Genomic DNA, 72,089 nt, shown 5'->3' on the forward strand with positions numbered 1-72,089 from the left:
TACAACTTGCTATCTCTTTTCTTTGCTATTAAATTCAGATCAAGACATTATGATACTGCTATGAGTGATACCAATAAAGCTACTACTGCTCAGGTTGACAGGTAACCAGTAGCACCATGCCACTCAGATTTTTGATCCTCTAAATCTTTCAAGAGTCATGGAAGTGAAAGCTACAGAAATCAACTGGTAGTAAGATATCAGTGAGCCCTAACATTCCAGATCAAAAAGAAAACAACTATATCCTATGACTCCAGGCAATCTGAAGGAAAAAATACTCAGAAGGGGGGAAAGTGAATATTTAAATACATGCTTACAATGAAAGACAAACCTCCCTCAACTTAGGCCTTTTGTGAAGCATTACATTATGACATCTTTTCCCAATATGAATTATCCAAACTTAAACATGAAATACAAAAGCTATCACAAAGACTTTAAAATATTTCAGTGCTCTTCTGAAGATAAGAAAACATGAACTCAGTAATCTCACATGCAGAAATTGCTCAGGAAAGCTTCCCTAGTGCTGACCTTCAACTTTTTCCATCACTGATCAAGGAGTATGGCATACTCTTAATTCATGCAGATAAACAAAGAAAGCGACACTATAATAATGAGGTTGGGATCTTTATATGCAGGGCTATTATGAAGGAAAGGCAAAACAGACTAATTCAAAATGCTTAATCAAGATAGAGAGCTGACAAGCTCCACGTTTTAGAAGGTATCCAAGGACAGCATGGCAGCTGTCATGAAACTGAATGCAAGATTTTTTTCCCCCATTTTAAAACCATTAGATATTATTTTAATGTCTTTCAATGATTTGAGTAAATTAAAATTCATACACTTGCACCAGAAATGTAACTCAGTTAAAACAAAACCTGATTAATCCACTAACGATCATGTAAAAAATCAGTCCTGTTACATTCAGTGCATTTTAAAGAGTGCTTAGTATCAATGCTTTTAAAAATCCAAGTTAGTAATTTCTGACCATCATGAATCTTGAGAAGTTTTCTATTATTTTGAAATTTGAAAAGCATATCGGATTTATAGTAGCATTTTTAATAGAACAAAAACCATTTTATTCACATAACTCTTCAGAACAGTACTGATGCTTCCACCGTGTCACTTAATCACAGGAACAGCTCAAAAACTGGGTGGCATTTACATGTATCTACCAGTATTGTAACGATCATTTATATAAAGTGATCAAAACTGGACACAAGAGGAATTTGTTGGCAAAGGACAGAACAGCATAACACTATGGTCATGTCATAGGAGATATTTCAAGAGATATTTGCATGTTTTTCACGTACACCAATTGGCATTTCAGGAACTTTTTTTGTTTTCGCTTCAGGGGGATAAAAGAACTTGAAGATTCTCATACAGGATTTTGTACTCTAAACACTGGAGGTCTTTGTAAGTAATAAAGACCATAATCAATTAGCAATTTTCATTGTTCAATCCAAGCGGCATGCAAAGAGTGAAACAGCCCACAGTGAAAAGCAGTCAATTAAATTCTTTTTAATGATCTGCCAGCATTATCAGAAGACACAAAGAACATTTAAAAATGTGAACTTTATGCTGAGTGTCATTTTAAAAGCTAGCAGCACAAAATATTTTTTGAACAGACCAGACATCTCTGTTGCATCCTGAACAGTAGCACATCATTTTGTTGTCCATGATTTTTGACTCCCAAGTTTTGCAAATGCTGATACATCAAGACTTTTACCACTGTTGCACTGTTCATATAAAGTCTGAAAGTTAATAAAAACAGAGGTATTCAGGTGAACGCAGTTGTATCGCACATGAATTCAAACTATATCTTTATAACAAACATTACCACTTGAAATAAGTCATCACATACTGAAATATTCCAAACTCCATACTAAAATTTCTATCTCAAATCAGAAACTAAAGATACACTTAAGACAGCATAGTTGTACCAGTTGTAACGGAATGTGGTGCCTAAAAGAAAACACATACACTGACTTAGCAGCATGAAGTTGGCAGAGAACAAGTTAATTACCAAGACTTAAAACCAAGTTTACTCCATTAATTGTCTCTGATGCGGAAACACCAGTGTGGAACAGAGGTATCTGCATATTCAGGGTGAGCAAGCTTTATATGAGATCAGAAAATCAGTGGCCACAAACATAGCCACATCACAGTATTGTTAAAAGGATAATCTCTTGTTCACCCTCACATTTAAAAAAAAGAAAAAAAATCAGGTATGACTAGCACTATAAGTGTAAATAAACTTCTTTAGATTTACTTTATGCATACTGAATTTGCTTTCCTCCCCATGAAAGCAGCTTTGCGTTCCATCTCAACTTATTACATATTTGACCACCATCACCTCTTCTGAGAGACAGATGGAAAGAACTGAGTTGGTGAAAAGTTACCAAGCTTCTCTTTCAGGTAGTAAACCAAGAGGCTGGAATCATAATACCTCAACATACAGGGACTAATTTACACAAAGCAATGCATTAACAGTTCAGCAACTTCCAGGAAGTAAGAACAGTTGCAGTCCAAAAGCTTGCACACTTGACAGATTGATTTAGATCATTTCTCCATAACGATGGCTCTTAAATTAGAAGACCCACTACAGTTTTTGGGCAGCTTAAAAGCAAAGCAGCACAGTAAGGACTGTTTTAGAGAGGAGATGCTGGGGCAGTGGGAGATTTGGAAATAAAGCAATACAGATAATACTGGGAGGTGGAAAGGAAAGAAAAAGCTAAAATCAAGATTACCATCATCCTTTGAACCCTTCCCATTCAGAAGAATGTGGAGATTCTGCATGCTTGCAAACAAAAGCACTAGAACATGTAATGTTTTTCTAGCTGTGGTTAAAGCTTTGATATATGTATCCTTTCAGCTTTCACTACTCAACATTCTAACCTTTGTTTGCATGAACATGTACTACCATACAAAATGGAAAAGAAAATTTACTCACCCTAGCAGCTCTAGAAATAGAGTTGGGAGAATTCAAGCCAACTAGCTGGCCAAGGATACGTTTCATTTCCTCTGTTGTTCCTTTTGCACTTGGAACACCTGCAGTTAATTTATAATTATGCTAAAGTTGTATACAACTATGTGCAAATTACCAGTGCAGTTTGTAAGATGTATACAGAAAGTCAGTTCTGAAGTGAAGAGTTTAAGAATTAAAATACAGAAATCTTTTCCGAGATATACATAGGCACTAAACAAAATAGATTGTTACACCGGCAAGCGGAAAGCACATATAAGAGCAAAGGATTTTGTTTTCTTAAACAGAATTATAAATACTATTTAATAAAAATGTATTTTAAAATAAATGTACCTGTTTGACAATTACTTTGAATTTGAACGTAGGGATGTATCAGCAACTCCGAAACAGATATTCTTTGTTTAGGATTTCTTATTAAACAGCGCTGCAAATGAAAAAAGAAGAGGAAGAATGCTTTGCCTATACATTAAGAAATTTCCTAAGAATTAACAGTGAAGATATTTAAAAGACCCTGTAGATGCATGTCACAACTTCTTACTGCCAAACTACATACTCAGAAAGACTCAACTCAAAATACAATAACAAATTAACCTAATTGCCTTCATGAGCAATTATCTTCAGATTAAAGTTTGGCATCCTGTTGGTTGAGAGCAACAATGTCAGAAAAGGTGAAGAACAGAACCTACAATATCCTTTTATTCTGAATGACACAAAATGACACTGAGGTTTGAAAGTTAAGGGGATTAAGTGTTTCTGGATTTCAGTTTGTTACCTGCTGAGCAACACAACTGGGGCTCGACTAAAAGCACAGGCCAAGTTTCAAAAGCAGGCAAATATGCAGTGTGAGGGAAAGGGATGGTGAGCACAAAGGCTACTGTATTCACTTTGGGCTGTTCAGCCAAAGGAGTTAACCCAGACTGCTTTAAGTATTTACTTGTTTATTTGCTACTGAGCTGAAAAAGACTTTTACTATGGAAACTACATGAAGCAGCTCTAGCTTCATTAAGTCTTCTTCTGGAATAAGGCCTGTTACTACAAGTAGCAGTGAGCATTTATTTGTGGAAAAAGCTTCTCAAGCACAATTCATTCAGTTTAAGAAAGTATCCTTTAAGTAAAGAAATTACCACTATTTGACTCAAAATTAATCTTAAGGCACAGTTACCTTTAGCACATCTTGAAGATCCTTCTCGGCAATATCTGGAAATTCTATTTCATAACTAGCATCAACGATAGCATGCAGTTTATTAATTTGGTTTGTTATATGTTGAAATGGAGTCCTTCCATATGTCATACAGTACAAAATGCATCCCAATGACCAGACATCACTTTTGGGACTTATCTAATATAAGAACAAAAAAAATTGACATTACTCCTCACTAAAGGAACTATCCCTTCAGTCAATTTATCATATAATTATACAGTCATTTCACTTAACACTATATCTATTTTATATTGGATAACAGATCTTAGTAACTATCACACAAAATCACCAAGACAGCATGCCATTACCTACTAAGACAGTGATGTGGCTTCATTCAGTAATATTCCATAAGAAAGCTATTTTTATTAATTATCTTTGAAAATCAACTTACTTGAACAACTAACTTAAAATAACATTAAAGGTAGTCCTTAAGTTGAACAGCAGGTTTCTAATTTCAGATTTATGAGTAAATACAAATAAAAGCATACTAAATTAATTCAATCCAGAAACCAGTGAGACATCATCACAGCTATGTGCCCAAAGTGGGAAGACACAGTCCAGTTCCCTTGGGTTTAAAGGATTCAAATCTAGATTTCAAACACCACACCTGGGCTGTTCCTTACGGGAGGAGTTTCCACTTTTCCTGTTGAAGCTGAAGGACTTTAAGAAAAGCACATAAGGTTGGGGGAGTGAGAGAGAGGAAGGAGGTGAGGGAAGAGGCACACGGAGAGCCTGACTCCCAGCATAATGGTCAGGTTTTTGCTTAGATAAGCTGAGCTCCAGAACAAGTCTGCACTTTGCATGCAATTTTTCAACATGCGAAGGTAAAACTTTTAAGGGTAAAAAGTATCATCCTTAACAAAAGAAATCCATCTATAAAACATTCTATTCTGTGTTTAGAAAGACAAGATTGTGTTTCACTGCATAGTAATACTTCCCTTCAACTGTTAAAAAGTCACAACCTTTTAGTGTGTATATGCACAGATATGAATATGGATTTTTTTTTTTTTTAAAATACCTTTCCACAAAACTATGTACCCCTTAACTGAAGTTTGACTGCCAATGTGAAATTGCTTTCCCTTCAGTACTTTCCTCACCATTCACGTTTTGTTGCCCTGGTGGAGTTATAAGTAGTTCTACAACACACAGTACTCTGTAGCATAGAAAAATTAATAGGATACGCAGAACTCACCCATGTGTTCCCTAAATTACTAGATTTCATTGCACCGCCTTTTAAAGTACCTTATCAGGTATCACTCATTTCTTGCACAACCTGCCTCTCACTTCAAAGAACTCAAAAATATGACAGTGACACAAGGATCACCATATCTTGTTGTTTAAGCAACCATACTAACAATGGTTTATATCAGAAAGCAAATTTTCTTCCTTTCAGAAAAAGATTTCTAAGCCAGAGTAACTTATGCAGAATGCTAAAATGTAGCTGCATAGCAGCTACCAGTACCATAAGAGCTCCACCAATTTTTGACAGAACAAAGCTAAAACAGAAGGGCATAAGCAGCACAACAGGCAATCAAGAAGTGACTAAGGAAGAATTGTCTCACTTGACCCCATGGAATATTGTCCCAGAAACACCCTCTGAAAGCTCTAGCCTAGAGTGATTTCAGTGCAAAGAAGGACTTGTCAGAGATGCACAGCATGGTGGACCCTTAACATGCTCAAAAGACTTTTGTAACATTAGTCATCAGTACAGCCTGATATGTGAAAGGCTGCATGTATTTCACTGTACTCTACATTGCTGTTCAATGCCATTCACACTGATAACATAGCAGAAGACTGTTTTATATTGATCCATAGAAATGGATTTTAAAATATTTTTACGTTTATTATTAGTTTAGATATTATCATTACATTATCATCAGCTCCTTCAACACCCAAGCCTGTGCATCAGTTTTGCTTTCAATTTCACTTATTAATTCGGCACTTACATTTTCCTAAACACCATCTGCGAAATGCTTTTAGGTAGTTGAGAAGAATAAACTTAACCTTCAATCTCTGCCCACTATCATTGTGGCACAAAGGACTTCCTTTTGTTCTAGTTTCAGTAGAAGATTTTGAGAAAATTAAGTCTTAAGGTACATGCCTGAATTACTTTCTTCTGAACATGAAGGGAATAGAGAATGTTACCTTAGATCGAGATTTCCCATTTTCTCCATAGGAAGACATATCTTTTATTGCTTCAGGTGGCATATAATTCATTGTGCCAACCTAGCCATAAAAATGTAAAAATAGTCCTTTAAGTGAAACATGTACTTAATTTAACTCACTTGATAAAAAGTTAGATTTTTGTCACAAAGCACTGAAAAGCATCTTGAAAATTTGTTTCTATTAAGGCTGAAGGCCATTGTTCTTCCATTCAATAAAAACATCTAAAAATTCATATATATGAGTATTTATATATACATACAAAAACATTCAGCATAAAATTTCAGTATTCATTGAAGTTACTACATTAATCAACACAATCAGCAAGTACTATAGCACTTTACAGAAAAGTGTACATCAATTTTCCAGAAGTATTTCACCTGAGAATCTTTAACGATGCTTGTCACATCTGGCTGCATTTGGTTTGCAATGCCAAAGTCAATTAGTTTTAACATTCCATCAACTATCAGAAAGTTTGCTGGTTTCAGATCACTGTGAATAATGCCTGTGAAATAGAGTGTAAAGTCAATCCAGGTTTAGTCAATCCAAGTTACTACTGAAGTACCATTTATTGTGGTTTGTTTTTTTTTTTTATTGCTCAATTCCCGTAACCCTTGAAGAGAGGGAAGGTACAGATCAGCTTTACCTGGCCAAAACCAAATTATTCTTTGCAGATTTCATAAAAGTGCTTCCATTTCTTTTTAAACAATTAAGACTTGCATGAGTTTATAGTTTGAATTATTACTTATTCAAATCTGCGGGCACCCCAAAATAGCTCCAAGAGACTTGAGTTGGATAGTTTCTCTCAGTTAGGGATAGGCCCTCTAGCTGTATGTGCACACTGCCATACTGAACTGCTGTTCTGGATCATTTCAATGGCCTGTCCACTCCTGTAGCTTTCTCTTAAATAATTAGCTAAGCAGGTACTTAGAAGAATTCTATTGCTCAGTCTGATGTTTTCTGCTTCCTAATCTCAAAGGTACCATTCACTGAGGATTACATATGACTGACCTCTCACAAGCCCTACTTACATGATTTATTATGAATTTGGGTTATTATCCATATAATCAACCAATCCATCTTTATATTTTGCAAAATTGATTGTTTCAAGTACACATCACATAGTATGTAGCCAGTGTTTTAGTAGATTTTGCTATATTATTCAATGTTCTAGTGTTCATGTGCTGTGAAGAGGTGATGCTCTCTATGTGTGCAGGTCTCAACTTTTTTTTTCTTAAAATAGGAAAACGATCCAAATCTGCTCTCTCCTTCATGTTATACAGCCAAACAGAATACAGATGCATGCACTTAAATTACATAGGTAAAGATGAAAGGAAGGCCTGAAGAACTATGAGAAAGAGCTGAAACCTATGTCAAAGTAAAGACGAGCTGTGTAAAAGCTGTCATTAATGTCAAAGCTTCTTTGGAGAGGGTAAGTAGCTGAAATTTGTGTCTAATGGAGAACAAGCAGTATTGGGAGTATACAACAGTCTAAAACAGAAAAAATTATTTTCTGGCTGTTGCAAGGAAATAGAAAGCATTATACAACAGTGGTCCTTGGAGATCCCTTTGAGTTAGCAAAGTAAGTCTACCTCTGCATCAAGATTTACATTTGTCTTTTGTTTCACTGAAAGTTTTTTTCTTTGAAGATCACTAGGCTTGCACCAAAATTAAGAGCAGTACCACCTCCAAAACTTCAACACATTCATATTATCTCTGCCATATAACCTATACAAATACCTAGAATTATTTAAGAATACCATATTCATGGATTGTGTGAACAGCTTCCAGCATATTTTTCCAATAGCTCTTTCGTTCCAATGGATCAATGTTTTTCTTCTTTTTGAGCCAGCTATTGAGATCAATATTTCCACACTCCATTACCATGTAGATATGATGATCAGTAATTTCACTAAAAAAAAAAAACATGTTAAAATTTAAGGCAACTTCTTTATATCAAAAGATACCGGTTTAATAAAATTAGGGTTTACTCACTAGCCATAAAGGCGGATGATCTTATCACTATGTTGCTGCAGTTTACTCAAATGAGCAATTTCATTCTTATAGCTCTCAACAGTCTGTTGATCAGCTTCTTCTAGATTCACATATTTGACAGCATACAGCTGCTTCTTTTCATCCAATACTTGAAACACCTGCAAAACAGTATCAGTTAGTAACTTCATTCAATCCTAACACTGATTTACTATGGTCCTTTATCTTATCACAGCCAGAATTTCAAAGAAAAAGCGTACCTTTTCAAAAAGAAGCAACACTAAATTTACAAAGTTCATGCAAGTCAGCATGAAGAAAAATTAAGCAAGAAGCCACCAGTTAGAACAGAAACAACCCTCTATCAGAAACCATGTTGGTACCACATTATATTTCACTAGATGTATTTGATCACAAGTCTGAACTGTTCCTAAAATAAAGAATGCAAAATAACACCTCCCACAGATATAAGCATTTGACCTGCTGCTGCACATCCAAGATGATTTGGAGGTTAGACCACATGGCACATGAGAAAAGGCTGAGAGCACCGAGACTGTTCAGTCTTAAGGTAAGAAGGCTACAGGGAGTCTTATTGCTGTCTTCAGCTATTTAAAGGGAAGGTATGAAAAAGATAGACTCCTCTTGAACTATCAAAGTATGAGAGGCAATAGGCATAGCTAACAAGGAAAATTCCCATTAGATATCAGGAAAGTTTTTTCATCATCATGCAGTCAAACAGGGGAACAGGCTGTCCAGAGAGGCTGTGAAATCCTTGGTGACACTCAAAACTCGACTGCAAGAGACCATGAGAAACCTGCTCTATTTTGGTCCTGCTTTAAGCAGACCATTGGACCAAGTGACATGCAGAGGCCCCTTCCATCCTACCTCATTCTACGATTGTATGCTGCCAACACAGGAAGTTTTTCTTCCTAGAGGTCCCTGCTGACTGAAAGCTAGTCAATGTTCTTCCAATTACAAGAAGGGCATGAGGGAAGACCCAGGAAACTACAGACCTGTTAGTCTAACCTCAGTTCCTGGCAAAATTGTGGAGAACATACTGGGTACTATTTAAAGGCATTTAAAGGACAATGTAATCATCAGGCACAGTCAACATGGGCTCACAAAGGAAAAGTCCTGTTTAACCAATCTGGTATCTTTCTATAAGGTCACCTGCCTAGTGGATGAAGGGAAGGCAGTAGATCTAGTGTTTCTGGTTTTTAGTAAGTCTTTTGATACAGCCCCTCACAGCCTCCTTCTGGGAAAGTTGTCCAACTGAGAAATGAGCATGTTCACAGTGCACTGGGTGAAGAACTGGCTGAAGGCAGAGCTCAGAGGGTTGTAGTGAATGGGGCTACATCTGGCTGGCGACTGGTCACCAGCAGCGTTCCTCATGGTTCAATTCTAGGGCCAGTCCTATTCAATATATTTATCAATGATCTGGATGCAGGAGTTGAATGCACTATTAGCAAGTTTGCTGATGATACCAAACTGGGAGGTGCTGTTGACTCTTGAGGGACAAGATGCCTTGCAGAGGGGTCTAGATTGAAGCATTGGGCAGTGATTAATGGGATGAAATTTAACAAGTCCAAATGCCAGACTCCACACCTGGAACAGAGTAACACCAGGCACAAGTATAAATTGGGAGAGGAGTGGCTGGAGAGCAGCCCTGCAGAAAGGGGTCTGGAGGTGCTGGCTGACAGCAGGCTCAACGTGAGTCAGCAGCGTGCACTGGCAGCCAAGAGGGCAAACCCCATCCTGGGATGCATCGAACACAGCATAACCAGCTGGTCAAAAAAGGTGATTATCCCACTGTATTCTGCATTGGTGCAGCCTCACCTTGAATACTGTGTGCACTTCTGGGCCCCACAATTTAAAAAGGGTGTTAAGGTCCTTGAATGTGTCCAGAGGAGGGCAACAAAGCTGGTGACAGGGCTGGAAGGAATGTCCTGTGAGGAGGAGCTAAGGACAAGCTTTGGGCTTGTCTAGTCTGGAGAAAAGGAGGCTGAGGGGTGACCTCATTGCTCTCTACAGCTTCCTGAGGAGGGGAAGAGGAAAGGGAGGTGACAAGCTCTTCTCCCTGGTATCCAGTGATAGGATGCGTGGGAATGGTTCAAACCTGCACCAGGGAAGGTTTAGACTGGACATTGGGAAGCATTTGTTTACCGAAAGGGTGGTCAAACACTGGACCAGGCTTCCTAAAGAGGTGGTCAAGGACCCAAACCTTCCAGTGTTTCATAGGCATTTGGACAATACCCCTAATAACATGCTTTAACTTTTGGCCAGCCCTGAAGTGGTCAGCCAGTTGGACTAGATGATCACTGTGGGTCGCTTCCAACTGAAATATTCTATTCTTATTCTATTCTGTTATTCTTTTCAATTTATTACACTCTGGATTAACAGAATCATGTAAGATATGCAACATTTAAAGCCAATTTCATCTCTTATGACACACCCAGACTGTTTCTTCTGTCACTAGAAAACACACAGCTTGATTGCTCAGTACCACTTTGGTTCTGTCAGTTCCTGCATATGCAAACATGAAACCAAAATAAAAAGTAGGCACAAAGGGTCATAAATATAAGCCAAGTCTAAACAAATATGATTAAATAACAGAAGAGCTGATTTTATTAGGAATTTTAATACTCACTCCACCATAAAAACTGTTATCTTCAAGAGCATACATAATCTGCCTTCAGGCCTTCACGCAGAAACCAAAAGAAAGTGGGCTCACACCATTTTTTCCTGATTTAAGTTATATTTTTGGGTGCTCATGAGAGTTGGGTGATCACTTTTTCCTATTTCTGTAACTTCTGTTCAGTGTTCTGACCCCATCTGTTCAGAATTTCTGTTCACCGTTTATTCTTTAATTCAACAGCCTGCCTTTATCTATGCACTGTTTTTATTTCTCCACTAAAATGAACAGTACTGTGCTTAACATCCTGTAATAATTGAAGCACCATTTTCATAAGACATTTATTCAGTTATTATTGCTGGCTATCTGAAGACTCAGATAAAACAGCATTGTACCGAATCTAATCTGTGCACTGTTTCTTCTGCATCCAGGAAGGATAAAGTCTAAGCATAGCATTAAAACAAATTTCTAGATTCTCTGGGTCACTCAAACACTTTGTACATGTTAGTACTAGGCACTGCTTATTAGATGACTTCAAGATGTATGTTTACAATACAACTACTACTGTGTAAATGAGTGACTGTCTAAAAGGACAAAAGAGCATCTTACCTTACTTGAGCCTCCACTACCTATTTGCTTTAATATTGTATAAACTCTTCCTTTGATGGCAAGACATTCATGTGAAGGTATAGGAGCTGGAACCTGTGTACATACAGAAAAAGTTAAGAAAATAATTATTGGTTGTCGTGGTTTAGCCCCAGCCAGCAACTAAGCACCACACAGCCGCCCGCCCGCTCGCTCACTCCCCCTACCCCAACGGGATGGGGGAGAGAATTGGAGGAGTAAGAGTGAGAAACACTCCTGGGTTGAGACAAGAACAGTTTAGTAATTGAAATAAAGTAAAATAGTAATGATAATAATAACAATATAATAGTGATAATAACAATAATAATATACAAAGCAAGTGATGCACAATGCAATTGCTCACCACCCACCGACCGATACCCAGACAGCTCCTGAGCAGCGATCGCTGCTCCCTGGCCAACCCCCCCCAGTTTATGTACTGAGCATGACGTCATATGGTATGGAATAGCCCTTTGGTCAGTTTGGATCAACTATTCTGGCTGTGCCCCCTCCCGGTTTCTTGTGTACCTGGCAGAGCATGGGAAGCTGGAAAGTCCTTGACTAGCATAAGCAGTACTCAGCAACAACTAAAAACATCGGTGTGTTATCAACATTCTTCTCCTACTAAATCCAAAACACAGCACTATGCCTGCTACTAGGAAGAAAATTATCTCTATCCCAGCCGAAACCAGGACATTGGTATACATGCAACAGAACATGGTAGAGCTCTACTTTTTATTAAGTTAATATGCTTTAAGTCATCTTGGTCTTTCTGAACAAGATAAAGTGTGGTAAAGCTAAACTTTAAATATGTTTGTCTTGAAAGCTGAAGAGCCCCATAGCAAAAGTATTTGTATAATGATCATCACTGGGCATGTAACATCATTGAACTCTTATAAAATATACCAATGCTCTTCACACTGGAGATCAAGAGCAGGGTGTTCTTTAATAAGGCTTCTCAGATAATTAGAGACAGTTCCATCTTTACAGATAATGTTGGATACTAGACTAAGAGACTTTCAGTCACAGCATGCAACTAACTTAGACCTGTACTCAAATCACCTACTATTTTATTTGAAGCTAACCACCAGCTAGCAGACTTCAGTGCTGTGAAGCTGAAACAGCCTGTATTGCCCGTACCTGCTACACCAAGCTGTAGAACAGCCACAAATTTTAAATACTAATCCTCTGGTAGAAAACTTAAACCTATCCCCCAATTCTATCTAAAATTGGGAAGTTTCCTACCCGAGTGTGCAACCCATCTATGGTAATCCATTTTGACATCATTTCAGGACACTACAAATGCATCAAAATTTGTGAAATTTAACAAAATAGAGAAGGAATGTAATTCTTCATTCTTTTACCTCCCTCAGACTCATGGTTTCTAACACACACAGCTTCTCTTTCTGGGTACTCCACTGTAGTGGGTAATACCACTATAGAAGCATAGCAGAACAAAAATAGTGACTCTATTTCTTGCCTCTGTCATGAAGTAGGATCTGAAAAGGCTTAGATTTCAGACATAAAGCCTTCAGGATTTTGACACAACTGAACTGATTTTTCAAGAGTTGACTTATTTTACCTAAATTCAGACATACATATGAAGAAACAGGTATTTTGAGACTAAGCAATACAGACTACTTTCCATTACTCATCCAGAAAGATGAACGGCAACTTTAGATTCAAAAAATATATACATACATGCATATATTTAACCTAAAGTAGTCTCCAGTGAAAATATGTACTGAAAGATGACAGGAGACAGCCTAAAATTGTTACCTGCAAACCAACTTGATTTTGAAATGGAGTTGCTGGAGTATGCGGTAGGAAATATGGAAGCTGGCTGTAGGGAGTAGAAATTTGACATCCGGGTAGAAAGTTGTTCTTTACAACTGGTGTTCTGAAACTGAAGGAAATTATGAACAATATGTGCATTTAGTTGTATTTTTAAGATTATTCTAACAAAGTTGAAAACTTCAGTGCTTCTTGAAAGTTAAACCCTATTGACTAGCAAAAGCCTGAGCCTCTGCTACATTCAATAATTAGCATTAAGATCACTTCAACTTCTCAAGTGTACTTCTAAAGGACTTCTAAGCTATAACATACTTCGGAAATATTTCTTAAAACAGTAACTAAATCCCCATCTTCAGATACTAGCTGGCACTCCCCACAAACTGGAAAATGAAAGCACCATTTCATTAGAAGAGCTGACCATAAGACAGCAAGATAGTCTGAGCCACAGTTAGTTATCTTTAGCTTATTGTTCTTTATTCAAAACCTTTTTAGATGGAGACTTTTTTTTTTTTTTTTAAAGTGAGCATATGGAGGGAGACAACTTCAAGGCAATCAGGAGAGGTTCTTTTGAGAGCTTTAGCTACACTGTATATGAGTGGAAAGATCATGTATTTAAGAAAACTAAGATTACAAGAAATCCTTTATGTTTTTTGATTTGTTCCCTTGATGTATCTACCATATATTTAGTTACATTACCAAATATACTTTTTTCCCTCACAGTATTTACAGAAATTGATGCTAAGATCAGAACTGGAAAAGGATTTATATACTTAGGACTTTTTTCTAGAGAATAAAATGACAAATGTTTGAAAAAGGTCAAAACCAGTCAAAAGCACAGTTCTCACTGAACACAAAAGCACTCAACTATTATGCATATTTACTATGTGCTGTACATACTGTGTGTAATAAGAATTTAATTTTTTAAAGTTTCCATATTACACAAGTTTGAAAGAAGCAAGAACAGAATCTATTCAAGGACCATTTTTATCAAGTTCCATCATGAGATGATGTGCTTCATTCACTACATATCTTTTAAACTCTACAGCTACAGAGACACAGGTCCTACCAACAGGAATAGTGCTTACTCATCATACAGCCTTGATCTATACAATTCATCCAAGAGACTTATGAAGACAGTAAGTAATCATATAATTAGAAAAGTTTATCAACATATGCACAGAGGTTTATGCCTAATTTAAGACTGCATGGATAGACAAATGCTATAGCATTTCTTAACTTCAGTGCTCGTTTCTGCAAACCTCTAGATTCCTTACACTTTTTTTTTAAAAAAAAATGCATACATTTGCATCATGGGAACCAGACTGATGTACAGTTATGAATCTAAAAAGCCTGTCAGACACAAAAACCCAAGGCATCCAAAAGCAAGTGTTGTGTAGCAGGGATCAGAGAAAGAGGTAAATGCTGTAACAAGGACTTATTGATTTGATGGTGTACTTCCAAATGGTGAAAAGCTGACAGGGAAGACAGAGTTCCCCAAATGCAGTCTGAATCTTCAAGTCAGGTGCTTGACATCAAGTGTTGGAAGCACTCTGAAGTCTTGTTTCCTATCTGAACAGAAAAGCTTAAGAAACCCTGTTAAAAACTGCTGAAGTCTTTTCAGAGATCGACTACCATTCATGAGGTGCAGCTCAAAGAAGTGGCTTACCAGTCCATATAGTCATTACATGTGGTGCTTGGTGTTCCACAAACATGTGATGGATCACTTTTCTTAGAAACAGCATCTGGTGGTGACAAACCTCTTGAAACAGGATGACCAGATTGTTCAAGGCTCGATTGTTTTCCCTACAGGGGGCAAAGCATGGTATTATTTCACACAAGGAGCCACGATTAAGAACGCAGAAATCATTTTTTCAACATGTGAAAGCTGCTGCAGCTAGAAAACCACTACATATCCCTGTTACTTTACCTCTCTATAGCAGCTTTTCTGTGTCATTTCTTGACTTGGCCATTTTTTGCTGGCATTAACACCGTTTAGTTTAATCTGATCCAACTGATTTCTAAAGCTTTTACCAGAACTAGATTGTTGTTGTTGACTTTCCAGACTCCTTGGCTCTGGTATCTTCAGCTTCTGATGCTGGACTTTTTCTGAAAAAATCAGATTATCAAAGAGACTTGATATTTAGTACTTGAAACAGTTTCTGGCAGATTTATTCCACAGTTTCTAGAAGAATTTTACCTCATTTTCTATATCAGAATAAATGAACACAGTTGACTTATTGGAATCGGGCATTAAAAGGCATTAATGTAACCTTCAGGATTCATATTCACTTCAGTGTAGTAACATGGCAAATTTCTTCAAAATTTTAGGATGCTACTATAACAGTATCAGAGATACCGCTGCTTCCTTCACCAACACACAGAAAAAGATCATATTCATCATTTGTTCTACAACATACTGGGACACTGAGCAGGTTTATAAAGCTAAACTTATTGCAATACTTCAAATTAGAAGTCTGTCGTCTGTGACAACAGACAACCCATAATCCAGTGTAATGACTGAAGCCAGAGGCATAAAGGGACAAGGCATGCTCTATCTCATAGTTCCTTTTGCAGAGGGAATAGGACTTTGAATTGGTGGAATATTGCAGGGCAGGTTGCAAATAGCACAGCCTAAGAGTGTTCCATCATGTGCTCGTTCAGTTTTCTTTTCAAATGACTGGAAAGCAGTATCCCACGCTAAGCAGAAGTTGAGTGCAATTCAGCCAAAGGACTGACCTACTACAACCAGTATTTTGTCTGGAAGCTTGAATGAAGCACAAAGAGGGAAAGTATGACCTGAAACCCAAACTGTTCCTAATGCAAGTCAATGGGAAAGGTTGAGGGGACACTGAAGTTGAAAAATCACCATTTTTTTTGCAAATTAAGTCTTTTTCTGTCCTACCACAGATAGGTATGTATATAATCCTAAATCCAACTCTTGCAGTATTACTAGACATTTTCACCTAATTTCTTCAGCAGGATCAGAAATCAGAAAGCCATCTAGGGAACCAGATTTCCGATGAAACACAGAAGTGGCAAGTAACTGTAAAAGATTAGTACACATATTCCATATTCCATGGTGTTGGTGCTAAGTCATTAGTAGTAACCTTCTAAATTTTATCAGCCTTGAAATACTTGCTATAAATCCAAGTTGTTTATAACGTTTCCCAGAAAGACCACAATGTAAAGTGGTCTCACGTCACCCCTATTTCTATGTCATGAGGTGACTTCATACAATAGCCAAACTCCATACATTAGATAAATACTTTAATAGAGTTTAGGTTATTTCTGAAACACACTAAAAATGGGTTTCTAAAATAAGTTAAAAGTCATTCCCCAAAAATATGTTAATAATGCAATAAGAATCTCAGCCATTCAAATGATAGCAAAACTTAGATTTCTTTAAAAAATAAAGTTTCTAAAAGTTAGACAGGAGCATCATCATGTGCTATCTTTACAGATAATCAAGGAGCACCAGGAACAGTACAGTTAAGGCTGAAACAACATGTTGTTTAAAGCAAGAGCACTTACAGTAATCAAAAGTGTAACAGGGCATTTGATTGAAACTGAAATTTAATAAGTATCTAAAAAGTACACATATATTTAGTACAAGTGTCATTCACACAAAGGATCCCTGCCATACAAGTTCATAAATTGGATTACACTAAGTATATAAAAAGAATGGTGAAAATAATTCAGGGTTTTTTGCAAGACATAGGAAAAAAGGGGGCAAACAATTTGCCTTTTGACAAAGTGTTTTCATACTTTTGGGAAACCTCATAAGAAAATAACCATGACATTAAAGACACTTATTTTACCCAAAGATTAAGATGCATGTATATGCTGTGGTAAAACTCAGGTGAGGAAAACACTATATTAAACAAGTTAAGACATGCCCAAAGTGACATAAATTTAACATTTAGAAGTAAATGTGCATGGGGCAGTGAAGCTGATCAAGGACAACAGGTACCTAACAGACAAAACCAGCAAAAAGACAAGAGAAGCCTGACAAAAGCAGAAGCAAATAATTCAGATATGTAAACAATCCTAATATGACAAATAGTCTCTGATACGTAAACAGCAGCAGAAAAGGCTACCTAGATTTTCATGTACTAATGGGTAAACAGGCTAGAAAGGGTGCTGAAAGCAACAGATGATGCAGGTGTTCTGCATTAAGAGAGAGCTGCAGGAGCTTTGCACTTTTTTCAAGTGAAAAGTGTCATGGTCTCACCTTTTTAAGCTTCCTTCAGCCAAAACAAACTCAGATTAAACTTCAACAAAAGAAATTAGAGCTATGGCATCTATAAGGTAAGCTAGGAGCATATACAAGGAAAGTCACAGGAGAAGCAAACTACTATAATTTGAGTCTGTCTCAAAAATATCTAAACAGGATTATAATGTTCTTTAGGGGTAGCCTTAGTTTGAATTTTTCTCAGCCAACATTCACCTTTTTTTGGTATAAACTGGCACTGTCATCTGATACTCTGGCAACATTTTTCTACACTCAGGCTGGCAAGTTTTAATCTGAAACCTTGCACTGTTGCTATTTCAATGCCTATTGATATGTATTGTAAGAGCTAAGGACACAATGAATTAGCACTATACATTGGCATTTTACTTCAAGCCCAGCACTCCACACTTTTGGACAGTGTTACAGTGGGGATTTTTGTGGGTTTGGGTTTTTTTGTTTGTTTTGGTTTTTTACACTACTTTCACAGATACCACTCAAAAGCCAAATTTTGATTAAATGCTCCCCAATTCCAAGCAGTCCAACTTTTTCACTTTTTGAAGAATATTTTACATCATAATGCGTTTTTTTTTAAAAAAAAATACAGAACAGCAAGTTTTCAATGCTTATTCTATTTCAAACTACTAAACCATCACATATTAATAGTTACCTTCTCTTTTCATTGCAAGACTTGTATCCATTTTGGCTTTGAGAGTTACAGTTGAATTGGTAGCAGTTTCTAAGCTGTTCTCATCCAACATCTGCAACTGTAAAGAATTTTTTTCTTGTAAGGACTAAAGAAAACAAAAGGCATCTTAAAAAGAATCAAAGGAGATCCCAAGCATAGTGTCCGAAAGACAATTCCTTATGACAATTAATGACCGACACACCACAAACCAAATATGCTTCAGAAAACAGTGCAGGGTACACAGACAAGTATTACTGATACTATTTTTAAATCCATCAACACTCTGAATTTCCATCATACAGTTTCTATAAACCAAAGACCTAAATGCTTTCTATTCTTGAATTTTCTTTCACGGGACGGAGACACAGGACATGAAAATGCAAGGCACAGCTTGAAATTAATCTCTATCAAAAGCCATAATTTACAGCTCTATAGAGCACTTAATGAACTCAATTAAATGGACTTCACTGAATAGAGTACTTCCCATGATAAAACTCATGGCTACAGCTGAAAGAGCTCCTGTAGTCAAGATGAAATCTGTTTATCCCCTCTTCATAAATCGTGTGACAGGTTTTTAACACCCCCTCACCATTTCTCCCATCAGATGTATTGTTCAGAGAAAGCTCACTCTTAATGCCTGATTATGCATAACAATTTTCAAATTTAAAAGCCACAATGAATGTTTCTATTCACAACTGATTGCTTAACATAAAAATCTACCCTATTTCTTTCTTGCATTGAAAAAAGTGTTATTATTTTCCTTTCTAATACCATAGGACAGCCAGGTAGAATTCCTTATATCTATTTTTAAAAGATTTAAGTTACCTGTAAGTCTCCCAGGTCGTATGAATCACCCCCACTAGATTTTGGTTCTGATAGTGGAAAAGGTGAAACGAAGGCTGTACATTTGGAGCTGGATAGTTGCCTATTGAAATAACATTGTTAATTACATCACATGCCAACATATAATGTAATGATCGCCTTTTGTGAACCAGGTGAAAAAGGCAGTTGTATGAAGACTTTTGGCTACAAGTTTCAAATATACAGAAAAGCAGGTCCACTCTGACAGCCAAGTGAGAAACAGTACAAAAAAAATCTGTAACAGTACCACCATCATGCTATGAAATGACAGATGACTTAATCAGTTGTCTTCAATAGAAAGCAGTAATAAGCTACAGCTATGATCCTAAATCCCAATGATGCGTTCGAAAGTAAGTTTTGAAATAGTTACAGAACAATACTATTATGTGAAATACCTTATCCCACTACTTTCACGGATTCAGAACATTGGACTTTAACTAACTTCTGAGAGGCTAAGTATGCAGCTTTTACCCTTTGGCTGCATATTTCTCCCCAAAGTTCCCATTTCTGCATGGATTTAATCACACAGCAGTAAGAGAGGAAGAAAGTTAGCACAACAGACTTGATTGGGGACAGGGCGGGGCTTTCTCCTCTGTTTACTTTCAAACTATGCTACAGTCAGGTAACATGTAGCAAAGTGCTATTTTAGTTGGCAGATTCTTCCACTGCTGAACGGTAGTTCACAATAAAATGACTATAATCGCTTTCTTAATACAATCATTATCATATGGATTATGTTAAAAATGAGGATTTAAAAATCTTTTGGACTGCCTTATATCTAATTTTAGAAACTGGAATACATAAATGTAAAGTTATTTTGAACAAAATTTATTTTTTACTTAGTCTCCATTTCTTTTGAGCCTACTGATTAGCCAGAACAAGAAATTCATCTTTGCATTCTTTCATACAAAGAATCTGAGTAGTAAGATAGGAAGTAGGTAATTGCAATAGGTATTGCAATTATGACTATTTGTCAATAATCTTTAGATCAATTTTAACATTCTTAACATCTGACATTTCCACCGTCCAGTAATAACACTGTTGAAAAGGAGTATTAAAATCTGTTCTGCTGTAGTAAACCCAATACCCATACCTCTTCATAACACTAGCTGTAAGTGGGACATCTGTCTTTGTCACATCATCACCAGCATCAGTTACTAGTTTAACAGGAACCCTCCCAAAGGGGCAGGCCTAAAAGAAATTGAAAGTTATCAGATGTGTAAAGCAGAATGAAAAGTTTAAGATTTTGAAGCAAAATGTTACATGTTCTACCTGGTTAGATTTGTTTAGTGGTCTAAATGGATTGGGGTAATTAACTAGAGCATCAAGTTCCTGTGACTTCTCCTCCCTGAGGGAAAGAAAAAAAAAAAAAAACAACACAACACTGTAGTGTGTGTTTGGTTTGGGTTTAAAGGATGTTTTAAGAAATGAAATAAGAAATCAATCCATTACCCAAGAAAAAGTCTGGTAACAGTAGAAGAATTTTCACCAGAATCATTCCTTTTTAGGCTTCTGTGATTTCCAACTATGCTCTGAAGTCCAGACTCTTGTGTACTTGATACTGTAGGTAAATTAGTTAGAATTAGAATTATTCAGGTAATACTGCAGATTGTATTTGTTTCAAAAGAAAAAAAAGTTGTTTCATAATAAGTGAAATTTAAGAACACATACATTTGCAGTAATCTAGTATCAATGACATATATCACTGTTTTCTACTGATCTAGACAGACATTTTATGTAATTATATAAGATGTGATAATTGAGATAAAAAGACCCACCAAACACAAACTTAGAACCAGAAGGAGCTTTCCAGGATAAGCACAAAATGGCCTGTAACAATTGTTAAATGTATTAGCTACTTTTTTTTTCTACACAGCTATAGTTGTAAACTATGTTTAAACACATAAAAGGGAGATTCAAGATGTCCAAAGACTATCCAAGCAATTTAACTTCTAACTGAAAAACCTCACTGTTAATCTTATCCTATATGAAGGAGGAGGAATACAAGCACCAAAAACATTGGTTTAAATAGTATCTTGGGGGAGTGAGGAAAAACCCACACTTTCAGAGCAAGATGACTTTCCAAACCTACATTCTGAGAATAAACCTCCACTCCAAAACCGCATCATCTGAAGGATGCTTCCAAAGCTTGCTCCACAAGGACTCCTCAGGAGATTTAAAAGTGCTTACATGTGGATTCTTTATTTGTTCATTCCAGTTATTTATCAGCACATGTGACAAGGACACCCACACCTAAATAACTATAATAAATCCTAAGTTAAGCATCAAAATCCAGCTTGTTTCAAAGGTAGTATCTCAAAGGTACAACAGTCTAGACAATCCTTACAAACTCCCTGCTACCGCAGAGACCCAAGATATTGATAATATCCCTGACCTGTCCTGTTCTCCTGTTGAACACTTGCTTTTGGGCTCTGACTTCATTTATGTGGCATTTCATTTTGATACAACATTTTTGTGCTACTTCACTTATGTTTCTGTAGATCGATCTGTATCTAAAGCATTTAATGGGTGCTTGCAATTGCAAAAGCATGCAGCCTTTTCAGTTCTAGTGAAAATTATTAAAAAAGTAGCAATTAACATAAATCTTTCACAGGCGTACCTTCTCCTTTAGGTTTTTCAGTACAATTTCTGGAAGGCTGCATACTAAATCCCTAGAACTACCTACTGTGTCAGAAGTAGAAAACAGGAATCAGGACATCAGAATTACTAATCATCAATTAAACACTTGGTTTTCTCCATCAGATCCTCCTTCCCCCTCTTAGAAAGAGAGGCACTTTAAATAGGGTTTTAATGACTAAAACTGTAACAAGCTTCCCAATTTCAGTTCAGTATGGTTTTCATACTGACAAATCCCAGGCTGAAAGAAATTTCAAAGTGACCTCCAAACCTCCTGACAGAGTTAGGACACAGGCACATTCCCTTCTAGAGCCAACTCTACTAACCAGCTGAAGAATTTATTAACTCAGACCTTTTGCTGGTCCCTCTACCTCACTGACCTGCCAACACAGCACTTATGAGAGTAATCCCTAATTTATATCAGGTAAATTCAACTGAATTAGTCTAAGCAGTTAGTTGGGTTAAATTAAACCAGCTGATTTCACTGGTAGCAAATTTGAGAGTGGTCTTATAAGCTGTACTCTACTGCCAGGTCAGGAAGATCGAGGCAGGCAATAGCAAACAGCTCTTTCACCAGCCCATCTTAACCCAGGAGAGAATCTTGCTCAGTTATTGAAGATCTGGCAAAAGTTATATGACGTTGTACATTAATCTTAAAATGAAATGTCAAGTCAATTCTTAGTCACATTATTAATGACCTTTGTGAAAATAAAGTATATATTTCACATGTACTTTACGGTAAAGCAGAACCTGCAATCAAGTTATTTGAAAAGTCATTCTAGAACCTCAAACCCACAAATAAACAGCTCAGAACATGGTCATCATCCAAACTATTTTTGCCTAGAGTTGAAGGCAAGGTCATTTCTCAGAGATGAACAAATGACCACAAGAAGCCAGAAGACACTAATGCCAACACATCAACACTTTAGTAACTGCCCATGAACACATTGCATTCATGTGTTACAAAATAGAAAAGGTAGCTTAATTCTGTGTTTAGGGAACATTGTGGAGTACGAGCTATTTTAAGAGCCTTCAGATATACAGTAACCTCTTAAATTCAGTTATTCTCCTAACAAACCCTTTTTAAATTGAAATGAATATCTGCTTATTCAGACAGAAAGATCTCTCCCACAATGCAAGATATTTTTTTAAAAAGACAATCAGACACCAAGGAACATGTACTAAGATACTATATAATATGATATTCTACAGCGCATAGGCCTTGTTTTCCATCAGTATAGGAAATTATTTGCTTGACCAATAAACAGAAGAATTCATGGCTATCCACAGCCTCTCAAGAAATCACAATTTAAGGACTTTTTTATATTCCATTTCTCTTAACATTTTTAAAGTCTGGATCTGTTCATTAAAATTAATGTGATTTTTGTTTTGAATCCTCCCATGTTCCCCTTCTACCTTCAGCCAGCAGAAGCCAGACTTCTGGCAGATGAACACCACAATATTAGCTATATCTAGTCCTTAATTTTTTATAAGGTATTTACGCCAATAGACCAAACTACTCAGTTAAATAAAAGTGCCTCAATGTATAACATAGTTCTAAGTTTTTGTTTACATAACACTGACACTGAACATACTTTTTGAATTAGCAGTTTACCAATCCAGTACCATCACCACCTCACACACACATCCCACTTTTTTTCTTTTTCTTTTTTCCGTATACACAGAAAGATTCCGCCCCCCACCCCCAGCTAACCACTGGACTCTCACATTCAGTTGGTGATCTACAATACTTTTACTCCTTCACAGTCTGAGACAGCCTATCAGCCTCATACTACTCATGACTACAGTTGGACTGTATGATCTTAAGGGTCTTTTCCTACCCAAATGATTCTAAAATGATTCTATGACCTTTTTTTTTTTTTAAGTATCAAATTATTTTTCCCAGCTAAACATGTTTGATTGCACTGGTACATCAAATACTTCAGATTGCTGTGCATGAATGAAAGAGGGGAAAAAGGAATTAAACCAAAGGCTTCTAGACTTGCTGCACAGTTTTTATATTTGCATCACTACGCTATAATAGCACATAACTCTTGTCAAAAGCTTTCTTAACAATCTTTTGAAGCTGTGAAAAAAAGCATTTACACATACAGCATTCCTGTTTTCAAATAAAAAGCTTTCAAAAGCAGCTCTTTGAATGGAAATATGAAACAGCCAAGACTTAAATACCTATCCATTAAAACAGAAGGACCGTACAAATTCACTTAAAGCCAAGTTCAGTTATTTAGGCCACATACATCCCCAAGTTTGAGATATTTCAAGTCCACTGTTATTTGCCTTTTAAACTTTTATCTTTAAATACCTGAATGAATACTTAGCATTTTTCAAATACCTAATGTTACAAGCTCATATAAATTAACAACTAAATGAGCCTACTCTTCCCCCGAAGTTCACTGCTTCCTAAATGGCAGACAGGCTTTTGCCATGTATTTTCTAATGGGTATTCCCTTAGCTTTGCAACAAGTAAACCCAATAATATCAGATAGAAATTGTACAATCCATGAAGGATGTTCCACAGGATATTCTCCTGTGACACAGTACATCAGCTGGGGCACTTACAATGTCTATATCTGATGAATGGCAAACAGAATAGGACCAAAATGAAGTTTATTAAAAAATTAATACCGTAACTGAATACTGCTGCAAGTGTTGCCAAATGTTTGGGGTTTTTTCCTCCCACAACTAGTGTTTCACACAGAGGTTGATTCAACAGGAGCCAGCCAAATCTCAAACCACATTCCTGAAGACATATCCCTAAGGAAATGAAGTCAGACCTATTTTGCACTAATTCTGTCCTTGTACAAAGCAAAAGTATGGAAGTGTTAGACACCACTCTTGGAAGAGTTAGTTACATGCACTTCAATACTTAACTTGAACCATGTTTTTTGCTCAATTCCACTCCAAACAAATTTCTCTTGAAAACTTCATGAGGTAACTGTTCCCTTATTAAAGTTATATACCCAGCAACGAGTATCAGTTATGTTTTATGATACAGTCAAGCACTTCAATTTTGTACTGATAAATACATGGGTTTTGTTCATTTGTAAAATAAAGTTGAAATGGATTATTTTTCCTAGATTTGACTTCACTGAAATGACTGCCAGAACTTCACCAGCCTGTCACAAGATACACCTCAGAGTAAGCTATTTGTATAGTTTAGTCTGTATATTTCAGTTCTAATTCTTCTCTACCACCAGTAGCTCTTGTTTCACACTTTCAGCTGTAGGTATTTGTACTTTGTAACAGAGACTTAGTGACAGTCAGAGGAACACCCTCTACAGAATTAAAGCTGCCATCCTATGGCTCCTGCAAACTACAGTCACTGCATTGAAGATGGAACCAAATATTGAAGGAATAAGATTAATAATAGGATAAATATGACTATTTACAAGACGATAGCAGATTACGTGTTCGTATCTAGAAGGGACAAACATTAGAAAGATTTTTTTCCAATCTAGAATTACAACATGCATAAATTCAACCAACATTTTAAAAAATTGCAATTACCTGCGAAGTTCTCCTTCTCCTCATCTGGAAGCAACTGCTTTTTTTGTAAATGAAAGTTTTGTAGAGCAGTTTCCAACATTTCTAGTGGAACAGCAGAGCACTCCACAGCTTTCTGAAGGAGCTGCTTACACTTCTTCACATTTCCTAAGCAGTAAGAAACACAGTTAGAAATCAAGGAAACAGAAAACAATTACAGTGGGGCAATGTGGTCTTTTTTAAAAGATGTGATTACACTCATGCTGTCTTATATTCACTTTGCATCATTCTCTGAAGCCATTGTTCATTAGGCACCTCCCCCCTTAGATATCCACCTTCAGGTTACTGCCTAGAACTAGTTACAAGTGAATCATGTAAGTCAATTTTTCACATGAAGTTGAACACCAAGTCATAAATTATGCTTTATGAACTCACAAAACTGCATTCTCAGTATTTGTTTAGTGTTATAGGAACTGTAAGGAAGTACAACACAAATTCTAAACCCTATTTTTTTCTGTAGTACCAGCAAGGAAAGAACCTTTATGGACTTTCATTTAGATCTGACCAGATACAAACTTCATTGCATACGCATTACAAAGTAATGCTCTTAATACAAATCAAAGTTAAAAGCAGCTGTTGTTAAATCAAACATCACTACAGTTAAGTAAAGAGGAGTGAAAAGGAAGCATACTGTTTCATTACAGTTTTACACATTACTAAATGCCATAAACAGAGATTGAAGAGAATTGGGGGGAATAGAGGGTGTTTTAACAAAATATACTGAAAGCAATCAGTTTACATATATAAGAATGTACACATACAGCTATTAAAAAAAACATAAGAGTAAAATAAGGAAAGAAGTGTGCTGCAACCAAAATCTTTTCCATGCTTGAGAGAGAGCATCAGGGCAAAATGATGCAATGTTTTGTTACAGCTGTTAATGCCCCTGAAGTCCCAAACGCCCTTCTTCCTCAGTTCCAAAGCAGCAAAATGTAAACCACTTTGTTCTTATAGGTGCCATATATGTATATAATTATTTCTTATAGTATATAATAGTATATTTCAGAGCTCCATGATGTCTCCAGCCCTCAAAACTCCACTGGTAACTGAAGTTAGATGTCAATGTCACCTGCGGTTCAGACTGGGGGGGGGGGCGGCACGGAAATGGGGTGTATATATTAGGAACTTATGCTTCAGTAACCTATTTTAAGAATATTAATGAGTGATGTTGCATGCTGGAGCAAGGAACACTGAAATGAGATGGGCTATGATTTCATAGAATCATAGAATTGTTTAGGTTGGAAAAGACCTTTAAGATCATCCAGTACAACCATTAAACTAACATTACCACCACTAAATCAATTAAGGGTAGAATAATAATTTCATGTTTCCTGCCTCGGTGGCTGGAATATTTATGATGAAAGTAAAAACTAGGAATCATTAAGATTTGAAAGGACCTCTAAGATCATCAGTCCGATCATCAACCCAACACCACCACACCCACTAACCATGTCCCAGAGTGCCACGTCTACCCATTTTTTGAACGCTTCCAGGGATGGTGACTCCACCACCTCTCTGGGCAGCCTCTTCCAATGCTTCACTACTCTTCCAGTGAAGAAATTTTTCCTAATACCCAATCTAAACCTCCCCTGGTGAAGCTTGAACCTATTTCCTCTTGTCCTATCACTAACTACTTGGGAGAAGAGACCAACACCCACCTCACTACAACCTCCTTTCAGGTAGTTGTAGAGAGCAATAAGGTCTCCCCTCAGCCTCCTCTTCTCCAGGCTAAACAACCCCAGTTCCCTCAGCCGCTCCTCATAAGGCCTGTGCTCCAGACCCTTCACCAGCTTTGTTGCCCGCCTCTGAACACGCTCCAGCACCTCAATGCCTTTCTTGTAGTGAGGGGCCCAAAACTGGACACAGTATTCCAGGTGTGGCCTCACCAGTGCCGAGTACAGGGGGACAATCACCTCCCTGCTCCTGCTGGCCACACTATTCCTGATACAAGCCAGGATGCTGTTGGCCTTCTTGGCCACCTGGGCACACTGCTGGCTCATGTTCAGCTGGCTGTCGACCAACACCCCCAGGTCCTTTTCGGCCAGGCAGCTTTCCAGCCACTCTCCCCCAAGCTTATAGCATTGCATGGGGTTGTTGTGACCAAAGTGTGGGACCTGGCACTTGGCCTTGTTAAACCTCATACAGTTGGCCTCGGCCCATCGGTCCAGCCTGTACAGGTCCCTCTGCAGGGCCATCCTACCCTCGAGCAGATCGACACTCCCACCCAATTTGGTGTCGTCTGCAAACTTACTGAGGGCACACTCAATCCCCTCATCCAGATCATAGATAAAGATATTGAACAGAACTGGCCCCAATACTGAGCCCTGGGGAACACCACTCGTGACTGGCTGCCAGCTGGACTTAACTCCATTCACCACTACTCTCTGGGCTTGGCTACCCAACCAGTTTTTTACCCAGCAAAGAGTACACCCATCCAAGACATGAGCTGCCAGCTTCCCGAGGAGAATGCTATGGGAGACTGTGTCAAAGGCTTTGCTGAAGTCCAGGTAGGTAACATCCACAGCCTTTCCTTCACCTACCAGCATGGTCACCAGGTCATAGAAGGAGATCAGGTTGGTCAAGCAGGACCTGCCTTTCATGAACCTATGCTGGCTGGGCCCGATCCCCTGGCTGACCTGCCCTTGCCTGTTGAGCACACTCAATATGAACCGCTCCATAATCTTCCCCGACACTGAGGTCAGGCTGACAGGCCTGTAGTTCCCCGGATCCTCCTTCTGGCCCTTCTTGTAGATGGGCATCACATTGGCAAGCCTCCAGTCATCAGGGACCTCCCCTGTTAACCAGGACTGCTGATAGATGATGGAAGGTGGCTTGGCAAGCTCCTCTGCCAGCTCCCTCAGTACTCTCAGGTGGATCCCATCCAGCCCCATAGACTTGTGAGCATCCAGGTGGTGTAGCAGGTCATTAACTGCTTCCTCCTGGATTATGGGGACTCCATTCTGCTTCCTGTCCCTGTCTTTCAGCTCAGGGGGCTGAATGCCCTGGGGATAATTGGTCTGGCTATTAAACACAGAGGCAAAGAAAGCATTAAGTACCTCAGCCTTTTCCTCATCCTTGGTGACAACGTTCCCCTCCACATCCAGCAAAGGATGGAGATTCTCCTTGGCTCTCTTTTAATTGTTGATGTACTTGTAAAAACATTTTTTATTATTTCTTACAGCATGGGCCAGATTGAGTTCTAGCTGGGCTTTTGCTTTTCTAATTTCCTCCTTGCATGACCTAACAAGATCCCTGTACTCTTCCTGAGTTGCCTGCCCCTTCTTCCAAAGGTGGTAAACTCTCCTATTTTTCCTGAGTCCCAGCAAAAGCTCCCTGTTCAGCCAGGCCGGTCATCTTCCCTGTCGGTTGGTCTTACGGCACACGGGGACAGCCCGCTCCTGCTCCCTTAAGACTTGGTTCTTGAAGAATACCCAGCCTTCCTGGACCCCTTTGCCCTTCAGGACTGTCTCCCGCGGGACTTTCCCAACCAGGGTCCTGAAGACGCCAAAGTCTGCCCTCCGGAAGTCCATGGTCACAGTTTTTTCTGCCCCTCCTCCTTACATCATCAAGAATCTAAAACTCTATCATATCATGGTTGCTAAGCCCAAGACGGCCGCCAACCACAACATCTCCCATGAGTCCTTTGCTGTTTGTAAACAGCAAGTCAAGCGAGGCACCTCCCCTGGTAAGCTCACTTACCAGCTGCATCAGGAAGTTATCCTCCACACACTCTAGGAACTTCCTAGACTGTTGCCTCTGCTGTGTTGTATTTCCAGCAGGTGTCTGGCAAGTTGAAGTCCCCCATGAGAACAAGGGCTAGCAGTTGCGAGACTTCTGCCAGCTGCTTATAGAACGCTTCATCTACCTCTACATCCTGCTTGGGTGGTCTATAGCAGACTCCCAACAGGACATCTGCGTTGTTGGCCTTCCCCCTCATCCTTATCCATAAGCACTCATTCATTTCATTTAAATCTATTTTGTGCATATTTGTTATGACTTCTTTTTTAACCATATAATCAAATCCTTAGCAAGTGGGTAGGCTTAGTATTTCTTTTTAAGAATCCTTAACCAGCATTCTACCTTTGGCTGTATTTAGTTACCATTTAGTTACATTGCTTCAACAAGACCTGCTACTCAAAATGAAAAGTAATTCCTCCTAGTACTATGTGCCTCATTGAATAAGAAATGACAGGATACCAAAACACCTATGTGAAAAATGAACTGCTCTATTCCCCTTAACAGATGAGGGACCAAGGCACAAAAGTAAAGCCATAAGTATCTATGAGTTTCAATCAGTCCACTTCGTCACATACAAAAGCCCTGAATGATCCACCTAGGCATAAGATTTTACATAGCCAAAAGTGGAGCTTTATTTATGGTCATGAGTTCCAAGCAATTCACAGCAAATCTTGCTTCAAGCACACTACCCAAGGCACACCAAAAGTAAGGAAGAGACAGCTCCTCATCTGTCCTATTTAAATGAAGTTGTATTCAGCATTTAAATAAAAAAAACGCAGAATGCCACCTTTGTTGTGTTACTCCATTTTCAGGCCATGAATATTCAATTTATAAGGAAATCAGTATCAATTTGCCAACCACAATTTCAGAATTTTGACTTGAGCTTTAGCTCACAATTTTGCTCAAGACAGGGAAGTCAATGTATAATTAACTTTCTCTTCTTAATACAAAGGGAAGTACAGATTAATCCAGAAGCAATTGGCAGCTGTGCCAAAGCACTGCTGAAATGACCAGGATGAGGAGGTAACAGAGCATTACTCTCCTCCTTTCCCTCTGGCCTTAGCTGGACACACTCAGTGAAAAAGTAACAGCACTTTTAAAATAACAGTATAGAACTCACATGTTACACTAATCCTCTTTGAAGCACCCAGCAGGGACAATATCCCTTTGGTGAATTCAGGTCAGCTGTCCCAGCTGCGTCCCCTACCAACCTCTTGTCCACCCCCAGCCTTTGAGCAGAGGAGAGGCCAAGCAAGAAACAGAAATCCTTGACATTGCAAGCACTGCTCAGCAACAGCTAAAACATCAATGTGTTATCAACGCTATTGTAGTAGATCTAAAACACGGCATCATATGAGCTGCTAAGAAAATCAACCCCACCCAAGCCAGATCCAGTACGCTGACGAACAGAATTCAGTTCAGAAAGTTTGCTCTCAGTGCAGCTATCCCTACCAGGGACAGACAATTCAGGCATCCCTTAAAGGATGGAACCAGAATTTTTAAGACATTATCAGTCTCCTATCAGAATGGCTTGCTTAAAACACTACTATATGGCACCATATGACAAAGATTACCATTTTGTTTTGGATACTGACAAACCCCTCCCCCAACTGACTGGAATGGATGTTACTGTCAAAAAAGTCAGTCCGTGCCTTTTATGAAGCAACAGAAGATATCAACTATCTCCACTGTTCCAATGTGAATGTTCAACAATGGAACAGGAAACAGAAGACAATTAAAATCCAATTGCTAGCTGCTTAAGAACTTGAGTGACAGAGGGGAAAATTAAATATGACCAAACTGCACATTTACAGCATATTTTGGTTTAATTAAACAAAAAAAAAAACCCAACAACAAACCACAAACCAAACACACACAAAGAATCTACAGTTGCTTTTTGGAAGGAGCCAGAATTTCTTCCACAGGCAAGCTGAAAGTATCTAAAGGGAAATTACCACCCAAATTTGAGCATCATTTTTCAATGCAGCAAGAGCCTTACTCATACCTCCCACTAAGATCTAAGCTTAAAAAAAAAAACCAAACAGAAATCACTGCCAATTTTCGTCTTGAGTTATTTCTAAAAGGGAAAAAAACTATTAAGAACTGTGTGCATATCTTCATTAAAAATGAACACACATGTTCTCATTAAATTTCAATCAAAAAAAGAAAATCCATATTTTTCTTTTTCTGATTTAATATCCATCAGTTTACTTGCAAATTATGTAACAGAGCAGAAGTTTAGAACAACAAAACCTAGAACAACACAGAGCAGTAACACCAAACAAGTTTTTCTACACACCTTGTGATAGTTCAAACTGTGCAAAAGCCACATGCACAAAAGCAAATTTCTTGCAGTTCAGCCTGGCCAGATGAAATTGGTCCCGTGCCTCCTCTGGATCTTGAAGACTGTAAAGACAGCATATCAATAGTTACATAAGGTGAAGAGCCTGAGTAACAAGGATGAAGTTCCATGTGCTAGGCGATGGCTTTAGATAAATCTGGAAAAGCAATCCATCTATAGCTGAAGTTTTTCCTCTTCCTTATACCCATTAGTGAAGTGCAAATAAGCGAAGAGTCTTAAAAAGCTAATAATTGAAAGATATCAAGCTGACCCTTTCCAAAAACCAGAATGTGCTCAAGCCTGAAGAGAAAGATTAAGGACTTATTCTTTGTCACTGCTTATATTATTCCTCAAGATATGTAGATATTTTCCCTCAGAACACCCATCTGCAGCCCTTCCAGGCTACATGCTGACACTATACACAGAGAAACGTCTCCATTCTTAGATGCATTCAGTCCTATACAAAGGAGGTTGCAAGGCAGAGGGACACGGAGAAGATTGCTTTAGAAACACCAAGTACGGAAAAATGTATCCTATTAATCAAGTCAGAAGAAACAATATATACACTGTTATATTCTCCAGCAATACAGTCACAAAGTTTCCAATCCATTAAGCTGTAACATGTGAATTACATTCACTTTCAAACAGCATGTTAAAATTTAAGTTCTTGTAGAACACAGCAACAACTTGGATAGCAATATGCAGAACAAGACCTAATGTTAGCAACAGGCATCAAGTGCCACACACTTGGTGGCACTGTGCTACAGCCAGAAGCATTACATAAAAGCAGGCCTGGCATGGTTAATGTGCAATACAGATAATCAATCACAGATGCAGCTGGCTGTTCACCTTTGCCTGTTTCAGAGTACATTTAAGGGTTCTTCAAACAACCTCAGTATCATAATAGGTCAAAAGGTTTTGGCATAGTCAGGCTCCAGCTAGAGAAAATACCAAGACAAGACAGGTCCAGTGCCAAGAATGGAATAATCCAGCTTTGATCAGAAAAAAACAGTGTTGATGACAATAAACACTAAAATCTCAAGCCATTGTCACTGCTTCTGAAGTTTGTGGTGCTCCGACTTGCTTTTACTGTTAGGTGGAACATTTGGGAGAACAACAGACAGAACTCTACTGAGGAGCACCTTTCTTCTCCCACCAAAGGCAGTATCATCAGAGCACCTATGTATCAAAGTGTTAACTTTACTTGCAATAGCTAAAAGAAAAAAAATCAGAACCACTCTAAGTAGTCATGAGATGAGAGGATTTTCTTTAACAGAAGCTAAAACTGAGCAGAGAGAAGATAGATAGTACTAGACAAACTGACAGCCAGGAACAGAGAAAGTGAGTCTGAAACACCAAGGAAATCTCAAACACCAAGAAAATTGCAAGCAATGAGTGAATGTGCCAAACACAAAAGATCCAAACTAACCACTCACTGATTACCCTAACATTAATTTCCAAGAACTACAGACAAGAAACATCGTTATTGTTTTTTAGATCTGATCAGTCAAAAGCAATTTCATGTTCCGGTGAGGTTACACATTTAGTTCATAAATGTAGTTTTATATAAATAATTTACTTTATATTATACACCACAATGCATGAGAAAGCATTAGCTTATAATAAGTTATTAAGAACTACCTAATCTCTGAAAGTAATTTTCAGATGGGGGACCATTTAGGGAGATACTTACAGCAAAATTCCATTGGGAGTGAGGCTATGTCAGATTTTGGTGGGTACATAAGAGTGGTTTGGGAGGGGGTTGTTCATCTTTTTTTAAAAAAAATTTTCATTAGCAAGTCAGGAAACATATGACTGATGGTATTTGCCAATTAAAAACATGAAGCAGAAGACAAAAAGAGCAGATCTGAGCTACCCAATGAGCTATGTAGATTCTACAGTAATGCCGGTTACCAAAACAGAAGGTTTTTTGGTACAGCTATAGAGAGTGCATTTTAAAGGTGAAACAAGATAGGCTACTCTCCTAAGAGTTCTTAAAGGCTGTAGCAGTGAAGCAACTAAGGACATTTCAGTGGGACACCACAACTAAAACTGTTAATAATATTCATGCATTCTAGCATTAACAGGCTACTGACAGTACCTTCAGTTTTGCTTTCTGCAATACAGTACACAGAATACTGAACACAGTTCTAGTATCCATTTAAGAAGTATCCACCTTTAAAACCATGTTCTAAAGATCAAGTGGCGAGAGGTCCAAGAGTTTTAAAGTTATTAGGGAGGTAGGAAATAATCTTTCTGAACTTAAACTCCTACTATACATAATGAGATAACAGATGTGACTTGATGATAGCATCCAATCACCATTCTGGAAAAGAAGTTCCAGAAAGTATGAGCTGGAAGCTTATGTTACACAATTTCTGTTCTGAGGAAAAGCAGCTAACCTTTGAACAAGAATGCCATCTCTCAGTATCTTTAAGGACAGGAGGTCTTTCTGGAAGATATGCTTTACTCCACTTACATAAAAACACCTTACCTCTTCAAGATACTAAGGATTCACAGCAGGTCATTATTCACACTCCTGCTCGTCTCTCAACAGTAGAGTCAACAGATTACTTCCATTGTATGCTTTTAATAAACACTGATGCAGCAAGATCCATGCAAATGACAGTACAGACAAAGAAGCAGACCATATCATACTGCAAGATCAAGCCACCTGCCAAAAAGCCAAATGGAAGGACATACAAGAAACAGAAAAAGTCTAGCTATATTCACTGGAAGATCATCTGCTCAACTGTAATTGTTAAGGATTGCTGGAATGTTAAAACACAGCTCTTCAAAATACTCACTGTCACAGTATTTCAAGTGACTAAAAAACTCCTCAAGAAAAAGATCAAATTATAACCCTGTCCTAAATTATGTCTGAAAACTTCTGAACAACCACACTGTTCAAATTGGGGTTGAATAAAGCAATCAATGGCCACAAGCAAAACTAATTTCATAAGTATGAAAGTATAGAATGATGTTCTGAGACATACTTCCTACCCTAAGGCAGCTACTTAATGTAGCTGGGATGTGTCTTTCCTAGCAAGGGAGAAAGCAGACTAGACAAGGATAGACCACTATGGTTTGACTAGATGGATTATATAATAGCAAATTGTCTACCTCACAGCCAAATCAGTTATAGTAGTCCACAGGGAAATTAATCCTAACTTACAACATACACAGTTTAATACACAGATTACAGTTACCCAGAGTGATATCAGATTTCACCCAAGCAGCTTCTGTAGGAATGGGGGGTGTGTCTCATGTTATTTTCCCATGTGCCTTACACATACAACCCAGGAAAAAGTGTGTTAACATCTCTAAATCAAATGGCTCTGAACAATCATGTTTATTAGCATACACAAAAAAATGCAAGTACTGCGGAGACAACAGATAAGCTGACTAGCCAAAGCGTCTCAGAGTTTCAAGGAGACAATATGAAAACATCCCTACTCAAAATGATAATTTGTTGCAGAAACTACTAATGAAAACAAACCATTTCTATCATCATACAGATTCAGAATTCTGAATGACAAGTTCTAATATTGAAAATTTATACTTACGCTTTCAACTCAGCAAATCTCACAAGGATGCGAGCATAGCTCTCATCTTGACTATGCTTTTCTGCAGGTAACGCAGTCACCGCTTGACTGTAACGACCAATGAGTCTATTCAGTAGGCTAACGTCCGTCTGAGGAATACCCTTTTTCTCTAGCCTGAGCAAAAAACACAGCCAATCTTCTGGATTATTTGTTGTCATCATTATTTGATTAACAGTTCCAGAGTTATCTGACAGAAAAATAACAAAGGAGATTGGTTAAAACTGCAGCAAACATGAACAGAAGAAAACACTTTTTATAAGCTTACATGCAAGAAGACTAGTGAGATTTTTTTTTTTTTTTAAACACAAGATTAGAGCAACACAGTTAACTAAAGAAACAAGGTTAGAATAATGTATTTTGTGGTCATTAATACTGAGGAAATGCTAAACCTTAAATCCTTTCAGTTGACCTAGACTAAGAGTGAAACAGCCATTAAGACCAGTTGTGTAAGTGACAATAGAGTAACAAAAACACATACCTGTTGTATCAGCTGAGATTTTAGTACAGTTAAGTTCATCTGTGATATTGTCTTCATTTCTGTATTTGTTTTTCAAGTCTCTAACTCTATTCATGATTGAAGCAATTTGTGGCAATCCTCTTTCACTTAGATCCTCCTCCTCCATCTGCAGACACAAGGTTAAAAACCAGTAAAGTTACTGAAGAACCCTGTTGTAGCTCACCTTAACTGGAATTACCATGGGAAAGCCTCTCATATATTTTGCAGATTAATTGCGACTCAATCACATTATGTAACATAAATACTCTATTAAGACTTTGTCAGTGTAGTTATATGAGTAAACTTCTTAGCAGAAGCCAAAGTAGATGAGCAAAAGAAATCTGTACTTAACTGATCTGCCCAAATACTAGACCATGCTTCACAGCAGCCCTTTCCAATAAGGTATAAACCGTGTTTGAATAAAATGGGGGGTGGGATATGCTGCCTGAATAGCTATGAGTTTATGTATTAAATCACATCCTGAATCCCTAGATTAGGATGGCTAAGAAGTTGTCATCCTCCTAGCCATACAAGCCTGCCACTTCTCTTGAATAAAAAGCAATGGAACAAGCATTTGTTAGACCTCATAGTGACCTGGCTCAGGGACAAATGCCAACAGAAAACTACATAAAAAGGGGGGACAGTTTTTATCTCATTGCTTGATGTTTTTCCTGCTCTCAACTGTGTCATCATATGGACAAGAGAAAGGAAAGGCAGGAAGAAGAGATTTTTATTTGATGAAAGCTGTAAGGCTGGGTTAGACTACCTTAGATGTGTCACCCCACACATACACCTCCCTTAAACGCAAACATTTTTTATATGGAAAGAAAACTTGATACTATAAACTTGAAGTTTTAACAATATTAATATTTTCCACCACAGGTATAACTTACAATAGAAATAATAAGTTTCAAGACATAAGAGATACAACCCATCTTTTAGCATTACTTCCTTTCTGTAATGGGCATGATATTTTTTATTTAACATAATACATGTCTAGCTGGACAGCAAGATGTGCTCTGAAAACTATCAATCTATTGTTATGCCTCAATTTTAACATTATCCTTCTCTAAAGCAGCACTTAATTGAAGTGTGGTGCACTTATTTATACCGCTGAGATTCTAAATCAAACATTTTGAAATAGTTCCTTGTCCTAGTTCTCATTAAGTTTTGGTGTTGCAAAATTTTACCGCCTAGATGTCTATCCAAGAGGATTCATTCTAAGAGATTACACAAACACTGAATACAGGTGACTCAGTAAGGGATTGTCGTGGTTTAGCCCCAGCCAGCAACTAAGCACCATGCAGCTGCTTGCTCACTCCCCCTATCCCAGTGGGATGGGGAGAGAATCGGAAGAGTAAGAGTGAGAAAAAACTCCTGGGTTGAGATAAGAGCAGTTTAATAATTGAAATAAAGTAAAATAATAGTAGTAATAATAGCAATATAATAATGATAATAATAATAATATACAAAGCAAGTGATGCACAATGTGATTGCTCACCACCCGCCGACCGACACCCAGACAGTTCCTGAGCCGCGATCGCTGCTCCCCGGCCAACCCCCCCCAGTTTATATACTGAGCATGACGTCATATGGTATGGAATAGCCCTTTGGTCAGTTTGGATCAGCTATTCTGGCTGTGCCCCCTCCCAGTTCCCAGTGCACCTGGCAGAGCATGGGAAGCTGAAAAGTCCTTGACTAGCATAAGCAGTACTTAGCAACAACTAAAATATCAGTGTGTTCTCAGCATTCTTCTCCTACTAAATCCAAAACACAGCACTATGCCTGCTACTAGGAAGAAAATTAACTCTGTCCCAGCCAAAACCAGGACAGGGATATGTAACAAATTACTATACTGCATTGCTTGTAATGAATAGTATTCAACTTTTGTATTAATTCCTGGCTGCAATGTCTGCTTTGTTAAGGAATACAATCCAACACTGAAACTGAAAACTGATGGTGGAGGGGAGGGCTAACCAGGAGACACTAATGAGATGATAAGGAAAGTTCACACATGAAACACCAAAGGCACATCTGCACAGTGTTGCACAGCCTATGTGCAGGCTGGGAGAGCCCTAAAGCAAATTTTTGTACTTTGTCAGCTACTTATCTCCACATAACTGGAGTAATTTGAGGCTTACAAAAGTAAATATTAGGAACATTAAGACAAAACTATGTATGTTTATCCTTTCTATAGTCTCTCTGTTCAGGAAGGGCAAACTCTTGTGCATATTTCCAAAGAACAAGCCATATTACTTTTTCAAAGGATGTGATGGCATCACTGATGTGGGTGGCAGCTTACTAGCAAAAAAGATACAGTTTTCTTTACTCAGAGGTATGCTATACAAACCTCTCTCTGTATGCCTAGATATGTTTTTAACACCTTGCAAATTCATTCACTATAATTCAATCTGAAAACTAAATTATAAAGCTTCATTGCAACTAACATTGTGTTGGAGAAGCATGAACAAAATTGGCTAGAAGTGGGCAAAGTCATAGATAAATATCTAACTCCAAACCTCTGCTCTCATGGTTAGCAGAAGACAGGGAAATATTTGAAAATTACCACTGCTTTTACATATAAACTAAACCAACCAATGAAATTCTGGGTAAGCCTTAGCAGAATTCAGGCTGTGATGAGACAGCAATGAACTATGTATCTCTGGCTGAAAGGAGTTCAGGAGAAATAAACAATATCAGTAAGAAAACAAACACATGCCTTAAAAGTTACACTATGCATCTACAGCATTATTTTGCACAGTCTGTGACAGGAAGAGGACTCAGGGATCTTCTCACCACAAGGAGAGATAGTCACGATCTTGCAAGTTTAATAGACACATAGAAGTGTGAAAAGTTATTATGGGTGAAAAGGAGAGTCCAGCAGAGGTAGGATTCTTTCTAAAGAACAAACTCTCTAGGTAAGAGCTTACAAGTTCCTTCCTAAGTACAAATCAGAGCAGAGTGCACTGAAAGAGAAGAAAGAAAGAATGCAGGGGAAAATGTAAAAACAATGTTAAGGTAAATGTGAATATCACTGAACTCGGTAATTTGGAAAACTTAAAAGATTTTTTTTTTTAATATTTCATAACAGTAGCTTAGCTATTAAAAGTTATATGTAAGTGTTTGCAATCATTTATTAAGCTGGTAATTTAAATCTAGATTTGCAGTTGGTAACATGTCTAAATAAATGTAAGAAGTGTTATGCCCCTCACCCTCAAGTCCCAGCGCAGTGGTACTCAAGACTGATCTGTTGACTATAAGGGTCTAACTTTCAGATCAATGCAAACTAGCAAAGACACATCAAATGAAACTATAGTGAAATTATAACTGTCCAACACTTCATTATAAGACTTCAGAGCTCCACAAATCAATAAATGCTGAAAACCACTGGTATAGTAAAACGTCTGTTGGGAATACACAGAAAGGTTGGAATTTTTTTCCAGCAGACCTAGTGAACACACAGTCAGCAATTTCAACAGACACAGCACAGGCAAGTACTTGTGAGAAAAATGGCTTTTTTTTCCTCTTATTTGATACTTTCATGTTTCAGCCACCTTCCCAGCTCACGTCGCCTTCCCATCACAATAATCAACTAATATTCTAAAAACCATTAACACAAGTTTCCATATTCCTTACTGTATATGCACATCTTGCAATCTATATACGGCGATGTTGTTACTTCCTAAATTATGCAGCCAAATCTGTACACAAAAAGCAAATAAACTTCTATATCGTCTCTGTTTAGCACAAGCTTATCCCATCCTGATGATCCCCTTCCTCCAGGAGATTCCCCTACTGCTTTAACAAGTGGTACACACCCAACATACAGCAAATAGCCAAAGTTCAGACTACAACAGAAGCCAAGGGCTCAAATTCAAACAGCTCCAGGACAAAAAGCTTCACAGAAAGACAGATCCATGCAGGCTTTATTTCCCACAAAACTAGTCTTCTCTTCCTCTTCACAGCCCATATAGCAACAGGAGTTGCTGTAGGCAATTCACAAAAATGGGAAAGACTAAAACCAGAAGTGTTCTGCATGTCTGTATCCATAAAACCAACACAAGCTATGATCCCATTACCATCCTTCTTTTATTCTGTCTAAAAGTTCAGCACACAATGTTAATCTAAGCTCCTTGCCACACGTTACAGCAATTAGTTTTCACAGTGGGTAAGCAGAAAAGAATACACATGCTCCTTTGTTCACAGGGGTATTGCCAAACACAAGTGACACCTATTTTTAAGTTTCTAAAAGGGTGTGGATTTAGAGGTTTAAAGACTCTTTTTAAGGAACTTATGCCAAATCCTCAATGCTATATCAGTTTATTATCAACTGAAATATAACACATGGATATAGCTGAGAGATAAGAATCTAGGCAATCTGAGCAGAGCAAGAGTGCTAAACTAAACTGAAGAAAATCTGATTATTTCTTTTTTCACCTACAATAAAAATCATTTACATTTTCATGAAACACACTGATCACAGCTTTTCCCATGTTAATCAATGTTCCATGCATCTAACAAACAGGAGAAATTCAATATTAAAAACTTTGGTGAGTTAAGTGCGTATCCATAAGATTTGACTTGCCAATTATTGTGAAGTTGGGCCCAGAAACAGGGAAGGTAACGCACTCTGGACAGATTAAATAGGTTCAAAGAAAGACTAAGTTTATTTTTACAGTGAATTGTTGGTCTTTGTTCCTTTTGTACTCAGGTATAACAAGTCAATGAAAAGTTGCTGGAAGGCCCAGAGAGCTTTTAGATGAATTATTGATAGAGATGTAATTGAATGGGATAAAGTAAGTTCATCCACCTCTAATTCCACTATCTAAAAAAATAAACCTGGCACCACTTTCAGGAAGCCTCACAATTTTTAGAGCACTAGTTGTCACAAGTTTGCACTTCTTTAAAAGCAGCAGACTCTCAGCTTTCCCCAAGCAGAGACCATAAATGAGAAAGACTTTCATGTTTATAGAGCTTGCTTATACAGCAGAAGTATGCATATTTCATGTTCTTCCTGTATTAGAAATAGCCCACCTAGAATATTAAGTCTGCTCTTGTCTACATAGAAGTGTTGTTTTAGTAGGTTCAAAACACAGGGGTTTTTGTATAAACTCCAAGATTTAGTCTGGCCAAAGCACCATGTACATTACCACTATCAAAAGGTCTCAGCATCACTTCAACAACTCTTGGAGTCTGACGAGACATTCAACGCATGACTTCATAATATCTTTGCAGAAAAGCAAAAAAGCACTAAGTTCTGAAAACGGTTCCTTCCTTCATTTACAAAATGAAGTATTTTCAGTGGTCTAAGAAAAGTAGAAGCAAGCATCCCCCAAATAGGCCTGTAAGCAAGACCTATACAGAAGAAAAACTATGAAAGCTAGGGACAGCATGCTAAAACAGCACTATCTGAACAACAATTTTTGTTTCACTGAGCTGAGACTAAATAAAAGAGAACCCTCCCTTCATTTTTCTTAAGAAAAAGTACATTGAATAAATTCTACTTTCAGTGCTTGTTTGGAGCTTCCTTTGAGATCTGTTTCTCCCTAAAGTGCATAGGCAAAAATCTCAGGCTGTTCCGAGACTGGCTCTGTAAACTGCCCCACCTTTTGGAGATGATGTTGCTAAAAATTACATAGGCGATTACTGCAGCAAAGACTGTTCATGTGCCATTCTAAAGATGATACTGTTTACTTCGGGGGGGGGGGGGGAATTTGTCTCTTCATAAGGAAGATTTTCATACATATTGCAGTTCTGCCTTTGATAAATACAGTAGAGGGGGCTACAGGAACTCAATACTCCAAATCTCCTCTTTATGGGTGAGAATATCCTTACAGATCTGTCCTTGAACTGTACCCATTCCCTCAAAGTATGGATGATGTCAGCTTCTCCAAAACCTGAAGCATCAAGAAGGACCAAAAGAAATTTACCTCAGGTTTAGTAATACCGCGATCTCTCATTACAGCTGCAATTAGTGACAATTCCCAGATAGATTTTTTTTTTTTTTTAAACACAATATTGGTATTTTCCTCATCAATGTGAAAGGTTCATTATTCTTTTTACAGTTATATCTTGTCAAATGTAGTAGACAAAAAAATAAATCATTTTCTGCATAAATTTGATCTTAACTCTCATCAATACATGTCAAACTTACATTGCTGGTGTGCCGCTTAACTGGTCAAGGTTCAAAGTGTACTATATGGAGAAAACCTCTCCTGAAGAAAGGATATGCCTTGTCAAAAAGATAAACGTGGATGAGGGTCAGACTATCTCAGATAATCCCAAGAATCCAGCACAGGCAAGAAATGTAGCTCTCCATCCTGAAGAAGTTCCTGTGTATCAAAAATGGAATGGTTAGACATTGAAAATTAAATGAATATCAGCATACCCTGTAAGCTTGCCTCATCTTCATGACATCCCAGAAATATAGTTTTCATTAAATCAATAAAACTATTCCTAGTTAGTAATAAAGCAGCACAAAAAAGCTCAAAGATTGCTTTTGGACTAAGGGCAAGCACTTCCAAATATGTCAGCTTGTGATGATATTTACAGATAAAAAATACACTAAGGGCATAATCATCTATGTATTGTCATGATTTGCAACTAATCTTTCTACGATGCCAAAGCTCAACCGTAATTATTCAGAGTCTCATTTTGGCTTAATCTGCTGCCCAATTACTTTTAAAGAAAGCATTTGCCATTTATTTCTGTGTGAAGTGTGTTCAAAATCTGACAAGACAGCGAAGACCTAAAATAGCAACATGCTGTTATATATGCGCTCAATAGGAACCAAGCTTTTAACTGCAACGGCTACATGGCAGCACATCTGAGATGGAGAAAAGCCATGCAGGAGAGGAGGTTAGAGAGAGGAAAGTAAAGAACAGGAAGAACACATATGCAGAGATCAGGAAGATACAAAACAACCTTTAAAAAAAGCATAGTAAATTAGCTTCAACCTCTCATGCAGACCCACTAAATAAGGAGCCAAGGTACAGAGACTAAAAGAGCAATATATGTTGTAAATGAAGTGGCAGTACCAGTTATCCATAGTATTTCATGTGTTATACACCCAACAATATTTATTAACACTAAAGAGAAATAATAGCATCCAGTCTTGAAATACTGGATTTGCTGTGTTACGCTATTTGTTCAGTCTCTGAACAGAGCCAGACGCAGTTTTTCCTCAAATGCCAACTTTGAGAAAGTATGAAAATACTTTTCAATTACTGAACAAAAAGGTATACTCTTGCTACCCCTGGAATCTACTGAAATACTGCATCTGATTATCTAAGGAGGTGTAGAGGGCAGCAAAAAAATTAAGCAAGTACCCAAGAGCTTGCCTGGCTTTTTTCCTCCAAGTGAATTGATCAGCTTGGTAAAATGTACTTACATTACCCTATTACCTGTATTTTCCTTATACCCCCAGACCACTGTGGCTGCAACTGTTACGCAAAACATTTGTCTAGCTCTGTTCCTATGGTCCGAATAAAGTGCCTACTAGTGTCAAAAGACTATACATTGAAGAACTTTAAGTCCTCTACCCTGTAGAAGAGTTAAAAATGCCAGCTCTAAATCAGGAACTTTACCCATGCATGTTTTTTCTGGTACCTTCCTTTCCTATGCAGAAAGATCACACACAAACAAGAGGGGAAAACTAACTGTAGCCTTCATCTTGTACAGTATTTGCATTATTCTGCTGATGTATTCAGTTCATTATTTAATAGTGCTCACCATTTAAGCAAAGATGCACATGCTTGCTGGTAGTACAGCAAATGCTGTCAGTTAGAGAAAGTAGAAGTACCTCCAAGTGCAGTTACATCAACGTTGACAAAACACACTACAGTACTCCCAAAGACCTTTCCTGAACACTGGGATCTATTACACAGACATTTAAGTGTTCAAAAGTTCCTGCCTTCGAGATCTTGCCACCTTGGTTCAAGGCAAGTAAGAATGGAAACATGCAATAACAACACACAACCATCTTCAGAAATACATGGCATTCTGTCGTTCATCTAGTTATCGATTATCATTCTGCAGATATTGCAGCAGAAGCTAGTCTTTTGTTACTCCTTTGAAGGAACAGATACCAGCTTTCATAGAACCATTTAGGTTGGAAAAGACCTTTAAGATCATTGAGTCCAGCTATAAACCTAACACTGCCATGTCCCATGAGTTTCTTTAAAGCCCATGGGAAAGCAAATCTACTTGCTAAACGATCCAAGCTTTTAGATTAAAGTCTAAAAAGCAAATTGCAATTGTAGGAACATGAAAGAAATCCTGTGACTTTTGCTTGCTCCAGATAGATCTTAAAAAAATGCTGTTGCTAGAAAGCATCAAGCTAAATTGTTCCATAAGCAGTCACCAAAACCTGCATTCAGATGAGTGGCAAAGCCCTCCAAATACTCTCCAACTTCAGCTCACTTCATGTCCCATATGACACCCTGATTACAAGAATGGGTTGAAAGATTGACAGACTTTTTAACTCATTTCTAACCTGCTCCCTAGTGCAGCCACTAGAAGAAGTATCTCCCTTACCCAGCCACTATTTCCCAAAATATATAGAAACATGGTGTTTTTGAAGCCTCTACCCAGGCTTTAAAAAAAACTATACGTGCACATAATCTGTGTTTGGTATTCTTTACAAGTCCTGCAGCCTAAATCAGGATTTTCTACAAGGGAAACAAAATGCCCAACATTAAAAAAAATAAAAAAAATCCACCATAATTTTAAACAGCAACATTAACTATGAATATAAATAGGAAAAATAGAAATCCTAGTGTTAGCTACAAAAAAAAGAGACTCAAAGATACAAAACAGGGCTAATCGGAAAAAGACTCAACAGCAGGGCAGCAGGTAAGCTACTGTAGCATGAACAAACTAGAGGCTCTACGGCACATAGAGGTTACCAAGAGGCCAGAAAGAACAGAGCAGAACCACCGAGACACAATTTTTAGTTCTGAAGGCTTAAGGATATGGCCAAGTAGTAACAAGGGACATAACTGGAAGTAGTTTTAATGTAGGGCATCATTTCAGGAACAACTATTGCTTTATCACCAGCGCTAGCCAGAGCTGAACAGATATGTGTTCCAAGATCTTTCTCTCCTTTTCCCTCTCCTTGCCCACATACACCTTCCTGTTTCCAAAACAATTTGAGTAAATTAGTATCAAGCACAAATCTGCTTTGCGTCTATTTCTAGAAAGCGCTACTGCTCAGCCTAACAGAAGATAACTTGCACGATGGATTGATATCCTCACCCAGCTACATCTTACTGCATCTTGCCAAGTCTGCAGCCAGCGGCATTATCCAGATTTTTTTTTTTCGTTTAATTTCATAGTGTCCCAAACTTAAATAAGGGGAGGGGGAAAAAAAAAAAACCCACCACCAAAATGACCACAACACCACTCTCGAAATCCTTCATCCAATTCAGGTTAAGAAACAAAATCACCCAAGAGGAAGGCAGCGAGAAAAGGCGATGAGGCCAGAGAGACACCGGGTCTCCTCAGCCGCAGGGGCGGCAGCCCAGCAGAGCCGCAGGCCCCGCCGCGGCCCTCCCCGCAGGGCCGGGGGAGCCGAGGAGCCCGCCCCACGCACTGCCGTTCCCCGCAGCGGGGAAACTCCCGGCCGCGGCGGGGAGCGGAGGGCGGGGCCGGCGGGAGGCGAGCAGCCCGGAGAGCGCGGGCTCCGCCGCCGCCGCCGCCCGGCCCAGCAGCTCCGCCGCCAGAGGCGCGCCCCGCCGCCCGCCCCCGCCCCCGCCCCCGCCCCCGCCCCCGCCCCCGCCGCCCGGCCCGGCCGCGCTCACCCTCGCCGCGGGCTCTTCTGCTTCAGGGCCGGGACCAGGCTCCGGCCGGGCAAAGGCACCCGCGCCGCGCTCGGTTTGAATACCACCGACGCCCAAAGAGCTCGCTTCCCATTGGCCAGAAGGGCTCACGGGGCAAGGGAGGAAGCGAGCGCTGATTGGCCGGGGGAAGGAAAAACAGCGGCGCCCGCCTGCCTATTGGAGGGGAGTCGCGGCGGCAGCGCTGCCCATAACAGCCATGGCTCCTTCCCACGCGCCCCTAGCGCCTTGTCGGGTCCCGCTGCTCGCGCCGCGCGGCTGAGGGGGCGGTGGGGCTCCCGCCTCCCGCCCGGCCCCTTCCCCCAGAGCGGGGAGGAGGGAGCCGCCGCCGCCGCCGTGCTGTGCGGGGAAAAGGCAGCGCCTCGCTGCCCGTCCGGAGCGAGGGGAGCGCGGGGAGGCCTTCCCCCAGCGGCGGTGGCGGGTGTTTTCCCGGCGGGCCGGCTCGCCGCAGGCCTCTCCTCCCTGACGGGCGCTGGCGAGCGCTGAGGGGAGGCTCCCGCCCGAGCGCGGGTCAGCGGCCGTCGCAGTGAGCCGTGAGCCGCCCGGGGCGCTGGCATGGCGCCCGTCGGTATTCCCCATTCCCAGAGGGAGGGAAAGGGAAGCGTGAGCTGCCCGGGTTCACTTGTTGATTACAAAGTGCAGAGCACAGAAACGAGATAATGCAAACGTACTTAAAATACGTCTGAAAATACTTCCCTCTTTAAGCGGTAACTGGTTATTTTTTGAAGCTCCATTTAGCTGTAACAGAACTGTGGGACTGTGCATCCTGACCAGCTCCTTCAGATTACATCTTTATCTTTTTCTTAGACAGATTAGAATCATAGAATCGTTTAGGTTGGAAAAGACCTTTAAGATCATCCAGTCCAACCATTAACCTACACTACCAAGTCCACACTAAACCAATCAACGGTAGACTAGACTAAACCATGTCCCGAAGTGCCACATCTACCCATTTTTTGAACACTTCCAGGGATAGTGACTCCATCACCTCTCTGGGCAGCCTCTTCCAATGCTTGACCACCCTTTCCGTAAAGAAATTTTTCCTAATATCCAACCTAAACCTCCACTGGTGCAGCTTGAGCCCATTTCCTCTCATCCTATCACTACCTACTTAGGAGAAGAGCCCAACACCCACCTCACTACAACCTCCTTTCAGGTAGTTGTAGAGAGCGATAAGGTCTCCCCTCAGCCTCCTCTTCTCCAGGATAAACAACCCCAGTTCCCTCAGCCGCTCCTCATAAGGCCTGTGCTCCAGACCCTTCACCAGCTTCATTGCCCTTCTCTGGACACGCTCCAGCACCTCAATGTCTTTCTTGTAGTGAGGGGCCCAAAACTGGACACAGGATTCCAGGTGTGGCCTCACCAGCACCGAATACAGGGGGACAATCACCTCCCTGCTCCTGCTGGCCACACTATTCCTGATACAAGGATACTGTTGGCCTTCTTGGCCACCTGGGCACACTGCTGGCTCATGTTCAGCTGGCTGTCAACCAGCACCCCCAGGTCCTTTTCGGCCAGGCACCTTTCCAGCCACATTCTTCATAAGCTGATCCTATATCTGCAGTATGCCTAAGGCTGCTAAAAGCAGCTCTTTCTCTGAGCTGTCCCTTTCTTCTTGGGGTTGGATTATAGTAATGCAAATACAGTAAGTAGAATAGTTCAGCGTATCTCAGTTTACATTCCAGCTGTAGATACTAATTAGTGGCCTTTATAGCAGGTATGTTCTTCTGTTGCTTATAGTATTTGCAAGGTTGCTAACACACTATAAAAAACAGATGTATATTAATTACTTTGATAAGTTACTTCCCTATTAATTTGATAAATTACTGGTTTGATTAATTCCATTTAATTTGATACTGCCTTATTAATCTGATAAGTTACTAATCATTAGCGTTCCACAGGCACCATGCCTGATAACTTAATAATATGATACCTAAAGTGGCCTATCATTGAAATGTATCTTATCCATTTTTATTCATGTAGAATTTAAGTATCTTGTCTAGTCTAGTGATACAAGCTCAGTCTACAGTAAAAGAAAAGAGGAATTTCAAGAGAGAAATTCAAACACCTATTTTAAAATGTAATGGATCATCCCATGGAGGGAGGCCTCATTTTTTCTCTACTAAGTATAGACCAATTCTAACTTTTAGGTATCTAAGATTAAGTGAGGTTATAATTTTTTTTTTCTATATTGCCTTATTCCTCCTTGCCTTTTTGGTGGTTTTGATGATTTTGTTGTGTTGAAGCTCTCGTGTTCCACTAGAATCCATATCTAGTGAAAAATTAAAGATGCAGCACAAGTTGCATGAATCGGGTCTGCATCTGTCTTCACTTCATAGATTATTTTATTAGGAGGAGTTATGACTGGGTCAAAGGAGATTAGAGTTGGATTGTTGTAGTGGGTGAATAATGCTGTAAGAGGTTGTTGTTTGATTTCTGTAGCTGTGACAAATCGGGATACCATGTAGAATCCTGGCAAAACCAAAATGAACAGGAGAAAGAAGACAGGGTAGACCTCTGAAAAAAGCAGCAAAGAGAGGAAGGGGTCAGAGAAAGAAAGGCTGTAATACCCTCAGAAAAAATAAAGGAGCCTCCATTTAGCAGTAGTCAACAAAATATAAAATATGTGTCGTGTTTGGATTGTTGGTAGAACCATCATCTATTTGCTTATGCTTGTTATTCATTATAAAGTAATAGATCTATAAGGAATTTAAGAAGTGTATTACTTGAAGTCTCCACCTAAAGGTGACTCCAGTTTGAATGACAAGTGACATGTGAATCACAAAAAACAAGGGCAAGATTGCATGACAAACAAAAGGAAAGAGAAATCTTTTGTAATGAGTTACTATCAGAATCCTGTTTATTATTTTAAATACCTGATCATATGGTAAAATTTTGTACCAGTTTGGATGATGGTGTTGCAAATTTGAGAGTAGCAAAGGCACAGTTGAGTCATGAAGGATTTTTCAAAAGTTGATAAAATCTTTATATCACACTGTAGCGTTTTCTGTAAATGGATATAAGAGAAAGGCCTTCCTCTTCTAGTTGAAAATTTGGCAGCCACTAACCCACCCTCTTGAGCTGGTATCTGAGGTTTAATGTCTCTGATACAAAGGGTTGATCTAAAGGAAAAGAGATGGTAGCTCATTGGTTACAACTAATGACAGACATTCAATGTCGCTGATTTGGTGGAAGGTGCATTTGGAGAAAGCTCTGTGGAGTATTTCATAGACTCCCATTTACTGAGAATATCTGGACTGTTCCTGGCTGCTGATGCATTACTACAACCTGCGGATGTCCACAAGAAGAAGCAAACATCTAGAACATTTGTTCTAGATGGCAGAGTCACCTCAATGACTGAGAATTTGTTCTGAAAATAGTAAGTGGGTGATTAACAAACTATTAAGATTTTCAGCAGAAAGATTAATCATCAGATATCTAGTATTCCCACTCCTTCTAGCTGTTATGTTTCCATCACATACTACTTGTTTGTCGCTACTGACTACTTTGAGACTTGTCTGTATTTTTTTTTTTTTTTAATGATGAGAAAGAGAGAATGATAGTTAAAATATCGGTGGATCTTGTCCCATGGTGTTTCTTCATTTATGGATCTGATGCATGCTTTGTGACTGCACTTAGAAAATAAACTTTTTTTCCATATTGGTGGATGCATTTGATCACAAAAATAATGAGTACCTGGGCTTCTTTGTGTTGTCTGATACCATTTTTTGCTGAAAGTCTGTAAAATGCGCACACACACACAAAAAAAAATACTGATTTATAAACTGGCTAATCAACAGATCCCAAAAAAGAGAGTCAGTAAGAAGTGTTCAAGCTGTTCATTTTGGAAGGGTACCTCACAGATTGGCTCTAACCATGATTATTTTTAGTATTGTATCAGTGACACAGAGGTTAATATAAAATGGCTGCCAATAAACTTGATACAAAGGTGGTGCTGAGGCTGCAGGCAAATGACTGGGCTGTTTACTGGGTCCTGGCCTGAGGTTAGCCAACTGTGGGGACATGGAAATCTAGTGAACGTGACATGAGAAATTGCTGAACATGAATAACTTTGTGAGAAGCTGATGAAAGCTATGGATCATGTGGTTATAGGGGAGTTATGTGAGGAATAGCCAAACTTCCCAAGTATTTGAAGGGGAGTATTTTGGAAATGGCAACTTTTGTGAAGTACAATCTTACAACACCAAGAACACCTACATAACCACATCATAAGTATGAGATCACTTAGGTAATGGTACTGGACATACCAGATTTGAATACAAATTTATCAAAACTGGGACCAACAGAGAAAAAGGAATTAGAGAGGCAGGTCCTGTATTTGGGATGGGACTGGGACAGAGAAAGGGAGGCACAAGGAAAAAGAGCTGAGAAATGGGAAAAGAGGTGATAAGCTCTGGAAAGAAATGCATACATTTTCCTGCTTTTGGCAGTGAAGTTTAAGCTTATAGTAAAATGTGTTGTATTTAAGCATAACTTACTCTGATTAATAGTAGGGTTACTACATGAAAATTTCTAAACTGTGCTAAGAAGAGATCAGGCTGGATAATCCAATGGTCCTTTCCACCTTGAACTCCACAAGAGTGAATCCACAAGACCCTGGAGAGACGTATCCTTAGTGTTCAAGAACTGGTCACCGTTCTTTAATGCTTGGAAAGCATAGGTCTCACCTTGTGAAGTTTCTTCAGATTTGTTTCTTCACAGCATCTGCTTGATGGGGAATCATAAATAATTTCTGATGAATCTTCTTACCCCTTATATAAATCAATACGTTTCTTGTTCTCCCACTTTCTGCTCTTCTTTCTTTGTTCTTCTCTTTCTGCTTTGCTGCTTAAGGAATACTGGTCTCAAATAATATTAAAAATCTATCAAACAAGAGTTGCTTAATCTGGATACAAACCTCTGCTGCTTGCCAAAAAGCAGCTAGCAGTTGCACAAGAGAACACTCTGGAGAAGACAGGGTTAATTATACTTCTTTTATAATAAGGACATACCTTTACTCATGTGGTGGTGCAATGTCTGATTGTTCATTGTTACAATTTGAGATAACTGCTAGCATTAAGCTTTTGGCTACTATTGAAAAAAATCAAAACAGGAGGGTAGGGTTAATTTTACCTCCTCTGAGCTATCTGAAAGGTAAATAGCCAGTCAAAGCTAGTGATCCATGTTCCTTTTGCAGCCAGCGTAGGGGAGACTGTCTAACCCTACATCCTTCCAGTCCGCAGATGAGGTGAGAGACTCTCTGGAGGTGTCTTTCTTCCTGTCAGCTGACTGTTGAGGGAATGTCTGTAGCTATCTTAGTCTAAATGCATAACTCGCACTCAATTAAATAAAGTTAATTCTTTCTAAACTGCTTCCTTCCACAAGCAATGACATTTCTCCTCATCCTGTCCTGTGCTGTTATCCCCTAACCTAATTTGTTACTAGCTTCCTGCACTCATGGATATACTTTTTCACTGGATGATCTGCATTTTGGTTTTAAGTTAAAACTGAATGGCTTTAATTCTGCTTATCAGCCACTTGCCAGGTTTTAACTTACTCCCCTTGGAAATAACAAGGGAGCCTGTGTATCTCAATGATGAATTGCTGCACAGTTCAAATAGCCATTTTCATCCTGTCAGTGCCTTTTCATTTTCAGATGCTTTTCTGTGCATCACCATCTCATCAGAATACCTTGAAAATATATGAGAATTTTGTTTTCGGCACCTGTGTAAGACTGAGAAATATTATTCTCATCTTATATTGGAAAATGAGGCACGGGGAAGTGAATGGCATACCTTAAGTCATACAGGATGCCCAAAACAGATCTAGATCAACCCCAGAGATCCCGATATCAATTCCAGCACATTAAGAACTTTCTCATTTGAGGATTTCTTTAGCATTCATGAGCTGCAGTAATCTTTGAGGAAAAGTATATTATTATATATACCCACTTCAAAAGGTGATAATTGTAGACCTATTATAGTGTCAGCCTCTACAGGTTGGCACCAAGTAAAACAAATTGTAGGTGATTGCTCACCTGCATACTGCATAATTACTAATCTGCTGTGGATGACTTTTCAACTGGACTTCTGTGTTTTGTTCTGTTACCTGGCCCATACAATGTGTGTATGAGGCCACACAGGAAATCCGTGATGATATGAGAGTTGTGGTACCTTCAGTAGGAGGATAATACATATCGCTGTATATAATACATACTGCTGTACATAGTGATTTCATCAGATCCAGCTGGTGCTGTTCAGCAGCTTACTTCATATATGGCCAAACTGAGTTACAGATTCATGTGGGCTGGAAATAATTAGAACAGAGTTGAGAAATCATGTGAACAATCTGTTGTGCAGGTTCACAACTTCAGGTCATGCTGGATCCGTAGGTTCTGTTAGATGTCCACGTAAAAAGAACAGAAGAAAACATATTTTGTATATATATCTGTCAAAAATGTCCTTTTGAGCGTCCACCTTATAGCAGCTAAGCATGGTACAGTTGCATGTTTACTGCAGTACATTTTAAATAAGTGCATTCTTGAATACTTCTAAAAATGTCAAGTAATATATATTAACTGCAATAAAACCCATCAAACTTGTTACACTGGCTGTTAATCAGTTTCTTAGTGAAATTTGAAATCTGAGTTTTGACCTGTAAAACTGTAGATAATAATTCTGTGATTAAGCTTTGGCGGAAGTGGTCAGTTAAGGGCAATCAGTCAGATAGCTATGAGCTACAGTCTTTTCTGCCCACATTCTGGTCGAGTTGGACATGGACTGGGCCCAGTTCAGAAAAGACACAACGTTACCAGAATGGTCCTCTGAAACCTGTTTGAGAAGCAGCACATGATAGTTTGTGCATAGCGTTCCTCTGTACAGCCCTTAGACTGCATGTGGTTTCTATGTGACTAGCTTAAACTTTGCCAGAGAAACTTGAATCTATTTTTACCTCTCCCTTAGAAAGCCCTGGGAGACTGAAATTTACTTTTTAGTGAAAATAAGGGGTGTGAGCAGAGAGACATCATCTGTGAATGCCTTCCAGTTTAAGAAATTTGAGACTTGAATTTGCTCAACATCTCTTCTTGACATCTTTCTTCATAAATGACTGACTTGAGACTTTGCTATTGTTAGGTTTTGGAGAAAATACTTAGAATGTCAGAAAGAACGGAGTAAAAGTAGTTTTACTTAGGCAGCTCAAAGTAGTAAATTTAAGAATGTACATGGGTGAAAGATGCACTTGTTCACAATGCTAGATCAAGGCCCAAAGTTATTACATGTTACCATTGTTCACTCCATTATTAGAGTATTTCAAAGAGTAGGTGCCCATAATGCTATAATGTGCACAGTAATTTTAACATACAGCTTTCAAAAGAGGTGTAGCAGACATCTAAACAGCAATCACCATTACAGCTATAATATGACATACAGCTATGGTATCAGACAATTCTTGTTTCAGTGTCTAAAAAAAAAAAAAGATAAATACTGAACCACATTTGTTATTGTCAGATTGTAGGACCCAGCAGAGGAAATAGGACACAGATTTGTTTCTGCTAATTCACCAGTCCATGTAACTTGCGTGGGGTCTTCAGAAGGTTGAGAGATCTATAAAGTGTTAGGCATGCTGCTCCACAGACTGTATAACTGTTGAGACCATTGCAATTGTTAAAAGCCTCCTTTGATGACTCCTTTACCACAACCAGTGAAAGCAAGAAAAGATACTGCATATAATTGTGAATTAGGTCCTGAAAAAGTGATGGCAAGATCTAGATTTGGGTAATCTAAAAAATGCTCTTATCCAAGAACATGAAGTGACTTCTAAGTATTTAACCAAGAAGTCAGTTCTTATCAGACTGGTTTCATATGCAGCTTCTATAAGCCCATGTAACTATGATATTTAGTAACAAAGAAAAAAAAAAAAAAAAACAACAGATGGATTGATTTGCAAGAAATCATCTGCTGGAAAAAAGAGTAGACCTAGATAAATAGAAGGTCGTTGAGGATGACTACGTCCAAGAAGGCACAATCAAGGTCCAACAAGCCTAGGCAGGGTCAAGCCTTCAGACACTAAATCCAACAGATGGGAACACTTCCTTTGCCCCTCAGGAGTAAGTATGACCCCGTCTCTGCACCACCTCTTACCTGCCAGCTACTTCTTTTCCCAGCATCCCTTTTCAACAATTTTATAAAAACTGAGCTGACAAAAAGCTAATAGGGAAAAGATTTGTGTTTTCTTTACAAGTCTTCCACCATCTTAATGACATTTATAGAATCATACAATCATAGAATAGTTTAGGTTGGAAAAGACCTTTCAGATCAAGTCCAACCGTTAACCTAGCACTGCCAAGTCCACCACTAAACCATGTCCCTAAGTGCCACAGCTACATGCCTTTTAAATACCTCCAGGGATGGTGACTCAACCGTTTCCTTAGGCAGCCTGTTCCAGTGCTTGACAACCCTTTCGGTGAAGAAATTTTTCCTAATACCCAATCTAAACCTCCCCTGGCACAACTTGAGGCCATTTCCTCTTGTCCTATCACTTGTTACTTGGGAGAAGAGACCAACACCCACCTCACTACAACCTCCTTTCAGGTAGTTGTAGAGAGCGATAAGGTCTCCCCTCAGCCTCCTCTTCTCCAGGCTAAACAACCCCAGTTCCCTCAGCCACTCCTCATAAGACTTGTTCTCCAGACCCTTCACCAGCTTCGTTGCCCGTCTCTGAACACGCTCCAGCACCTCAATGTCTTTCTTGTAGTGAGGGGCCCAAAACTGAACACAGTATTCAAGGTGTGGCCTCACCAGTGTCGAGTACAGGGGGACAATCACTTCCCTGCTCCTGGGCACACTGCTGGCTCATGTTCAGCTGGCTGTTGACCAACACCCCCAGGTCCTTTTCTGCTGGGCATCTTTCCAGCCCCTCTTCCCCAAGCCTGTAGCGTTGCATGGGGTTGTTGTGACTCAAGTGCAGGACCTGGCACTTGGCCTTGTTTAACCTCATACAGCTGGCCTCGGCCCATCCATCCAGCTTGTCCAGGTCCCTCTGTAGAACGTTCCTACCCTCAAGCAGATCAACACTCCCACCCAACTTCGTGTCATCTGTAAACTTACTGAGGGTGCACTCGATCCCCTCATCCAGATCATTGGTAAAGATATTAAACAGAACCGGCCCCAATACTGAGCCCTGGGGAACACCGCTTGTGACCGGCTGCCAGCTGGATTTAACTCCATTCACCACAACTCTTTGGGCCTGACCATCCAGACAGTTTTTTACCCAGCGAAGAGTACACCCATCCAAGCCATAAGCAGCCAGTTTATCCAGGAGAATGCTGTGGGACACAGTGTCAAAGGCTTTACTGAAGTCTAGGTAGACAACATCCACAGCCTTTCCCTCATCCACTAAGGGGGTCACCTTGTCATAGAAGGAGATCAGGTTGATCAAGCAGGACCTGCCTTTCATAAGCCCATGCTGACTGGGCCTGATCACCTGGTTGTCCTGTATGTGCTGCATAGTGGCACTCAAGATGATCAACTCCATAACCTTCCCCAGCACCAAGGTCAGACTGACAGGCCTGTAGTTCCCCGGGTCCTCCTTCCGGCCCTTCTTGTAGATGGGCGTCACATGTGCTAACCTCCAGTCAGCTGGGACCTCCCCAGTTATCCAGGACTTCTGATGAATGATGGAAAGTGGCTTGGTGAGCACTTCCACCAGCTCCCTCAGTACCCTTGGGTGGATCCCATCCAGCCCCATAGACTTGTGTGTGTCTAAGTGGTGTAGCAGGTCACTACCCATTTCCCCTTGGGTTATGGGGACTTCATTCTACTCCCTGTCCCTGTCTTCCTGTAATCATTGCAGTTCCTCATGTGGAAGATATTATAAGCATGTAAATGTAGTTATTGTTATTATTGCATAAATAATAATATATTTACACTGGAATGAAGTGTCCCCTCATGACTAGAAGAAGTAGGGTTCAAAGTAAGTAGCCAATCGTTAATACTCCACCCCCTGAATTATCAATACATCCAAACAATGTATTATTGTCACAGAGATTGCACTTCTGAGCCATCTTTATTAATGACCTTAAGAAGGAAGTAAATAAAATATTAGTGAAATTGATGAGTGAATGGAAAGAGTTGTAATAGAAGTGAGTAATGTATAACAACCTTAGGAGAATACAAAATAGAACCAGAACAGAAAACAAATTATAAAAAAAATCCCGCAAGCATTCAGAAAGAATGACTAAGTGGGCAATCAGTAATGCTGCAAGAGAAGTATAGATGATGTTACACAACGACATAAGTATGTCATAACTGCCCCCAAAAGCAATTGCCATTTTAAGCAATTAAGGACTCTGACAGAGGTCTCGTGAATCTTGTTTTTCACCCCTTACCTGTTTTCTCCCTCTTTGGTTGGAGGTTGCTACTTCCATAATGCAGATAAAGAATGCAGCATAGTTCTTTAATCCCAGTGAAAGCGGGATGCTCGACTGAAATGGTGCAGCTCAAATATGCATTTCTTTTGGTGCACTCTGCTACAGGGAGAGTAACCTCAGGCCGTGGGATGATGGGATTCTCCCAAACTGGTTCACCTCTTTTCTCAGCAGTATGATCTAAACATTGAGGCCAATTACTCTCAAAATCATCTGCTAACCCTGGAAATGGTTAAATTCATTTCTACCTTGAAAGTTCTCACTGGTTTTGCCAATCATAATGAAAAAAGCAACTCAAATGTTACCAACACGCAACGTTTGACATTCATCTCATGCTTAGCATTAGCGGAAGACTCCAGCAACACTAAGCATTCATCTGCTTATTTCAAGAGGAGATTTTGATGTGGTAGATGAACTGTGAGCATGCACAAACCACAGCTATACAACAAATTAATGATCTGCTGACAAAGACACCTGTCATTTGAGCCAGGATGGCAGGGACATGAATTCAAATACCTTTGCTGCCAGAATTAGCAGAGAGATCAGATTCAGGCTTTCCTATCTGCTTTTTCTTAACAGCCCTGGACAGACTGCATCAAAAGCATCGCTGCAGCTCCCAATTACCACATTATCACAAATTTATTTACAAATTGGAAAGAGTTCAGATAAACATTAAAAAAATTCAGGCAGTTGGTAAAAAATGACATGGGGACAAAATTTAATAAATTTTATTTGTGAAGCCAGACAAGAAGCCACAATGTATCATACTATAATATTCAGTTGGACTGATAATTAAAATTACACACAGGAGCAACAGATTCTAGTACCATACAGATAGGTCAGCTTTGTGTTGCATCATCTTGATGTTAATGCCTTGAGCACTCTTTGGAGGTACACTGTAATTACTATTCATCAGTATTGTTGAGAAAGTGGACCCTGTTATTTCTAATCATATAGGAAATAAGGATTAATCAGACCTTGCCAGAGAGGGAGATAGAACCTGAGATACAAACTGTTTGGTGCAGTCTCAGAAAAATACCTGCTTGTGGATACTGCTTAAGCTGAAGTTATGTAGATTGTTTTTTAATTACCGATACAGCCAAATAATCCCATCAACACTCTCCACAAAATGCAGAGTGTGGAAACTGTTTGCTTTCATTTTCTCTGCTGTGAAATTATTTTTCTCAATTTTCTTCAAATTAGTCCATAGTTCCCTTGAGTTAAAGTTTGTGGTTTGCTTTTTAATGTATCAAGAAAATCAATAAATATTTTCTCCACAAGTTTTTAAAGTGTGATAGATTTTAAATTAAGGCTTATTTTCATACATCTTTTTAATGAAAAAAAGAAAACTTTGGTAAACTGAAGAATAAGCATTTAAGGGAATTGAATGTTTCTTTGGCTATTTTTGGCATACCTCCCAATAAATGGAAATAAAGAGCTTTTTTTTTTTTTTTTTTCCTAATTTGGGACCATGTAAACAGTAAAGAATGGTAAGATTTGACATATCAGGGATTGTTACCATTGCTGGAATTAAAAAATAAATTTTAAGCTTCAGCAAAAGAGAAGCAAACTGAAATTTTAGAATAGACACAAAATTGATTTAATGCTGTTTCTGTAAAGCATGAAGGAAATTAAATTGAAGCTGAAGGAAAAGGTCTGGTCCCCAATACTAAGTTATTAAAAAGAGCTAAAACAATGGTATTGGATGACATTTTCCCACAAAAAGAACTGACTTTTCCAGACGAAAATGCAATTCAAGATGACACAATGAAGCAAAGCTAGTGGAAGCTGGTACTAGGCAGATTGCCCAGAATGGAGCCTCAGGAGATATTTAGAAGAAAAAATTGATCTAAGCCTGCCAAACATGAGGTGTATTTTAAGATCTTATTACTAGGAATAAATACGTAACTGATTTTTATCACAGCTGTAAATAGCAGCATGAGAGCCAAAAGATCCACCTCAGGACATCCTCGTTAGAGCTCTTAATTTTAACTCATCTTAAATAAGCTAACCTGGTTATTGAAAGCAGTCCAAGGGCAGCAACAGAGAGCAACGTGGGCTCGCATACGCTGCTGAGAACTGTCGCGCTGAGAAGCCCTGCTCTATCCTGCATGGTTCTCCATGCTGTCACTGTTGCTTCTGGTACCCAAATGGCATTTTTGTAAGGAATACATAGCACGGTACAGACTACTGCCTCATAGAAAGTATTGCTTGCTCCACAAGAATCTGACTGTAACTTAAGAGACGATCATGATTTTGTACAGAGCCAGTTCCTCTATTCTGTCCTGACAGGTTTGCAAGAAGGTTCATAATGAAAAATCAGGTTACTTCCTTGGGAATCAGATCTTGCATGCCAAGCTGCACGCTTCTCTAATTGATGGGGTATGAAAGCAGCAGAAAATTAGGAAAGGAACCATGGCTTGGGTAGCAAACTGTACTTGCATTAACTCACTGCAGCGACACCTCCTCCCAAGGTTTCTCAAGGAAGGAGGTTACTCAAAAAGGAACCCCTAGATTAATGGCATGAAGGAACCAACCACCAAGAGTGATTTAATCAAAGGTACAAGAGTTGAAATTAGCAATTAGTAAATGTCCAGACACACAGTACTGATAAAAAGACATGAGAAGGCTTTGTCCACCCTGCTCTCTATTGGGTGTGTGAGCAGCGTGAATAGACGTGCACAAGTCAGCTTTAATCCAGTAAGCAGAGGTAACATAGCAGTGAAAGCATGGCAGCACGGTGTGGGCCAATAACCAATGTATTCTGTATTCATTGTACAGCCCCGCTGCTGTTGCTGTTACCAATGCTGTGGTTAACTGAGCTAGCCAGCTTACAGCCCACATAGTGGTATGTACCAATGCTGCTGCTGTGCATCCCATTTGTAGGTGAACATGTGCAGAGGCCAGTGGGGTACGCTACCCAGAGGGCTAAACTTGCCAAGGCAACTCCAGGCTCATTGGAAGGGCTGATCTCCTTGCTGTAGTCTTGCAGTAACACTTGTTTTCACTGTGTGTGAAATAGGTACCCAGAGGTAAGACAAAACAAAACTTCTTTTTAAAAGCAAATACGTGAGAATAATCAGTTATTCAGTACTTAGAGTGCATCACAAGAAGTCTTGTCCCCAGGGAGAAAAATACAAGAACAAAGGAAGGGGAGTTGTCATGGCAGTGCACATTTCTCATGCTGTCTAGGGGAGAAACCATTCCAGTTGTCCAGCTTATTACCTTATGCCCTGGGAAAGTTGAAATTCAGATTATGACGCCTTAGAGGACTTTAAGACCATTGTCTTAAGAGAGCAAATTATCTTAAAACTGCTGATATTAAATTCTTCAAAACTGAAGTACAGTCACAGGTAGGTAAAGTTGTTGACATTTTGGCCTTACCTATGCCAGCCAGTTCACACACACTAGGAGAACTTGATTATTGGCTACAGTAATCACTTAGCAGGACTTCGACACTTAGCCTCATTCTCAGTGAATAGTTCCTTATGCTGATGTAGTCAAAGGGTGCTCCAGTGTATGCTTATGTACACTGTGCATGAAAACTAGTTTGAAAAGCTTGTGCCTGTTTGCAGTAGCGAGAAGGGAATTTAATTATGACCAAATGAAATATCTTGATTATCAAAAAGGAAGATCCCGTATGACCGAGAAAGCACTGCAAGGACCGCCTTCCAAATGGAGAAACCTGTCAGGAGCCCTTCAAGCTTAACACTGTTTGAAGAATTATGTTGGAAACTTTAAGCCATTAATACCTGAAATCCCAGTGGATGTCTAGAAAGTATGGAACCCATTGAAGACGGCCTGAGTGTTGCACAAGGTAGCAGCAAAGATCAAGGACTGAGCTAGCGTAGAAGAAAAGTGTGCAGAGGAGATGACTGGGATATGTTTGAATTAGCAATTAATCTGACTTATCAGTGACTGATGTAAAGGAAAACTACCCTACAGGTGTTGAAAGTGGTTTCGGCAGATGATCTCTATTGCTTCTGTAAAGAGAACAGAGATAAAGCCTACATCCTGAGTGTTTACAGGTACTTCTACTTACCTAGCCACCAACCAATAGAGGCAGGTCTCATGCCTCAGTACCAACTCCTTCATACAAAAATGTAAACTAATCTTTTCAAGATGCCTTAGAAAAACAGATTGCAAATATAAGTTGTCTTATTCACCAGTGTTATTCCTTCCAAAAATAAATTATAAGGTAACAGAAGTTAAATTTTAAAAACTTATCAGAGCAGGTATAGTGAATTATTCACTGTAACATGCAAATCCAACATAATCTAAGTGCATAAAGAGGAAGATTTTTGTTCTCCATGTTAAACTGAAAGAATCAAGCATTCATGTTTGAACAAACACAATGCTTATAGTTCATATTATTCTGTGAGTGCTCTATGAAATATTGAGTCTGTTTTGTCCAAAAAAGTGTCTTCTGAGAAGAAACCGTGTGCGGTCTCATATTAATGCCAGGAAGGTAAATTGAAGAGATGAACATATCAGCCACTTACTGCGGGCTAAGGTAGGGTATGAATTTACAGTGCATCAGCTGTCCCTTATTTGCCCATGTTACCATGTGTTACTGCCTGGTTTAACTTCTGAAGAATAGATCACCCCTCAGTTAACTCACTTGTAGCACAAAGTGAGAGTAGGCACATAGGCAGATACCGATGAGTAGCTGACATGTGGGGACTTCAGATCCCTACATTACTGCCTGGCAGTCTGTCCACTTGCTGTTCTCCTAAGTTTGATTGCTTATGGGTCAGGGACAGTCATTGCATTTGAAAAGAGTAATTATTTTCATTCAGGAAACCTGCAGTATCTAGCTTGAAACAGGAAAGTCTATTTCCAGACTCCTCCACAAAGCAAAATCCTTTTTGTTTATTAGCATTAATCCTCTGTTTATTTACAGAGATAGCATTTTGTTTATTAACGTTAATCCTCTGTTTATTTACAGAGATAGCGTATTAACCTGGGATTTTGTGAATGCCGCTATATATTAAAGATTGCAGGGTTAGATGACTTAAATTAAATACTTTCTAGTACTATCTACAGAAAGATTGTCAGGTTGATTTTTTATATAAAGTACATCTTTTCTGAGAAAATATGTTACAGAATACCCTGGAAAAGCCAGCAAAGCTTTTTCTTGGAGAGCTTGGATGTTTGAAGAGATAACCATTCAATTTTCTCTTTTTTTGGCAATACAAAACTTCTTTAACCCATCAGATCTACCAGTCAGCCTATTCTATAAGTAGTTTTACAACTTGGAAGCAGGATCAAGTATTTGCCAATTTTTTTTCACTGCCAAGCCAGGGACGTAAATGTAAAAACCAAGAGAATACAAGAGTCTTAAGATTTCTGCCCTGACATGATCAAGCTGTTGGTTTGACCTGGATAAAAATGGAAAACCAAGACAAGAAATTAAATGACAGTATATGGAGAAAATCCAGAAGCGAGTATTTAAAGGTACTAAAGGTAGTGGCATACCTAAGAACAGAGTAAATAATTAGATTTGTGAGGTACTTGCTTCACTAGACCCCAGGGAGCACTGCTTTATTGCACTGTAGGGAGGCACCCATCCTAACCTGGAGCTGTATTAACGAACACCGTAGCAGCAGAACCACTTGGCCCTGGCACCATTCATATCCCCCCTTACAACCCAGTTACAGTTACAGTACATCACTTATTCATTTGCCCATAGCTTCCCACCGGCAAGTCAGGCAAGTGTGAAATAGGTAGGATCTTTCACAATTTTATTTTAAAATCTGGTTCCCTGTGAATTTTAAATATAGCCGAGCTGTGCAGTTTATAAATAATGTAGCTAATGCCTCACAGCATTATTGTGAAGCTGCAGTGTCTTACTGAAATGTCAACAACAATCTGCTGTCCTCAATAGGGCGAAAAAGAAGAAGAATGGCTGAAACAGTCTTTACTGGATACATTTTGTTTCCTGAGTGATTCAAATGGGCAAATTTCTTCAATTAAAAATAAGATTAAAAATGCAGTTTCAAAGACTCCACCTGTAAACGGAGCTAGAGGATTGTTGTCCATTTTTATATGGAAGTTTACCACATTCTTCCATCACCGTGCCATTTTTTAAGCCATAAAATCTGAATGGAAGCCGTATTAATATTAAACAAAGAAATGGCAACGAGAAAAATAAATTTACACCCTGACATCAAAATCTTCTCTGCATAATGCATGAACAGTACAGTTGCAGGGCTGGGATGTTGCTGGGATCAGAGAGTCAGGGTGGGTAGCTCACAGGACCGGGGTGCTGCCATGGATAGATACAGGCTCTTCAGGAGGGGCAGGCCATGAATTAGGAAAGCCAAAGTCAATCAGGAGCTGAATCTGCAGTCCTTCATCAACTTCTCCAATGTGCATCCTTCCCACGGGGTGCAGCCCTTCAGGAGCAGACTGCTCCAGCGTGGGTCCCCCACGGGGTCACAAGTCCTGCCAGCAAACCTGCTCCAGCGTGGGCTCCTCTCTCTGCACGGGTCCACAGGTCCTGCCAGGAGCCTGCTCCAGCGTGGGCTTCCCATGGGGTCACAGCCTCCTTTGGGCACATCCACCTGCTCCGGCGTGGGGCCCTCCCTGGGCTGCAGGTGGATATCTGCTCCCCCATGGACCTCCCTGGGCTGCAGGGGCACAGCTGCCTCACCATGGGCTGCACCAGGGGCTGCAGGGGAATCTCTGCTCTGGCATCCAGAGCACCTCCTCCCCCTCCTCCTTCACTGACCTTAGTGTCTGCAGAGTTGTTTCTCATTTTCCTCACTCCTCTCTCACAGCTGCTGTGGAGTGTTTCTTACCCTTTCTTAAATATGTTACCACAGAGGTGCCACCAGCATCACTAATTTTTATACACGAGGATTGAATAATTTCTTTTTGCAACAGTATCCTAGTTTTGAGTTTGCTGTCCTTAACATCTATATAAATCTCAGAGTTTTCTGAGATACATCAAGTTCCCAGGCTTTTTACTTTTTCTCAGGACTGATACCTGGTTGGCCATCCTGTAATTACTTCATTCTGGTTGCTTTTTGAGCACTGACAAAATAATGTTAGAATTACTTCATTTCTCCTGAATTTCCTGGAAATCATCAATAGAACAGAGCTCTCCTGCAACTTCCAGATACAAAATATTTCAGTTTATTAATTAAAAAAATTATCTCAACTAAGTGTTCTTTTAATATTCACCTTATTTACTAATATAAATATCAATAAGAGCCAGCTTAATATATGAATATGGATACAGAATTCTTCTTTCCTGAGTAGAAGTATCTATTAAAAGTGTTTTCCTTTTATGCATTTTTTTTTTTTTTTTTTACTGTCTTGGTCTTTTAATACATATACATTACCTGCCATTTTGCCTGGATCATAGGATCAGAGAATAATTCAGGTTGGAAGGGATCTCAGGAGGTCTGTAGTCCAACCTCCTGCTTAAAGGAGTGCGGTCAGTTCTTCGCTATCTTTATCTTTACTACTGTCCTTATTCCACAAGTGAGCCAAAACAGATTCCTTCCTGGACTCCAAAAGCAATCTGCATTACTTATTGGATCTTTTACCCCTTTGACATGCTCTGCATTTTAGATAATTGAGTCATGTTCAAGGTAAGAAGATACTGAGAACTTCTCCAACTTCTGCTTATATTTCATATGTTAAAGTATCCTCTTGTCTTTTAAGTGCTATGTCCACTTTCTTTTCCCCATCATCCTTTTCTGAAAAATTAATGGTAACCAATCTGTTATTTGAGGGCAGTTTTAAATACCTTTCACAGAATCACAGCATCACTGAGGTTGGAAGGGACCTCTGGAGATCACCTAGTCCAACATCACGCCTCAAAACAGGTTGCTCAGCACCATGTCCAGTCGGGTTTTGAATATCTCCAGAGATGAAGAGTCTACAACCTCTCTGGGCAACATCATCTAGTTTTTGACCACCCTTACAGTTAAAAAAGGCCTTTTCTTATGTTTAAGTGGAATGTCCTGCTGTGGTTTAACCCCAGTCGGCAACCTCTCAAGGCTAAGCAATTCCAGCTCTCTTAACCTCTCCTTGTATCAGGGGTGCTCCAGTCCCTTAATCATCTTTGTGGCCCTTCTCTGGACTTGCTCCAGTATGTCCATACCTCTCTTGTACTGGAAGCCCAGAACTGGACCGAGCACTCCAGATGTGTCTCACCACAGGACTGAGTAGAGGATAAGAATCACCTTCCTTGACCTGCAGGCAGCACTTCTCCTCATGCAGCCCAGCATACTGTTGGTCTTTGTTGCAAGGGCACATTGCTGGCTCATGGCCAGCTTGTCCACCAGGCCCCCCAGGTCCTTTCCTGTAAACGTGCTTTCCAGCTGTTTGGTCCTCAGGGTGTACTGGTACATGGGGTTATTTCTTCCCAGGGCAGGAGTCTGCCTTTCCCTTTGTTGAATTTTGAGAGAGATACCTGTTGGCCCATTTCTCTAGCCTGTCAAGGACCCTTTGAATGGCAGCAAAACCATCTGGTGTATCAGTCACTCCTCCCTGTTTTGCACTGTCTGCGGACTTGCTGAGAGTATACCCTGTCCCATCATCCAGATCATTAATGAATATTTTAAACAGTATTGACCACAGTATCGACCCCTGGGGTACCATTAGTGATTGGCCTCAGCTGGATTTCATGCTGCTGATCACAACCCTCTGAGCCCAGTAGTTCAGACCACTTTCAATCCCCCTCACTTCATCAGGTCATGAGGTTATTACGCAAAGTGGTGTTGAAAGCCTTACTAAAGTCAGTGTAAACAACATCCACTGCTCTCCCCTCATCCACCAAGCCACTTGTCGTATTGTAGAAGGCTATCAGGTTGGTCAGGCATGATTTCCCCTTTGTAAATACATGCTAACAGCTCCCAACACCTTCTTGTCCTTCCTATGCTTCAAAATAGTATCAAGGAGGATTTGCCCCACCTGTATTTCCCTGAATCCTCCTTCTTGTCCTTTTTGATGACAGGACTGTCATTTGCTTTCTTACAGTCCTCAGTTACCTGCCTCAGTTGCCATGACCTTCCAAAGATAGTTGAGAGTGTCCTTGCAATGACATTGGCCAGTACCCTCAGCACTTGTGAGCACATCCCATCAGGTCCAGTGTGTATGTCCTTTTTATTTAAATAGTCCCTAACATGATCCTCCTCCACCAAGGGAAAGTATTCCTCGCTCCAGAACCTTGATGTATCTTGGAAAACTCTGAGATTTATATGGATTTAAGGACAGCAAACTTAAAATTATGACGGTATTGCAAAAGCAAATTACTCAGTCCTCATGTATAAGAATCAGGTGGGAAAATCAGGTGATTAGAGGTAGAAGCTGAGAGGTCATTTTATTTTCATATATGGCACTGGTGAGTCTCATATTAGACAACAGCAAAGAATCCACATTTCAAAAAATGAGTGATTAAAATGCACAAAAGAGCCACAAAAATACCTCGGAGCTGAACAAAATGCCTTCTTAGTTATTTAAAGAGAAAAAGAAGAGATTTGAGACATAACTTGATTACTGTGCTTATCTTCACTGGGAGCAAAAAGTAGGTATTACAGTGGTCTCTAATTTAGTGGAGAAAAAGTTCAAAGGAACTAATGTCTGAAAGAAGAAACTAGACACATCTGAACTGGAGACAAAGCACAGCACTGAGCATAACCACTGAAATAAAGCTTTCAAGAGGATTTGTGAATAATCATCTTTGAATCAAATTTACTTTTTCTGAAAGAATGTTTTTGACAAAATGTATTTGGCTTAATACAAAGATAATACAATGAAATGCAGTGAGTTGTGATATATCAGCACAGATGTTCATTTCACAGTCTTGTCTGACTTAAAACTCTGTGAAATAATTAATTTCAGAGGTCCTGACAGTGAGTTTGAAGGCCAAAACCAAGGTAGGACTTCAAAAAGTACTGCCTGTGCTGATTGGTATGGTTGACTTTGTACACCTGAAGAATACCAGTCAGGCTGAGGTATCTCTGGTTGCTCTTGAGGCATGAACACCAAAATTAGATGGGAATTAAAAACACATAGTGAAAGATAGATCAGAAAAAACAGTCTACTTAAACATAAGTCCATTTTACCAGAAGAAGAGATCCCACTAAACACAGAACATTTTGAAACTCCTACTCAACAGTGTTTCAATCTAATTTTTGTACTAATTAAGTTACCATGGAATTATGACCATTTTTTTCTCATAGTTGGCTAGTTATTTGTGTATGTATCTTACTCTGCATTCTTAGCAATGCAGCATTGACTATGGGGCCAATTTTGTTCTAAATAAATTTTCCAGAACTATAAAATACATTATCATGTTTATTTTATTACTTTTTGTTTCCTAAATGATGTCCCATATGCTGAGTGACTGGGTTGCATAGTTGTATAGGAGGTGTAATTCAGATGACATGAACATTGTGAGGAACTCTTTTTTGCATCACAGTCCTGTTTCCACCACTATGCACCTTAGTCCTGTCTCTTCTCTAGTCCATCTGTTGAAATGGTAAATTTGCTGAAAATAACTTTAAAATGAGACTTCTGAGAGGTAGTTTTCTCAGAAGTGTCCATTCTCTTGAACAGTGAGTCTATAACTGTTGTGAGACTTATGCAATGTTTTTGTTGAATAAGGTACTTGATTTATCAAAATTTTGTATCAGAGGGAGCAAAAAGAAAGGAGGAAGCAAGCTACAGTGCAGAGTAATTCTAAGAGCTTGAAGAACTTCAAACCAGTTCCAAAGGAATAAATTAAATATTCAGTTACAGTCCCTTTTTAACATACGTCTAAGAAAGGTGGCTGTATTGCACTCATAAGAGAAGCTACACTTAGATTTACCTGTGCCCTACCTCTTTGATGATAGAACAGCTCAAAAGGACACAGCTCTGGTGACAGGTGAATAATGCTGAAGAGACTCAGCATCAGTGAGTCCCCCATATGCAAATGTTTTTGATTGTTTAACAAGATTCTGAAAGTCATCAAAATGGAAGTGTAATAGCATACCTTTTCCCTTCCTTCAGGAAAGCAACATGAGCATGTCTATAATAACACTTGTAATCCTAGAGCCTGATCCACTAACTTCATGACTAGTTCACCTTTTTAACTTTTTCCAGACTGAATTCTTATCAGCTTTCCATGCACACTCATATCTGATGCCCCTATGTCCTGGTTTCGGCTGGGACAGAATTAATTTTCTTCCTAGTAGCAGGCATAGTGCTGTGTTTGGGATTTAGGATGAGAAGAATGTTGATAACACACTGATGTTTTAGTTGTTGCTAAGTACTGCTTATGCTAGTCACGGACTTTCCAGCTTCCCATGCTCTGCCAGGTGCACTGGGAACTGGGAGGGGGCACAGCCAGAAGAGTTGATCCAAACTGGCCAAAGGGCTATTTCATACCATATGACGTCATGCTCAGTATATAAACTGGGGGGGATTGGCCAGGGAGCAGCGATCGCTGCTCGGGAACTGTCTGGGCATTGGTCGGCAGGCGGTGAGCAATTGCATTGTGCATCACTTGCTTTGTATATTATAATTATTATTATCATTATTATATTGTTATTATTATCATTATTATTTCACTTTATTTCAATTATTAAACTGTTCTTATCTCAACCCAGGAGTGTTTCTCACTCTTAATCTTCTGATTCTCTCCCCCATCCCACTGGGGCAGGGGGAGTGAGCGAGTGACTGCGTGATGCTTAGCTGCTGGCTGGGCTTAAATCATGACACCCTAGCACTTGGAATTGTTTTAGCAATACTGTGTTGCCATATCTTCTCAAACATTTCCATCCTCTTTGGGAGAATCCCTTCCCAATTCCACTTCATAAAATTATACTCTTATTCTCTCTCTCTTCACATCATTTTCCTCAAAAAGAAAGGCTATCCATTTTCTCATCTGCATCTGTCCTCTTATTTGCATCAAGATCCAGCTCTACTGCCGTATGCTTCACTCCTATTCTCTTTTCGAATTCATTTGTTAGAGTAGCACCATACAAAGTCAGGCTTTGAAATGACACCTCTGGGTTATAGGACAGTTCTTCAAATATCCCTGAAATAGCAGGTGTCTGGAATTGGACTTACCAAGTGTCAGTGAGGTCATCAGTGGTACTCACGTGTACATCATTTTCCCATCAAATGAACACATGGCAAGTGAATTGCTGAGGCTCCAATTCCATCATTCTCAAGTGGTACTCAACACGTGTATATACATATATAAGAAGTATCAGCAAAGGTATATATTGTCACATTGTTGAATAGATCCAATGTTTGCCTTTTGGGACAATAGAGACTCTACTCACTGACAAGGTAATCAATAAAGCGTGTGATTTCACTGTTGCTGCAAGGAATCCCATTGACCTGCTCCTACCATGGTGCCTAGTGATTGCAGGACAATGGAAGAATGTGCAGGCTGCACTGAAAATGTCACTGTGTAGGGAAACACCTGGATATGGTCCTGGCCACGCTGCAGCTTACATAGCGAACATTTACATACTTCTTACGTTATTTTCTCATTATCTGAGAAGATAATGGCAGGCTGTTGTCGCATATGTTATCACAATACACACTCAGCTTGTAGATCTGGCACACACAGACAGAAATCCTATCTCCTCCCTCTGAGGTGAAGGGGAGGCAGCCAGGGAAAATGAGGGATGCCTCCTGCTCCCACATCCCTTATTGCAGGGTGACGTGGCTTAGGAATGAAGGAATACCATGCGACCATGGGTCATGTCGTGTATTGAGCACTGCTGTGGTATGCATATCCACTCTCCTGTTATGGACTGATTTGATGTTTTGCATCAGAGACTTTTGGCTTTACAGAATTTTAAGAGATTCTACCTACACTAGAAGATTTGGGTGCAACAACATGTTTCTCCTTCAAGCACATAACCCCATTTTTAGGATACTCAGCCAATATATCAACAAAACCAAAAGTATGTGCAGAACAACTGAAAATATTTTTAATAGAAGAGGGAAAAAATGTCCTCCTTTTATCGAGGCAAAAACAAAAGCCCTGTTAGGATTTGTTATCAACATGCCATGCATTTATTCCCATTTGAAATAGTGTGCATTTGGAATTCTTTAAAGCCAAAGCAGTCTGGGCCAAAATAAACAAACAGAAACTATGTTAAGAATTTCTTTTTCTTTATTAACTAGTAAAAACTTTTAATAACTGGGAAAGTGAAAGGGAAAATAATAATATAACATAGTCTGGCATCATGATCTTGTTACCAGGAATGGTTTCACTATTGCTTCTTACTCAGTAGGTTCTGGAATACATCAGTATAGGAGACTGAAAAAAGGCAAACTATGGAAAGATAAGCCTGTTAATGCACAGGAGATTTCTTCATTACCTGGTGACTCAGCAGTGTATTGTAGACTGTAATATATGTTAGTTCTGGAGGTTGCCATTGAAAACACGCTCTCACTAGCATCTCATTGACCACCTGCAATTCCACCTTTATGAAGTGTTCTGAGGTGTCACTTGCCAGCTAAAGGGAAAATTTAGGCAAGCATGAAAATAAGCTAAACTATGAGGGGAATTCCAAAAAGCAAATTGTTTCATGTGCCTTTCCCCATCCCTCTCAAACAGAAAAAGCTTGCTAAGAAATGACACAGTCAAAAACTGTACTGGGATCCACAGTCCATCCATTTGAACAATTTTTCAGTGTTAGTTAACCTGTCCCAATCTACTGCTGGGATAGATCTACAAAAATACTGGAAGAGATGGGTACTCTTCCTTACTATACCTATATCCCTTACATTTCTTCAAATTGCAAACACAGTTTAAAAGAGGCCCTAGTTGTATGTTTAAATCACTTCCCTTCCATCCTCCATAGATTACCAGACATAGGAAAAAAAGAAGTGGTGCAAAAGAAATGCTATTTATCCGATCTTTACACAAAGCCAAATACAATACATAACTGTCAAACAGTAATAAATCCAGTACATAAAGCTGGATACTGCAAGTGAAATTCAGGAGTCGCTTCCTGTTCTGTTACAACTCACCTATGACACCAGTGAAAAGGACCAGTGGACCTTTTTCTGGCCATAGACCATTCTCTAAGACTTTTAGTTTGGTGCTTGTAGCATTCAGTAGAACACCTTCCAGTGCATCCACTTCCAGAGACTGAGCTTGAGGCCCATGCTCATCATGGTCTCTTCTTCTTTGCCATTAACATGCAACCTCTCAGTTATTTTCACCCGTATCCTCCAGGAAAAGCATGAGAGAGCCTCTGTTCAAAGTTATGTCATAGCAGATTGTTGTGGCTGAAGGAGTTGGTTGCTGGTTGCTCACATCAGCAGTTAACCCAAACCATACCATGACCCAGATAGCAGCAGGAAAGGTGACTTGGCATTTGGTTGGCTGGCATAACTGAGATGAACTGTGTATCAAATGGAGAGGGCCATAAGGAAATAGAGACTGAAACGCTGTACAAACATTGACATATCAGGAAGTTATGCACTACATGGAAGAGTGACAAGGAAAAAAGTAGGGAGAATAAAAACATGAAGGGGATTGTGCGAAGCATACTTTGAGACTACTTCAACAGCATTTGAAGTACCCATGTGTTTGTTGCCTCCATATGGCAAAGCATGGAGGTAACCTCACCACACAATTTGTCCTGCAGCTTTGGAGATGCGCACACTGATAATGGTAGGTTTAGACATGCGAATAAGAGGTGTTGGGCAAGAATGGCAGTAAGGGGATGAAGCCAGGAGGGGAGAAGGGTGGTGTGGGGAAAAATATGCAGCAAATCTGTATTGAAGATAACCTCGGAAGTCATGACGCAAAGCCTACTGAAGGTGTGAACAAAGCCTGGCATCAGTAGTGCCTGTGTCCTCACTAATAAATTGGTGTCAGGAAATGTTCCATGATCCTGAACTGAAATGACCTACACTAGCAAGCTCCTAAAATGTTTCCTGTAGCGCTTTAAGCCTGAACCATCTAGCCTTCTCCCCAGCTGTTACTAAGCCTTGTCCAGGGGCTAGGACCCCAACTCTCTCAGCCTTTCTTCATAGGAGAGGTGTTCCATCCCTCTGATCATTTTTGTGGCCCTCCTCTGGACCCGCTCCAACAGGTCCATGTCCTTCCTGTGCTGAGGGCTCCAGAGCTGGACGCAGTACTCCAGGTGAGGTCTCACCAGAGCAGAGTAGAGGGGCAGAATCACCTCCCTCGACCTGCTGGCCACGCTGCTTTTGATGCAGCCCAGGATACGGTTGGCTTTCTGGGCTGTGAGCGCACGCTGCCAGCTCACGTTCAGCTTTCCATCCACCAGTACCCCCAAGTCCTTCTCTGCAGGGCTGCTCTCAAATTGTATTTCTTTGCTGAAAGGTTGGAATCTGCAGAATTGTACAGACACACAAATATCTCAAGTATGTGGAATGACCTTTGCCCTGTCATTCTGTCCTTACTCAGTCTGGCTACACCTGTACCAAGTTTAATGTATGACTGAGGTGAACACATCAGGAATTACCCTGTGCATGCCACACCTCAACCTATTTACTTTGAATAGGGTGGAAGCAAGCACCATATTACACTGTGTGTATTGACCTGGGAGCCACATCTTATTATTACCTTATCTTTGGGCTATGATTGTGAGGCATCCTCTGGTATTTCCATTTATGCCATTAGTTTTCTGTGCAACCTGGGACAACTTATTTAAGCATGCTACGGCTGCATTTCTTCATCTCTAAATTGGGGGCAATTCTTTCTTTATGAGATTGTTATGAAGCCACATTAATTAATGTTTATAAAGCACACAGAGGGTATCCTGGGGTGAATGAGATAGATACATGAAAAGTATTCTTATTATTCATAATAGGACAGCACATTCTGCTTGTATGTACATAGAGAATACATACACTGGCTCAGAACTAGTGAAATTTACCTAAACTAAGCGTAATTTACCTAAACTAAGTGTGGGGTTCATTTTCTTTAGCCATCTAATACTTAGGTATCTCATCTTAGCCACCATCCTGGGCTCTTTATATTATTGATAGAGACAGAAAACCTCAGGCAATGGCTTGTTTTATCTAAGGGTGGCAGGTTGCACCTTCTTTGGCAGGTGTCTATTTCTCCCCATTGGCTTTGAAACCTAGAGTAGTTCATACAAGATATGGAGGCACACAAAGTAAAGTGAGATTAATCACAGGCTTACCATTTTGCTCAATCAACTGCTGCTATGTATTATTTATTCATGAGAATGATATAGCTAAAATATCACCTATATAAGATGATAATATGCATTGTACCCACCATATCCTTTAAGTCAAGTTGGACAGCCACATAACAA

General features: G+C 39.4%; 1 protein-coding gene across 1 annotated transcript; it reads right to left on the bottom strand.

Moving 5' to 3' along the window:
• Window positions 1–1,658: 1,658 nt before the first annotated feature.
• TTK (TTK protein kinase) lies at window positions 1,659–35,668 on the bottom strand. The gene is made up of 21 exons (XM_075707974.1): window positions 35,524–35,668; window positions 35,007–35,232; window positions 31,399–31,505; window positions 25,326–25,469; window positions 20,613–20,721; window positions 20,433–20,508; window positions 20,254–20,351; window positions 19,125–19,224; window positions 18,282–18,405; window positions 15,311–15,489; window positions 15,050–15,186; window positions 13,369–13,495; window positions 11,575–11,667; window positions 8,340–8,497; window positions 8,105–8,256; window positions 6,725–6,849; window positions 6,327–6,407; window positions 4,143–4,319; window positions 3,314–3,404; window positions 2,948–3,045; window positions 1,659–1,748 (listed from the first exon to the last, which is right to left on the bottom strand). The coding sequence occupies exons 1-21, from the start codon at window positions 35,666–35,668 to the stop codon at window positions 1,659–1,661; spliced, it is 2,637 nt and encodes an 878-aa protein (XP_075564089.1).
• Window positions 35,669–72,089: the final 36,421 nt, after the last annotated feature.

The sequence above is a fragment of the Pelecanus crispus genome, chromosome 3 (genome assembly GCF_030463565.1).
Source record: "Pelecanus crispus isolate bPelCri1 chromosome 3, bPelCri1.pri, whole genome shotgun sequence".
Classification (NCBI taxonomy): domain Eukaryota; kingdom Metazoa; phylum Chordata; class Aves; order Pelecaniformes; family Pelecanidae; genus Pelecanus; species Pelecanus crispus.

Coding starts and splice junctions, on each gene's coding strand:
- TTK (XM_075707974.1), bottom strand. CDS start 35,668: ATGGAGGAGGAGGATCTAAGTGAAAGAGGATTGCCACAAATTGCTTCA. Junction 20,352..20,432: donor CACTAAACAAATCTAACCAG/GTAGAACATGTA, acceptor AATTTCTTTTAG/GCCTGCCCCTTTGGGAGGGT. Junction 1,749..2,947: donor CTATTTCTAGAGCTGCTAGG/GTGAGTAAATTT, acceptor ATTAACTTTCAG/ACTTTATATGAACAGTGCAA.